Genomic DNA, 72,089 nt, shown 5'->3' with positions numbered 1-72,089 from the left:
AGCAGGAATGGGAGTAAACCTTCCTTTTCCCAGCTAAAAGGTGTTGAGACTTTACTGAATTGCCTTCTCCCTTCCAGTTGTTTTAGGAAGACAAGTGTTGGCCACCTGGCTTTTATCATGGAAGCAGGGCTGGGGGCACAGAGCTGGCTCTGGAGATAATGTATGCAGAACGAGGGGAACAAGGACTTTCTGACTTTCAGTACATTTCAAGAAATATGATCCCACAGTATCTCTCCCTGTCCACTCCCCAGTGGATTCCCTGGTGATGGCCACGGGAACATCAGCTTACCCCACCACAGTACATAACTACTTTTATAACAGTCTTGCCCATGGCCATACAAGTAAAATACGGTGAAGCTGGGATGCAAACCCAGGTCTTTCTGACCCTAAAGCTGAGAGGCTTTCCGTGATGTCACTGTGCTAGGGTTTTATGTGTGCTGCTTCACACAGGTCTACCCTGGGGCCAAAGCTCATCTTCCTTTAACTACCTGAAGCCCAGGCCAAAGGGACCATATTTCTTCAGACAAAGTTATAGCTCCATGTATAATGAAACAGAGTGTTTAAAATGAAGAAGGTTCTGGAAAATCTAGTAAGCATGGTCATCACACACCTTCCTCTTGGACTCCAGTATTTCCAGTAAATATTTACGAAATGTCTACTGTCTTCCTCAGTCTGTGTTTAGGAGATAAGCAAATTCAAAATAGGAGCAATTAGAGCCAGTCATAGGCAAAAATTGTGGTTTTTCACTTCCTGCTTTAAGAGTTCCAGCATCTATCCTACCAAATCCTAGCAAAAGGGCCGGGAAATAGGAACCTGCCCTACAATTCAAGACCAGCTTAACATATTCTTTTTCACTATGTGAATCACTAAACATTATGTTTCAAGGAAGCACATCTCTAGAACTTTTAATGGCAGGGCTGTATCAGCATTGTGCTCAAATGCAGTTTAAGAGTCAAACACTTCTTTCTGTTTTGGAAAAACTGTATGGTTACACATTTTAGGCCTGTAAGCTATGATGCAAGTGCCAAGAACACAACACGAAGCTCATGGACACGGAGCTTTGGGAGGAAGCAAAGTCACGCCATACCACCTGACCTGAGCACAGCAAAGGGTCCTTGGTGGCAGTGACAGGCCCCGCAGGCCACACACAGCTCCACCGTGCAGGTCTTGAAGACAAGCCCAAAGCCAGGGCCTGAACTTCTGGGAAGATTCTACAGCACTCAAGGGACTGGTTTTTCAACTTTAGCAAAGAACAATAAACACTTCAGATAAGTTTGTTAAAGACAGGCCAAGGAGGAGGGAAGAAAGGGGCTTGGTGGCACATATTTCCCTTACTAGCGAAGGCTCGCCCTCTGGGGGCAGGAAAGGGATGTTTATAAATTAGGTGGCAAGTGACTGAGCACATATCCAATTTGGCGAATGTTTCCAATTTCTTTCATTCTCAATAGGACACTTGGCTAGTTTGGAGTCAAATTTCTCTCAGTTTCACATTTCTTACAACAACAATTTGATCTGAAGGATGAGGAGCCACTTGGTAATAAGAGCTATTAAGAAAAAATACAGTCTTCTCTAAATTTTACAACTGACCTTCCCTTAAGCTGGCGCCGTGATATCCTCTTAAACGCCTATAGAAAACCAACAAAAATGGGTATCTTCCAAAGACTTAACATATAGCACTTCAGCTAAAAAGCAAAATCCAAAAATTCAACCTGGTTTGTTTGGAAAATTTGCTTTTCATTTACTGATGTGTTTAGAGATTAACCTTTTGTGATTAAATTCTAGTATTATTGTGTTAGGTCAGAGACCAAGACACTGAGACTTGTACTATTGTTTCTTGGGCATTGTTTATGCTGTCTAGATGAGTTAGCCTATAATTGATTTGTGTACGTTTTATGTGCACTGGAATTTAAGATTATCAGTTTGTAGGGATATAAATGTGATATGTATTTTTTAACCACTTGTATTAGTTATATTGTTCACATCAACTAAAATCTCACTTATAATTACATGTATATACATATACATATGTATACATTGGTATATATGGCATTTGTTCTGACAAAGAATTGTTAAATAGGCACTCATTCCTTTTGTATTTTGACTTTATTCTTGCATTCTTGAGCTCCTAGTTTTGCTCCACTTCTTGGTTAATTGTGATGTGTCTGCAAATAATTTTATCAAGTAAAATAGATATGTTGGTAGCATACTTCATAAGCTTCTGTTTAGCAGAATATATATTCCTATTGCTATCCCACAATTGGCAAGTCTAAAATTCTAGGGTCTAAAATCTGTTCACTGAGGGAAAAAAAACACATTGTTTTATTGTCTACTGGCACTTAAGGTTATAAATGAGAAACTGAGCTAAATCGATGTTTGTTTCTTTGCAGAAAACCTATTTTTCTTATTTGGATCATAATTGATTTTTGTCTTTACCCTGGTTGTTTCTCTTTTTCCAAATGTCCAGTATATGTCATTTCTGTGACTTCCCATGGGACATGCAGAAAATGTTCTTTTATTATAATTTTATGTCTTCTCTACTTTGCCTAGGGTTTCATTCAGAAATAATAATGATTTGCAAGTCAGCCATCTATGTCTATTTGTTTTTAGTGTTTATAATGCTTTTTTTCTCAGGTTGTTCTCCTCTTTTTGTATATTATCTCTGCATTCTGGAAAAGAAGTGCAAATTTGTCATCATGTTACTGATAACTTTTTTGGTACATCAGTTCTACTCTCCTCCAAGTAAACTTTACTGCTGCTATTATCTTTTAAGAGTCCTTGAAATTCTATGTTATCTCATTTAGATTATTCTAATCCCACATTACAACCTTTTAATCTCAGTCTGTTCTCTCTTTATGGTGTCTGCTCATGTTTCATATAGACCATGTCCTGTGTTGAATATATCAAACTATTTACCCATGTTTTCTTTGGCATCATGAATGGATGATTTGTAGAAATATCGTCCTTTTTTATTTTCTCTGACAATATGCCAAATGATCTATTTGCAAGTTATTTTCTCTCATAGTCACCACTCTGTTGCCTTACTATTTTTGTCCATCCTTAAAGAAAGGTGAGATCTAGTAACTCCCCATATTTATTTTCAGACAGGGTGAATGGATAGCCCTTTTCCTGCTCTATGTCCATTTGTCGATTTGCCTTCTCACACCTCAGGTGCAAAGGCAGGCGAATGAGTACATCTTCCAGGTTCATGACCAGACTCTAGCAAGTTTTTAACTAACATACAATCTTCCTGCTATTTTCCTGTGTTAATCCTCTCATGCTATGAACTCAAACAGTATATGCAAATTCATCACACCAAGTTCACTGTGTTCTGTACATTTTCCTTCCTCAACCTCAGGTTTCACTGTTTTCTACTTTACAGAATGCACTCTGTCCAAACCTGTGCTCCACATCTCCTAGTTGAGTTCCAAGATTTATAGTCTCTACCTTAGACTTACAAAAGTGGGCGGTGAGGGACTGGGGGATAAGCACACTGCTAGTCTTGTGGGTACAGGTCCTAGTTCTTAAGCCTGCAGGAGATGGTAGTGTAGGAAGAAAATATCTATTATTTCTTTAATGATACTGTTTCATGACATTAAACCTGGTCATGACACAAACGGATGGTCTTTTTTTTTCTAAAGCAATTTCATTTGTATTTTATTCCCTTTGTATTGTATTGCATTTATTTATGTATTTATTTATTGACAGGGCATTCCAAATCCTGATACTAGGTTGTCTATAAATCTTAATTTTTAATGCTTTGGATTTTCTCTTATTCTGCTTCTTTATAAGTACTTTAGTGAGAAGCTGGAAAAGTCTGCATTGGGAGCTACTCACCAAGCAACATTCCAAACAAGAATTCTATAATGATCAGTTTCTAGTAATCTTTTAGTAAAGATGGTTAAAATCATCGAATCATGGGCATTACTCTGTTAGAAACCTTAAAGATCATCCGGTCCAGTTTAATCTACCTGAGCTTTGGAACTGTCATAGAAGAACTTATGCCCAGGCACACTCTCCCAGATCTCCAGTTTGATCAGAGGAAATCCTTACATTTTCCTACCAGCCTCTTTCTCTCCCCCTGACTGTAGGTCAGGGGCATACATACAGGGGCTCAGGAAGCTGGGTCCTAAGCATCTTGCCAACTTTCCTAAGAGAAGCTGGCACATTCAGTCACATCCCAGCCTTGAGCATCATCTGTCCACACTAGAATGTGGATTCACGTCTGTACCTTCCTTTCCTCCCTCCATCCCCAACTCTCACCACTCCCGGCAAAACATGCTAATCCCTGACAAATCCCGTAGGATTCCCATCTGCTGTATTCATATGATAAATTGTAAGAAGACAAGTCAGGGTAATCATTGGGCCCACTTGTAGGGCAAGAGGTGGAGTGACAGAATTTGTTTATCTGTATTCGCCTGCTCCCTCTTCCCAACTAGACGAGGTGACAGCACTCAGGCTCCCAGGCTCCCTCCCCCTCTTTCTCTCTGCACACACACCCCCCCTCCACACACATACTACCTGCACACACACACACACACAAAGAGAGTATTACTGGTGGCCTGATCCTGCCAAGAACTTGATTCTCTCATAAGATCAGAATAAACCAGGCTTTCACAAATTATAATCCAAGGTCCGTGAAATGTTAACATACATGACATGGAAACAAAGAACAATCCGCCGAACTACAAGAGCAGCAAGAGTGGTGGTGGAGAGAGGCTTTGTGTCGGATACATTTAGGAAATGCCAATCAGGCACAAATAGTCCTTGTAGCAGGAATTCTTAGGAGCTTGGCTGAGCTAATGCACCCTGAGAATCTCCAAAACCCAGTGGACTGAGCAGTGTTTCTCACATTATTGAGCCTAAATATCTCACAGGGATCTGAGCTTCTACCCAGAGCGGATTTTAGAAGGTTCAAATTGAGCACCTTCCTCCATTCCCCCATTACAGGAATTATGAAAACCTGTATTTAAAGCCAGATTCTGCTATTTGGTATGCAGTCTCTGTTAGTAAACTATTCAGGGCTTTAGTTCCCTTTTCTATAAGAATTTAAATAATAAAATGTATTTCACTGCATCATTGTTGAGGATTAGATGATAATTCCACTCAAGTGAAGACTCACTTCCGATAAAAGATTTTCAAATATGATAGTGAACTTGGTTGACACTGTCCAAAATGCATCTCCAACAAGTGGCCAGGCACTGGGGAGAATCTCCTGTGTCCCCTCAAACCTCTATGAGGCTGCAAAGCACCCTAACGTATTGGACACATTGAACACTAGTGGTAAAGCGCTGAAGACACTGCCAAAATGTAGAGGCCCTTGTGAAGCCAGAACTACACTTAGTACTACTGCCTGAGTCAGCTCCCAGATTAGCATCTACTAACAACAGGGCTCCTAAAGAGAGCTATGGCTGAGGAACACTGTGTGCAAGAGCCAGCTAATGGGGATAGGTTTTGAATCTCTGCTCTGTAACTCAGTAGGTGGAGATGGTTCTGAATGGTGTGTGAATCTCTTAGTATAATACCTAGAACATTGTAGGTACTTGATTTTAAAAGTATGTATGGATTATTATGCACTCATTAAATGAGCAATTACACTGTGCCAGGAACTAGGGATACAGTCCTTGTTCTCAGTGTATGGACGTGTTCACTGAGAAGCCCATGCACAGTTTAAATAATATTAGGTCATCCAAGCCTTGAAGGTCGCTGATCCACTCTCTACCAGCCAGTGATTGAATCTACTCCACGTATTCCCCTAATGGTCACCCCAGGCTCTGCGCACATGAATGAAAATGAGGCTCTCTCTATTTTCCAAGGCAGCCAGTTCCATTTTTAGAGACTGACAGTGGAATCACCTCTCTTGAAGTAAATCCAGGTCTCCAACATTGCCGACTTTGCTTCACAAGAGTAAATTGCATGTTGCAAATAACCTTGGTTGACCCACATTATAATCTCAGCCAGCATATTTTCTGCTTTCTTTTTTAAACAGTATCAAAGCTAAACCACTCCTCTTTATCTGCCATTCTTTCTGCCTGGTACCACTAGCGACCTCTGCCCTGCCTTTGTTTCAAATAGAGCTGATGCCACAATATCCAATGTGATTAACTACTATGTCTACTCGGCTGCTTGATTAACTGCAAATCCACATGCCCTCCTGAACAGCAAGGACTCCCTTCCCTTTGTCATCACGGGACACAGCCCAGGCAGTTTGTGCCACATCAGCGGGGAGGTCTGCTTCCCTTGGGGGCAAGGTGGCTGTTACTGCTGTGGAGCAGGAACAGCAGAAGGAGAGCTGCCTGCCCTTTGCTTTATCTGGGTCCCCACGGCCTGCATCAAAAGGAACGGCATGATTTCTATTTTCCCCTTAGAGCACTGAAAAGAGGAGGTAGGAGAGAAGGGAGAGGCCTGCTAAGTATCTTGGAATATTCTTTCTCTTATATTTGGAAGGGACAGACTCAAGTATTGGATTATTCTGGATATATTTTCTATCCAGATGATTGTAGGCGAGTCTTCTTATCTTCTGCCTTCTCTGGGCTCAGACTCAACACCTGCTTGGAGGTCAGGAACTCATTGTATCAAGTCTCTCTTCTCGTCCTCACCCCTGCTCATTTGTTCTAACAATGCGTGGGCAAATCACTATGGTTGGCTGAGTGGGCAAATAGATTTGGAGGACTAGGGAGTTTCCAGTCTCATTTTCAGGGCTATCACCTTACAGGGCAAACTGTAGCCTCAGTGTCTGGGCTCAAATTTGGTGGTGCCCTTTGCTGAAGGCATGACTCGGGCAGGTTAGTTCTCAAATGACTCAGGAAGTCATGTATTAATAACCCATTTAGGAAAGAAGAAAACTATTACTCAATAGGTGACTTACCTAAAATCAAAAGCAAATGTATTCCAAGGTAAGATCTTAAATGTTAAGTCTGAGTCCAAAATCCCCGTCTCTGTCACTTGACCCAGCCCCCTGGTCAGCTAACAGGTGTGAGGGAATCCAGCCCAGTGGCGAGCTGAGACTCTTCCAGGCCCCGTTCATGGGTTTTCCTTGACAGTAACATGTTTTGCCTGTAAGTTCTATACCCTTTTCAGTGATGCTGATACAGGAAACAGCTCCCAAGGGGACTGAGTCAGACCAAGCTCCATTTTGCCTATAAGGCAAATTATATTAACCTCTTTGAGTCTTAACTTCTTTATCCAAGAAACAAGAAAATAACATCTCTCCCAAATGGTAGTATCAGGATTAAAAGATGATGACTATGAAAGTGCCTTTTAATTGTTTTAAAACTTATACAAGTTTAAGGGGTTACTAGTACATTGCCGTTGCCACGATGCATCCGGGACTCTATGGGCGGAGCTTTTGTGTGACAACATGAGCTCCCCTTTTGCCAAATAATAAGGAATGTGTAGAGGAGACAGGAGTCCCCACTTACAGATGCAAATAGAAAATGAGTGCCCTGGGTTCTTCCTGGCACTTTGTCATGAGACAGTGACTCCTTCTGCAGTGTGCAGAGAACAGCAAGGGAACAGGAGGCTCTGAGGCATCGTCATTAATGCACATTCCTCAGCGCCAGCAGAAGAGGCAGCTGGGTTCTTCACAATGGAAAAATTTAACTGGCCATTGGGCCAAGGGTCAGGAATGAAGATTATTTCTGCCGATGTTGGTATAGCTCGTGTATTCTTCTGGTGGCATCTTTGGTCATATTACCTCTTCTTCTATTACTCTGTCACCATTATTTATTCAGCAAGTATTAAATAAACGTTTATTACGTTCCAGGCTGTAGAATTAGAGCAGTGAACAAAATCAACAAGGACTCTCAACTCATGGAAGGGATCTTAGTGCAGGGCAAGTCAAATAATAAACCATGAAGCAAAGAAATGGTGCAATGACTGCAAGTGGTAATATGTGTCATGAAGAAAATCCAAGGTGATGGAGCTGACAAGGATTGGTGAAAGGGCCGTTAGACTGGGTGGTAAAGAAAAGGCATGCTGAGGGGATGAGAACTTAACGGCAAGAAGGAATTAGCCAGGTGAACTAGAGATTCTCCACTAGCCCCATCCACGCTCCACTCTTCCCTTCTCTGACCTTCTCCCCAGCTGGTTTCCAGTGGGATTTGGCCAAAGGGAGACACCAGGACACAGGAGGAGAGAAAACTGGGGCATTGATTCTCCTATTCTTCTTTGCTTAGTCCCTACAAATAAGCCTTTGCAGACTCAGAGACGGTGGACCCCCACAACTACAGCTCTCAGGGGGGTCTCCCACCCTAGCTCTGGTTCCTAGAGGCAGCAACTGCTCACCACTGCACTCTCTAGGTTTCTCACCTTTCCTGGTTGTTCCCTTAAGCCGACGCACACATCTGTTCCTTCATTATAGTCTCTGCATTAATAGATTTGGGGTGAATTCTGCTTCTCGCTGGAATCTGAACCAATACTCTTTGTGTAAATATAGGGACAGAACATTCCATGCAGAGGGAGCATCATTATTTTACAGACAAAATGAAGAGGATGATAACTAGCCTTTGTGTGGTGCTTTTACAGGTTAGAAAGTATTTTCACATGTATAATCTCATTTAAATCTCAAGACAGCAGAGAGAGTTTGGGCAGGTATTAATCCCATTTTATAAACAAGGAACCTGAAGCTCTGAGAAATAAAAGACTTGACAGTGGGTGGTCAGTACTAGAGCCTAATCTCAAGTGCAGGTTTCTGGTTCATTTCCAGGCTCCTTCCTACCCCCTGTCACTTAAGTAGGCAGGTGGTACAGAGAATCCAGGGGCATTTCTCAGGGACCAGTTTATCAGCTTCAACAGCAGCTCACAAAATCTGTGCCAGCTAGAATCCTAATTTCATTCATAGAACTGCATGGATCTTCAAGAGTGCAAAAACTCCTCCCGCGATCAAAAGTGACCAAGGTAATCATCCATTCTTATTGTAGCAAAAGCCACGCGATTAGACTTTATCAGTTGATACTTCTATTTCAGAGTACCTGCATTCCCAGCTTACTCAAAAAATTCCTTTCTCCTATTTACAAATAGTCACAAATAATTTATTTTTAAGAAACTGGAGAGGCTGGCTATTTGTTAGAATCATTTGATAGGAATAAATGTTTTAAAAGAATTATTCTAAAATTCAAATAACTCGTACATACTTGATGTATTTTGAATTGAGAAGTTTGTATAAATGGTTCTCTTAAAATGGACATACCTTCACAGTTGCCTTTATGAGCAATATAATATGACTCTAAAACTAACAGAAGAATTTATTCTTCAAAGTGGATAGAGTAAGCCACAGAAAAATCCCATTTCCAGCAGTAGATCATTCCTTCTAAGACTTCCACAAACCACTTCCTCATTAACTTATCATTTTCAGTGTAAAATATCTACATGACCCTCTGCAGTACACCAATAGTTAGTCCTCTGGGGGTTTCCAAGCCAGATTGAACATCTGGATTTTGCAGCACAGCCTAAATGTCACCAGATTCAGAGTGGGAAAAGTAGATGGATAGATGGGCATATGACAATATGCAGCCACCGAGACAGACTGCTCCTGCTGGCCCAGGCCAGCCTCTGAAAGCTTGGGCACATTGAGATGGATGCATTGTTATATGGGTGAATTGTTATATGGCTTTGGAAAAAGTCAGTGTTTCCATTTCTTTCTCTCCACTTGGCATTTTGGAGCCTGCTGTCAGGATTCACACTGATTTTTGGCTTGATTTCTAGAGGCTTTTTTCCCCCAACTACAGTTGAGCTTAAAGAAAAATAGCACAAAAATTGTCAAAAAGAAAGGAAATTATGTTCCAGATGGTTTTGAAGAACTCTAAATTGACCCAGAGCCCAAGAAAAGGCCTTGCATTTATAGAACATTGAGGAGAATGGCATTCTTACTTGGTCATAAAAGAAACAGTGAAACTGCCCTGACCGTCCGTAAGAATGTACTCTCGCATTTCGCCTAGGCAAGATGCTAAGTGAAAATGATTTATCAGAAGGTTACTGGAGGAATGAAGGAATCAGGGCAATGTGAAAGGTCAGGGCCTGGGACCAGTGACTTAGCACCATCCCAGCTTTCTATCCATCTACCTTTTATATCAGCCATTTGCTCCAACTAGTGCACACAAGCTTCCTCCTTGAGTTAGAGAACATGGTCACAATCCACGGTTGGGAGAGTGGGAGTCCAGTCACAAAGGGAACATCATCTTTCCTGCTGAATCCAGTTAGAGTAAACCTCAGAGAAGTAACCTGATGATCCAGTTCGGGTCACACATTCTTCCCCTGACCAATCACTGGGTCCAAGGCGGATGGCACTGCCCCGATCAGAGTCTGGCAGCAGCGAGGGGAGCAGCCATGGAGGAGAGTGGTGGAAGGGCCTGCACAGATGCAAACAATGTCGCCATGACAGCTAAAGAAGGCCTAACAGGGTGAGTTGGCTTGTGTTAATCACACCTCATATCCCAAATAATGTACAGTTCAAAGATGGGGCACACATTTTAAAGTTGGGGACAGACTTCTGATTGCATTTAGAGTGGAGGGCAAACAACTCAGTATAGCCTACAGATGCTGTCACATGTGGTATGCCACCTCCCAGACTCACCTGGGGTCCCCCTCTCCATCTAATCACATAGCTCTCCTTTCAGGTCCTGGAGCACAGCAGGTTTTTTTCCCTCCTATGGATTTAATTCCCTCTGCCTATAAGGTTTCTCCCTTGCTATTTGTATGGTTAAGATCTTGCCATACTTCAGGGCTCCTGTCCTCAGAGAAAGCTTTGCTGACTATCCTGTTTAAGTAAGCCTTACTCTATAATTTATCAAGAGTGCGTTGCTTAGCTTTCATGGGCCTTTACCAGCCTGTCATTGCTGTATTTGTTTGCTTGTATAATCATTCATCTGACCTCTTGACTAGACTGTAAGCTCAGTAAGGGTAGGATGTCTGAATCTTTCATCACTATATTCCCAGCATCTGTGAAGGTGCCCCACCCACAGTAGGGGCTCATAAGTATTCGTTGAATGAATTGATAGATGGATGGATACACTGTCCAGATGAATGCAGCAGCAAGAAAGGAATAAAAATGGAAAATGAAACTCAATCCATAAGGTGAAAAGGATTCAGAGTGGATCCTGGTGGGCTGTGTGGGACCCTCATGGGGCTGCCATGTTCACAACACCAGGGGGCGCTATTTGCATAGACTACAAGGATGCTGGGAGCCCTAGAGTTAGTATGGTCTACACCACACAGTGCCACAGTTTGGCACATCTCCATGTTAAGAATAAATGAATAAATTCTAGAAAACCACAGACCTTTTGAGCTGTCTCCAACTTGAGACCAGTGCTTCCTAAGTCACTGATGAAAAGACCACTTTTGTAAAATTATTTCCAAACCATTGCTCACCAAAACTTTTACAAACTACAATGAAGATGAATTGCTAAAAGAGAAAAGGAAAAAAACAACAGAAAACATACAAAACAAAGCCCAAATTTGTAAATACATTGACAGACAATAACAGTAACTCTGTCTACTTACTATAAAAATATACAAATACTTCGGAAACTTCTATATCTATCTCACTGAAGACCCACAGCAGTTTACAGATGACCACTGGTTTATGAGCCACACTCAGGGCATCACTGCTTTAGGGGGAACTCAAGTCCAAGTGGAAGAGCAGGCAGCAGGCCGGGTGGCGCTGAGCCTTGCACGGAGTCCTTGTGATAATCCTATAAGAAGGGCAGGGGGGAGAGTGAGGTGAGTTGTGGAAACACTGGCTGGATACTGTCTTTGCTAAATTTTGAAATTGTGCTTATCATGCATTTTCTGCATTAATTGTGGTTTAAAAAAATAGTATATTAAAGTACTTTTTTTTCTTAATTACTGAACATTTTGCTGCCCCCTTAAATTTTGCATCCAAGATGAATCCCTCATCCACCTATCCCTAGTCCTGGCCCTGAGGAACAACATAAGATTTACTATTGTACATATATGGAAAATTAGGCAAAGAGAGGTGAATTGCTCAATAGGTGAATAAATGACTGAGACAGGAACACAGTCTAACCCAGAGTCCTTACCCTTTCCATTACACCACACTGCTGCCCAGGCTGAGCGTCCACCATTCATCCAATTATTCACTCCCTCATTCACTCACAGTGCCATCAGGGACTGACACGAAGTGTGCGCTACATGTGTAGATGGAAGTGAGAATGTTAGGAGCAGTTAAGTGGGGCAAGGTGATAGACGACCTTGCATGTGACATTGAGGACTATGGATTTTATCTGGAGTTACTGGGGCATTCTAGAAGTGACATGACCAAATTTCAGATTCTGAAAGTTGGCTCTGAGTGCGGTGGGGTGATGGGTAGACTGGAATGGGCAGAACTGGAGATTGCCTGGTTAATGGGAGTTTGCAGCAATTCAGGCGACAGATGAAAAAAAAAAAGGACAGTGCTGACAGCATGTGGAGAGGATTCATATCACTGGCATTCTGAGAGTTCCAGAGGAGAATGAAATCGCCCCTGTTGCCCTCGGGCTTGGACCATGCTCACTGGGATAAGCAAGGTCATGGCACAGGTCTGTTGGAGAAGCCAAGCAGTGTGTAACTGTGCGTGGGGGTGGAGAGCGATAAGGAGGGGAACACAGTGAGAATCTGGAGCGGGGAAAGCGGGTGCAAGGAGACATGAAAATACAAGAAACTGGTAAAGGAGAGAGCAGAAGGCAGGCAGCATCTGCGTGCCCAAGGACGGGAGGAAGGAGGAAGGCGGGAGTAGGCGGAAACAGCAGTCAGATTCTCAGCAGCACTAAAATTGTCCCTGCCACTTGGCAGGAGTCAGTTCAGATGTCCCAGATCCAAGAGCCAGGGCCTTTTCCTCACTCACATAACTGCACAAGGAGCAAATGGTGAGAGTTGTGGACCAAAGGATCCCTTGGCAAATACCAGTTTTATCCTCGGGGGTGTTTTAAGCCCTTGAAACTTTGTTTATCAAAGTGATGACAACGATGATGAGTTATGTCTGCCAGCCTGAGCCATAAGAAATTTAGTCTGGCTGATAAAAACAAGTTTATAAAGCACAGTTCAAACATGCCCAATGCCTTTCAGGAAAAATTAATTTAGACTCTAAATTAATACATAATGGATATTATGACTCTTTAGGGACTATAAGTGGCACTCTTTTCACTATTGACCATTTTTATAATGAAAAAGAGAGACCGCAGATACTATGGATGACTTTACAATCCTCTAAGCTTTATTTGCTCACATCATGCAGGGTTTTTTTGCAGCTGCATCTGTTTTGCATATGCACTATGTAATTGCAGATTCTTTCAATGATTCTATAAAGTAGAAAGGGCAGGGATTATTATTCCCACTTTGCAGAAGTGAAAACCAAGACCCAAAGCAGTGCAGAGATTTACCCGAGGTCACGCATGTGCTCAGCATTAGAGCTGACCCTGGGACCCAGCTCTCTTGACTAGCAGTATTCTTTCCACTGATTTCCACCATTCCACCTGAAGTAGCCTGTGTTGTGGCTTTTTCTGGAAAGGCAGCATGCTGACCATTTCGTCATCCTCTCCCACAGATATGAGGGATGATTAGCAAGGAGGATCACATACTTCCTAGAAGAGGCAGCTGCACAGCCACAGGATTGGGAGTTACAGGGCTCAGACCCTCCCACACTGTAATTTGCTGTCCTTATGACCTTGGGCAAGCCATTAACCCCTGAGAGTTTCCATTTTCTTGGCTGAAAGAATGGTGGCTTTTGTCCCTATTTGTTTTAAAATGTTATGGTCCAGCAGAAAGGGAAGGGATAGAGGGATGGAGCACAGGGTCCAGCAAATGTGATTGGAGGGAATAAAGGAGGAAGAACCCCAGGGTATTTTGGTCTCCTCAGGAGGAGCGGGCCTCACTAGGATGTACGAGTAGGGAAGAGGGCATGGAGAAATCAGAAATTAGCATGAATCTTACAAGCATCTGGAAGACAGAAGGAAAATTTACTGCTTGAGTATCTACTGTGTGCCAAGGACTGAACTAGACCCTTTGGAGTACATTATTTATTCAACAACTTTTTTTTTTGACCCCTTACTACATGGTGAGCACTGTTGTAGGTGGTAGGGACACCCGAGTGAGGAGAGACCCATCCGATGGCCCTGGAGGCCCACTGCTGTCCTGCCCATGGCTTAGGGAGGAGGCTTGGCTCAGTGGCACAGGGACCAAAGCAACAGTCAGCGGGCACTAAGGCTCCGCCTTTTTAATGTGGACACTTTTCCATCTGGAAGTTTCTACTGCTATGTGGTCACCCCCTTTTCACCCTTGTAAACATGTAGAATTTCAAGGAAATGGAGGTTTTCTCTCTACCAGAGCTGTTTTTATGATGTGCCTGAGCTGGGGCACCTGTCTCTGGGATAATGAACCATGGAGGATCATGTATATTCAACTTTCCTTCTGCTTGTAATATTTCCCCAACATGCTCCAGTTTATATTTATGCCACAAGATTCTCATGCCAAACCAGGCTTGAGTTGCAGATCACAAAGACACTATTCTCGGGAAGCTAACATTCCTGTGGGGGAGACAGACAGTGATCAAGTAAGTGAAAGATACTCTGTCGCGGACCCCTCCCAACCTCACCGTAACTGTTTGGGTGGAGTCCCGTCAGGCCATCTGTGACCCTTGTCTGCCCATGGCTGACACCCTCACCTGGGTCTCTCAGCCACCCGGGAGGCTTTAACTGTCATCCACAGGCTTGATGAATGCCCTAAAATGCAGGTGTCTCTTCTAGCCCCAGACTCATCCCTTCAGCTGCTTGCCAGACGTCTGCACACGCAGTCTGGAGGCATGACAAATGTCTCCCTCTCCATTTTCAGCCTTCACTTGCATAATCACCAGTGACCCTGCCACCCAGGCTAAGAACCAAGAGTCAGTTGGCCTCCATTTTTGCCTTTCTTCCTGCAGCCAGTCCACCAGCGCACACTGTCAAGTCCTGCGGTCTTTCTGGCCTTAGTCTCTCTCCCACCTTTTGCCTTAGATCCAGCCCCCAGATCTGAGCTCATGCTCACAGTGGTTTGCTGACTGGCACCCTCTTTCCCTCATCTTCCCTCCAGCCTGCACCACTGTGATCTTCCTCAACCATTTACTCTTCAGTTTCCAAAGCCTATAGGAAAAGGGCTGAATCCCCAAGTATGACTCTGCTCTCTCTCCCACCTCCCCTCCAACTCCTCTTCCTGGAAGTGGCTTATGCTCTGGCCCCACTAAACTTCTCACCATTCTCCAAAGGCGATTTGCTATTGTGAGATTACTGAAGTCTGCAACCCCTTTCTAGAATGACCTGCCCCTCCTCAGCCAGAAGAACCCCACCCCTCTATTAAGGTCCAGCCTCATGCTGCCTCCCTTCAAGATGTCTTTCCAGGGTTCTGTAAAATTATAATTTAACAGCTGCATTAGTGTAAGGTGAACATATTCATATTCATATTAAAATATTTTATTTGACCAAAAAGTTCATGTTTTTCTTCTGATGTTAGAAGAAATTTAAAATGGGCCCTGACTTCTCTCTCAAGGGTGCAAATCAACAAGACCCTCAGATGTTCTCTGTCGGAGAAGAATGAAGGATTCTGGTAGAGTTAGTCCTCAAAGATCATTGTTTGTGATCAATTTCCTTATTTGCAAAATGAGAGAAATAGTCTCTATCATCTCTGAGGGACTTTCTGATGAAAATATATGTGTTCTCTGTTATTTTTGAGATATATAAGAGCTCACAAATCTCTTTCAAGTTTCTCATCCCATTTAATTCTCACAAATTCCCATCATTCATATAAGGAAACTGAGGCTGAGGGCGGCAGTCTCCCTGATCGCACAACTCATACGTGGCAGAGGGCAAGGCAGGCCCATTTTCTACCTCCCATGCTCCACATCAGTGGGTTTGTTCCAGGCAATAACCCCTGGGATAAAAGAGCTGCTTATATTCATGTGTTGCTTCCATATCATGCACAATAGGTCATGAACTTGGAGCCTATTCGTGGTATAGTAGAAACTGTCCAGGAGTCAGAGAAATGGGTTCTTGTCTGAGCATTACCATCCCATAGCCATGTGCCCTTGGCCATAGTTTTTAGGCATTCTGAGCATCATTTGTTGTATTAGTCTGCTTGGGCTGTCACAGCAAAACACCATAGACTGGGCAGCTTAAACAACAAGAATTTTTTCTCATAGTTCCGGAGGCTTGAGTCCCAGAACGAGATGTTAACCAATTCAGCTCCTGGAGAGAGCTCTTTCTGGCTTGCGGATGGCTGCCATCTCACTGCTCTTCATGTGGCCTTTCCTGCACCCATGCTGGGAAATTTCTCTCCCACCCTTCTAAGGCCATTAATCCCATCAGGAAGGTTCCACCCTCATGACCTCATCTATCCATAATCACCCCCCAAAGGCCCCATCACCAAAAACCACCGTTTTAGTCCATAGGGCTTCACCTATGAATTTTGGGGAGACGTGATTCAGCTCATAATGCTTCCCTAATCAAAGAAGTGGGCACAATAGGGTATTTGTGAGAAAAAACTACAATAAGAAAATATATATATATATATATATATATATATATATATTTCATAAAAGTGGATATTTGGCTCTAAAAGGATTGTTTCTTAGATTTTCTCCCTGTTTTTGTGGTCTCTCCACTAGCAGGTGACAAACTGAACTCAGTACCCATTCTTCAGCCGGTCCCCTTCCAGACCAAATGCAGACTCTTGGGCAGTGTGAGGGGTCCAGCCTGTTCGAACCCACAGACATTTTACTTGAAGTACCTTCATCATTTCAGGCTCTGTGGTGCTGGACCCGAGCACGACAGGGAGAGGAGATACAGGTACACAGCCACACACTAACACTGGTGCCTAGTCGAATGGTGTTTAGCTAACATGGAACACAGGTTTGCTAAGAAGAAAAGGATCAGTATAACATACGAGGCCGGGAGCCTGCACAGAATGAGGAGGAAGGAAAGGCAGCTGAGGAGAAAAGCTGGCGCTCTTCCCTCCTTCCCTTGAGGTTACTCTGTGCTCCTTCCTGCTTCTGCCCTCCACAGAGAGAGAAATCCAAAATAAAACCACCTAACAGGCAAAGAAAGATTTGTTTGTCTAATTTCCTAATAAAACTGTAAAAGCTGGCCTGGCTCTAGTCAGCTGAACATCCTCCCCACCCCCACCCCCCCACTGTTGGCCAGGCTAGTAAGAAAAGCATTGTATTGGGGAAGTTTGGGCATGAATTTTATCACTCCCTGAATGGTTCTGAGCAATAGAAGGGGAGGCATTACTATGAAGTTTTAAAACTCATACCACTTTGAAATTATCACGTAAGAACTGTCACAGGGGACTGCAGCAAGGCTGCGATTTCTCCTTGTTTTACACCACAGGACTGAAAAGGGAGTTGAAGGAGATTAATTACATTCCCTGCTAATCAATGCAAAGACATATTTTTCTGCTTCTCCATCTCATAATTTTTATTTCATCTAGTTCGGGCTTTTTTAGGGCTGCCAGATGTCCCAGTTTCAGTGGGACAATCCTGCATTTTGAAGGTACGTCCCATCTGCTCTTGAAAATATTTCTGTTCACTGCTCTCTCGTGGACTGTAGGGTTTTTAGAGCTGCCAGCCAGAGTACGGCTGCTGGAGAGAAGATGATAAATTATTGTAACACTATAAAAAAAAATTACTCACATCCACCACCGGCCCACCTTAGCAATGCTGTGAATTAATTCCACAAGAATTTTTGTCATGAAAGGTGAATCTCTAAGTCTCCATATGGGAATTTGAAGCTCTTTTCACAATGGCTTTGAGAAGACAGAAGGCAGAAGAAGGCAGGAAAGAATGCATAGAATGTTTCCTAGACTTGCTTTTAGGACACCTGACTCTAACATTTTCCACAAGAGTAACTCTGGGCAAGTTAGTAAAGAGAAGATACTGTTTTTTAACCACCTACTGCCTACCTTACTTGATGCTAGGCACTTTAGAAAAAGTATTTGGTTCATCTCTAGAACATTGAATAGCATAGGTTTTACCCCCATTTTATAGGTGAGCATGGTGAGGCTCAGAGCCACTGAATCTAGAACTCCATGGTGCCAGACCTCATGCTCTTTTCACTACAGATCACTCACTTTCATCACCTAGTAACCAGGAACAATAATAGTCTATACCTTGCCAGATCTGCAACAGAAGTTGATGAACACATTCTCTGAAGGTCTTTTCCAGCATTCCTGTAAGAAGATTGGGGCAACTTGCCAGTTAAGATTAAGTCTGCGGGAGGTTTTAAAAGGACAGGTTTCATGGAGCAAATATTCTTAGTGCTGATCTAAGTACTTTTTCACTTGACCTCAGACTAGATGTCAAGATGGGCTGCCAGAGAGAAGCTATCCCATCTTAGGGCCATGGAACCAAATTATCTTCACCCACTGTATTTGCCCATTGTATTCCTAATTTCTCCTAATTGAGGCAGTGAAACTCCTGCTTCAATTTAGCTGTTGTCTGAATAGGGCCACTCATAACATTATGAAGAGCCATTGTCACTTATTGAGAGTGAGTTTATTATGTATTTTTTTTAACAGAATGAGGTTCTAACTGCAGAGACCAGACCAGGCAAACACTGGTGGTGGGGGGTTAATAGCTGGGAGAGAGACATTGCAGGGGAGGAAGCTGTGTCACCAAGAGGCAAATGAGAAGGTTCTGGAGTCCTGTGGGAAAGCCACTGAATGATTTCATTAATGCACATTGCATGTTTTAATCACACCAATAGCTTGGCATTTTTTCGAGGCCCATAGCTTTTTTATTGTCATGCCTCAACAGAAAAGCCTCAGTGGAAAGAGGGCTGATCATCTCCAATGCAGGCCTTTGTCAGTGTATCTAAGTAACCAATGTGCACGTGGTGGAGCCTAAAATATGGCTGGCACGTCAGCTGTCATCACTTAGGATGTTCTGCTGGCAGCACAGCGCACGGCCTCCTCACTTTGTTGCTTTCATTCTGCCCTTCATGAAGGCATTTTCTCCTAGGAATGATGAGAATCTTTCTTAGATTTCAGTTCCATGCCCTCTTACCTTCCCCACCTCTCTCTGTCTTCTATTAGGTGTTAGGACTTTTTATCTTATGCTCTGTGAAGTGCTTTAGAGGCTCAATAAACCCCTTGCAATTTTTTCAAAAGTGTGCATACATATGTACATGCCATCAGATTCTCAAAGGGATCCCCAGTACCAAAACAATTAAGAACTAATGCAGTAGAGTACCCCTTTCTCTGGGGTTATAGGGCCAAACATAGCAATCTGGATGACAGAGAGGAATCCCAGCCAGGGTTCTACTGTTGGAGAGATGAGCAGTTATTTCTGATCCTAATTTCCTGTATTCCCATCAGCAAATCACTTTAGCTCCAAATTCCTCTGTTTTCTCAGCTGTCAAATGGATGCAGTCTGTCCTCACTGATTCTGCAGACCTTTGTCTCCTGTTGCCGGTGCTCCAGGCACACAGATTTTCATACCAGTTTTGAATGTGCCACACCCGTGCCTGGGAGGACGCCACACCTTGGTTTCTCTGCTTCATGATCTCTAAATGTTCTCCCATCACACTGTACAGTAACTGCATATTTACATGCCAGCATCCCCTCTATTTGCAATATCCTGGGGAGTGGCGGCAGTAGCTTATTCATTTACCACCAGTGTCCTCCAGTGCAAAGAAGGAAGGAATTCATTAAGTTGTCGATGAGATTCGGCTTGTCTGAGTTCCCACACACCCAGCCATCTCTCTATAGAGAAAAAAGAAGAGATAAGCTCATCAGAGTTTCTAATGGCTCAGAGAGGCAGAGAGGGGCTGGTGTGGATAACCGAACTGCCTCCCCAGCTTTTTGTGGATAGAACGGCACTTTGAGAGGCTTATTAAAAATACAGATTCCTAGGCTCTGCCTGCAGGGATTCTGCGTCCGTTTGAAATGAGGCACTTGGAAGTGCACTTTTAACACGTTCCCAGGTGGTCCTGCAAGGTTTGGTTTGGTCAGGGTTGGGGCGGACTGGACATTAGTGGACTGAGAGACAACTGCAGCTTCTTTTCCCACGACCAGAAAAGGGTCTGAAGAGCAAAAGAACCATTGGATTCCCTTAATTGTCCTCTGGGTGGCGCTGTGCAGAAGCTTTAGCAAAACAGATGGTGACCTACCACTGGGCTCTTGAAAACTGATTTCTCAGGGTTGGCCCCCAGGTGGGGCATCTGCTGTGGGCTCAGGATTGTCATGCCCAGGGTTTATATGAGGTGATGTCTGGTGAGTGTGGTGTTCTCATCCAGATTTCTCTGCTCATCCTGATTTGGGGGCAAAGTGTTGTTTCAAAGACAAGAAGGTGTGTCTGGGTCCCAGTGGTGCTTGTCATGTCTCACACAGAGCAGTGACTTCAGAATGGCTGGGGGATTCAATTACTTGACTAGTTACTTTCCTCCTTGACACTTATTTTTAATTACAGAAGTAAGGCATGTTTTTGTAGATGATTTCAAAAAAGCACACAAACAAAAATAATTTTTAAAAGTCACCTGGAATCACACCACCCACAGATAACCATTGTTAACATTTAGTGCATATCCTTAAAAGGATACTGTTTGGTAACCTGCTTTTCCTAATTTAACAATTTAACAAGAACATTTTCTGAGCTAGTAACCACATTTAAATCATTTTTAAAAGTTGAATAGTATTATAGTATTTCATTTATAGATGGACCATGGTTTATATAACCAATTCCATATTATGGGGCAATAAAGTTTTCTCTCTCTCCTTTTCCTTCCTCTTACCCTTACAGGACCAACTCTGCCATCAGCGTTCTTACAGTTACCCAGTTACCCCTTTGTGTATTTGTCCAATAGTTTCCTAGATACAGAATGTCTGGGACAAAGGATATAAAATTATTTCATAGTTCTTAATGCTTTCTAGCAAGGTTGCCCATTTTATTCATACCATCAGTGAATGAAAGGGAAAAAGGACCTGTCTAAGGATTTGTTCTGAAGTCACCTGACAAACTGTCCTGCTGCTAGTCTAGCAGAATTTGGTGGTAAACTAACTTACCAGCCCTCTGTCCTAGGGAGGCAGAGAATTGTGGCTGCAGAATGCCTTCAGAGAGGAGCCATCCATTCTGCCTTGTTCTAACAGAGCAGTCCACGTGCGAGCCTGCTCATTTTCTCCACCAGTTACCTCTTGGGCTTGGAAAGCTGGACATTTACTGGAACTACCCCAGAATTGTTTCAGGTGATGAAATGTGGGCCAAGTGGTGCTGCCAGTGCATGCAGTGACTAATGTAAATTCAGCCCCACCATCTCATCTCTCTTTGGGACAATGATAGTGACTGTCTTTTCTTCCTGCTACACTGAATTCCCCAGGTATGGGCAATGGGGGAATGAATGGGACTTCATGCTTTGTCCCAGGGTAGGTTGTGAGCTCCCAACAGCATTCGTAGGCAAAATGTTAGAATCCACTCCTTCCCAACAGGAGCAAAGAGAGAATAGGCTTACCATGGCCAGAGTTGAAATTTCACATGACCATGAGGTTAGGATGGAGGAAACCTACAGGGTAACAGAGAACATGGAAAGCCATAGGCACGCACCAGCCAAAGACTACAGAGTGAAAAGAGGCAGGAAAGTTGCCAAAAGATACCAGAGGCAGCAGTCCAAGTGGGTTACAGAGACCAGAACTTGGAACCACGTCCACCAACTCATACAAACTCGCAAGCCTCCTACCCAAAGGCCCAAGGGAAGAATGAGCCGGCAGATACAACCAGATTTTCCAAGTGCACAATATTATGGTCATTTTGAAAGGTTCAAGCAGAAAAAAGGACCTTTGGCAGTCAGAGTGGGAGTACTTCACAGAGTTAAATAAAAGCTATCAAGGAAGAAATGTCCCTGATGGATCCAGAGAAGCTGTATACAAACACCCCCATTCCATTTCTTCAGCTCAGCTACATTGCACTGGAGTGGGGATGGCCCCAGAGGGAGTCAGAGACCTAATGGCAAGTGGCCCCGCAAGCCTCTTAGCCCAGTGTTTGGGGAGGAGATAGGTTTTGGGTTTTGCGTAGGGAGAGACCACATTCTTTTGTGCCCTAGAGTTGTCTAACCACATGAATATACATGTTTCACAATTAAAAAAGAAAAAAACTGATGAAATTTGTTTTCCAAATCATTTTCATAGAATGCTGCATGCTGTAACAATGCAATGTTGAGTGAAAAGAAAATAGAATATAAAATTGTGTGTATGGTATAATTTCAGTTCTGCAAAAAATGTTTATACATGTTCATAGAAGAGGCATTAGAAGGAAACAAACCAATATTTTGACAACATGGGGGAAATTTTGAACTTTAATCTTCTATATTAGCTTATACTGGCTGTTCTCTGTCATTGGTTATAAATCTCCAGTTGAAAGAAGCAGGAAGCAACCATCCCTGGGCTGCCCTCCAGCCTAAGATTAGCACGTGGTGGAGCCCAGGAAAGAGGTCGGGGGGAGACCAGAAACCATAGGGGAGGCGACACCACCACCCAGAGCCAGTCACGTCCTTAGCCAAGTACTAATAGGAACTACTTTTCTGTAGCTTTTTCTCATTTCTTACTTTCACTCCCTCTGCGTTCCTCTGTATTTTTAACTTGTTAAACTGTTTGTATCCTCTCATAACCAAGATGGCTATCAGTCAACTAATTGATTAGAATGAGACAGGCATGGCAAACAACATCAGCAGAGGTATAATAATTACACTTAGGTTAACTGAAGAGTAAACTGCAGATCATTCTTATCCAGATGCAGATTTAGCCATTTTCATGTAATCTGTGTTTGTGATTCACTGGTTAAAAAACAACTCCAAGTGTCATTAGGAAGAGACATCCAAACTGGGAGGACATAACTGTGTGAGAAGAGGCAGCTTGGATGGAGCAGGAAAGGTCATGCCTGCTGAGGAATGACATGCGGTTAATCCCAGGCCCCTCTCCTCCCTGCCAAATCGCCAGCTGTGTGACCTAGGATACGTCACTTACACTCTGAGCTTTGGTTTTCCCATTTGTTAGGTGGGGATGTAATATCTATTCTGGATAAATAAACTCTCTATGAAATGAATCCTGGAGGTCCCAGCACGAAGAAAGCTGCCATTTTCTGCACCCCCCCCCATTCCCACCGATATCTCCTCTATCCCCAAATTAAGTTTAATGCAGTTAAGAGTATTCCTAAGAAGATGCTTGCTGTCAAAGCAGAGCTCCGCAGCTCGGAGCCTTGAAACGTGAACACTTCTTGCCTTCCTTCACAGCCCCTGCCTGCACCCAGGTCTTGATTTCTCTTCATGAAATTCACTGTGAACTAGTCCTTCCCTCTCCCAGTCTGAAGCTCCAGTTTTGCTAAGTCCCATGTGTGTTCCCTTATCAGTCCAAGGTGGGTGCCAAGACAGCCATATCTTTCAGATATTTAGAGTGCCTTTTAAAAGAAATTAATTGGTGCTCAGAAATGTCATCACTTGATGTGAATGTTTACCTACAGATGTAAAAGTAGCAAAGCTGTTTTGCTCTTAAAATATGTTTTCCATGAACTCTGAATTTCTAAGTATTAATTCATCTGGTTTGAATAGCTATGTCCAATAATTAATCCCTTCTTTTAGCAATTCCTTTTTTCTATGAGAAGTAAGAATTTTCTGCCTGACCATCAAGCAAGAACAAATTAGTTTTTTCTTCCTTTTTTTCCAGAGGCTACAGTCTCTAGAAAGCCCAAATCTACTTGACAGGCATCTGAAACTTCACTCTCCTTGTGAGCTACAGTTCTGTGAGTTCTTCTTTGATATAGCAATTAGCAAAGCAACCCTCAGCATTCCCTCTGTCTATAGCCATGCTAAGCACTGACCTTTCCTATGTGGGCAGGTGTCCAAAGACAGTCTTCCAACTAGAATTGGCCTTTTCAGAATGATAGTGACAACAGAAGTGGCAGAAACACCAGACATACCTTTTAAAGAACAACAGAGGCTGAGCATTCCAGAGATCTCTTGCAGTTATGAAGGCAGAGATATAATCGCCGTCACCACTTCCCACATTCATTTTCCTTATGTAATTCCTCTTTAGATCATTGTCAGGTCCACTCAGAAGTGGAAAATAAACCAAAACACTTAGATTGCATTAAAGCTCCAATCTATCAGTAAATAAAGAAATGTCAAAAGGGGGGGTCACAAAAATGATGCTATTTGAAAAATATTTACATTTAACAAATTAATGTTTTACACCAGAAATGCAATGTCATGCAATTGTACTGTTCATAAGCATCTGGTAGTAATAAAAATAATAACAGCTTACATTTATTGAGTGCCTAATATATGCTATGCATCGCTCAAAGCACTTTTCATAGCTGACCTTATGTGCATCTTTTCATAAGATGACCTTATGACATAGATTCCAGTATTGATATTTCAAAGACAAAGAAATTGGAGCACAACTATGTTCAGTAGCTTGCCCAAGGTGAAAAGGAATAGAGACAGATTTATACTTTTTTGGATGTCTTTCTTTCCAATTGTTTTAGTGTGTTTCTGAGTCTGTGTGTTGCCTCAGTTAGAGCGAGGGACATAAGTCTAAATTTTAGATTTTGTGAATGTGAGACCTCTGGTCATTGCAATAATCAAGAAGACACTTTGCACTAACTCCCGAGCCTCAGCACAGTGCTCACCAGGCTCGTGGCCTTTCAAGGAGGGCGTACTCCCACTACACACTTCCTCTCGGCTGGGTCTCAGCTTAGACACAGGGGTGGTCTCCCTCTGTAAGGCAATGAATGCTTCTCGAATCTCTGTCTTCTGAAAGAGGAATGAAGCCCACTTGCTCAGTGACTTCCCCAGCTTCAAACACCACTCCCAGATTAAGACTTGGAGCAGTGCTAGAAAGCTGAGAAGGTCACCTTTAATGCCCTACCTTTGTCCTCACCCCCTGGAGAAATGGGCCCTTCCTGGACACCTTTAATACATCTCAAGCTTTCTCAGCAAAGTTAGTGAGCAGAATGGGGAATCACATGGCTTGATTCTTACCATCTTTGAACAAGAAAAGTAACCAGAGTGAGAGAAAGAGGGACAGCACGAGTGTGCCTTTTCACTGTTAGTATCCTGTCCACCCTCAGTTCACCCCAGTCTGGCTACTGTCCCCTGAATATTTCAGTATTCTCAACACAGTGCAGGTTTCCCTCCCACCTCCGTGGGCCCTTCCCAGTCACATGAGCAGGCCTATTCTGCAGTTGGCCTCTTCTTTGGCCTCTGACCTCTTCTCTCTCTCATTTTTCTTTGTTTGGTCCATGGCCAAGACTTCAGTCATCAAATTATATGTGAGTGACTTTCAAATTCACATCTCCAGACCAGACATTTCCTTTGATTTCCAAATGCATGATCGAAAAGGTTACCTATTACAGATCCTTTAGATATACCAAAGACTCTTTGGATTCAGCTCTGTGTGTGCTTCTGAAATCAAACTGAAGATCTTCCCACCATGAACCTTGTCCTTTTTTGACATTTCTTTTGTCAGTGAATGGCCAGAATTTACCATGTTCCTTCCTGTCCCAAGATGCTTGGTGCATGATGCTCTGTCTTCTGTGTTAACTTGTGTTACACAGATATATATACATGCATAAACATACATGTGCATATATACAAAGTGGCAAATATGTAGAGGACTAAATCCCACTTTATCACTTGCTAAATTTCAGAGTCTTAATGACCATTTTCATTTATGTATTGAGGTAAACAAAAATCACTTATTAAAAAATGAACTTGGTGTTTATTCCACACAAGTGAAATATTTAATGCAGCACTAACTACAATTCTTTCCACCATCATTATCATAATTACAGCCTGAATTACATTGCAAATAACTGGTTGAGTTTTCCTTTTCTATTATTTGTTTCTCCATTAGGTGGACAGCTGCTTAAATTGATGCTTCTCCAGTGGAATCATACCCAGAACGTCACTACTGCCATAGGTCAGGCAGGTATCAGTCTATTTTTTAATCTAAAAACAAGGTTTAGAAGGACTGTATATACTCATTTATTTTGGTTTAAGTAGAGCATGTAATAAAAAGAATTCTGAAGGCCCCATTTCCACTTTTATCCAGATGTAACCCTTACATCATCTTTTTTCCAAGTATTTTCTCAATATTTAATTTCTCCCTTGATTTCCACCATTTGTACCTAAGACCAGCTACCTAATTTGCAAAATGGAAATGCAGGCCCCTTGTTTAAAGACTATTAAGAATTTCAAAACGGTGATAGTCAAGCATTAAGTTAAGCTTGGGGCCCTTCCAAGCATGGGCACAGGTCACACACCCACGAAGCAGACTGTGCCTGTAACTTAGTCTTTCAACTCCTTGCACTCCAAATGCCATGTCTCCAACTCTACAAGCTTTTTCTAATTATTGTACCCACATTTTAACTGAACACTGAAGGAATATATCCCACATTCCAGACCTGGGCTACATGCTGGAGTTGCAGAGATAAATAGGTGATGACTCTGACTCTCAAAGGTCATTCTCCAGATTTCAGGTACAAGCCTTTGAGTTTAAACCCCTTTGTGAGATAACAAAAGTGCCATCACCATTTCACTCTTTGTTTGTTTGGTCAGTAAGTGTGTGTTACGAAGCTCCAATGTGTTCATAATAAAAAGCAAAATATGTCAAAGCAGTTATCACTGCTCATGAACAATATTAGCAAAAATTAACAAGAAATTACACTTCCCAAGTCAAGAGTGACTTGCTCGTTCACATTTTGGGATGCAACTGGGCAATATTTATTTAAAAAATTGTAAAGCACCATTTAATTATACCTCCGTCTTTTAATTTCCTACACATGTAGGAAATGTAAGGTGTTCATTACAGTATTTTTCATAATGGAGAAAAAAAAAAAGCAACAACCTAAATGCCCATCAGTAGGACATTAGTTAAACAAATTACAGTTCATATAAGCAGAAGACTATTATGCTACTAACAGGAGGAGTGATGTAGATTTCTTTGTGCTGACAGGATGCGCAAGGTATCATTGTGAAGTGATAAAAGCAAATTACAGAATATTTATAGATTATGATACCATTTATGCTTTGAAAAAATAATACTCAAATACACTGGTAAACATATCCATGGCTATATCTGTATGTGATAGAGACACTGAAAATGTCTGGAAGACAAAAGAAACTATAACAATAATGCTTCTGAGGAAAAGAATTGGGGCACTTTGGGCAGAGAAGGGGACTTTTACTTTTTACTTGGTTTCCTATTGAATGGTTGAAACTGAAAATGAATTTTTACTTCTTTCATAATTAAAACTTGCCCAATTAAAAAAACTCCAAGTCACTAACTCTATTTTTTCTTTCCATCCTTTACCTCTGATATCATTTTCAAAAAGGCATGGGGAGAGTAGTGAACATGCTTAAGGAGTCCAAATAATGAGTGATATCTTCTACAATTAAGAGGATTGGGCACAGCCTAACTCCTAGTGGCCAGAATCAATTTTGTGTGGGAGCCACATGATCCTTATTCACCGCACTGTCTGCCTTTGAAAACCTTACTACCATAGCCATATGAGGCAGAAGGAGTCTCTTCATTCCCAAAAAGAAAACAATGTCAACCTAACTGCTATGGTCTTAAGCATTGAAACTCTTTGCTCTTCCTCTTGCCCTGGAGAAAACCATTTAGATGGGATAGTTTTTGTCAAGTCCACATAAACCTCTATAAAGAAAGGAATGAAACAGCCACTAAAATGATATATTTGAAGCTGAAAGTGCTGTCACACGACAGACGTTTGCCTTTGCATCTCCCACACAAGTCCTGACAATGGGCTATCTTAGGGTGATAATTTCCTTCCTCTTTAAGGCTAAATAATATTCCATTGTATGTATACACTGGTCGTCCCGGACTTACAGTGGTCCTAATGATTTTTCTCACGATGGTGTATAAGTAGTACACATTCAGTAAACACTGAACATACTTCAAATTTCGAATTTTTATCTTTTTCTGGGCTAGCAATTGTGGTATAATTCTTGTGATGCTGGACAATGGCAATGAGCTTTTGCAACCAGTCAGCTACACAACCATTCTGTACATATGCAACCATCATACTGGTGAAATATGCTCTCTGCCTCCTTCTCTCCCTCTCTCCTACTCCCTGGACTCCACGATGCCTATGTCAGTTTACTAAATGGTGTGCCATGCATCCCTGAGGCTCTGCTTACTTTCCTTCAATTTTTTCTCCTTCTGTTCCTTATACTTGATCATTTCCATTGCTCTATCTTCAAATTCACTGATTGTTTCTTCTGACTGCTCAAATCTGTCTTTGAATCCCTCTAGTGATTTTTCTTTTCAGTTATTGTACTTTTCAGCTACAGAATTTCGTTTTAGTTTCTTTCTAGGTTTTCTGTCTCCTTATCCATAGTTGCATTTTTTTCATTCCTCAGTTTTTTTTACTTCATCCACATCTTCCTTAGTTCCTTGAGCCTAGTAGCTCTGCCATCAGGCCTTTTTCAGGGACCAGTTTCTGAAGATGTTTTTCCCTTTGAATGGGCCGTGCTTTCCTGTTTATGATTTTTATGCCTTGTGATTTTTTTTGTTGTTGAAAGCTGGGCATTTGAATCGTATAATGTGGTAAATCTGGAAGTCAGACTCTCCTCCTTTTTTAGGGTTTGGTGTTTGTGGTTATTGTATTAGTTTATTGTTGTAGGATGTCTCTGTACCAAGTATCAAGAATCAGCCTAGGTGTGAACCTAAGGTCTTCTTAGGCCTTTTCTGAGCTTGAGGCCTTTCCCTGGACATGTGTGGTCACTCTCTAATTTTCCCCATATATCCATATAGTTTTGAATGTCCTAGACATTAAAATCTGGCATCTGAAAGGGGAAAAGAAAAATGAAGGGGAAAGAGTGCTGGCCCTTTAAATCCCAGGAAAGTCACTTCAGCCAGAGAGGAAAGGGGCTCACAACAATGGGGAGAACCCTGGTGGGCAACTACACAGGCAACCTGCCTCTTCACTTTCACTTTTGTGATCAGAGCCTGTGATGAGACTACAGGTCCTTGTTACTTGGAGGGCAGGGTCTATTTGCCTGCTTGCTGCATGTGGCCTGCTGCGGGAGCACCCGCACAGCAGCCTGCCGCAGGGGTGAGGGTGGCGGAAGGGCAGCTGCTACTGTGAAGAGCTGAACTTGACTGAAATTCACTGCAAATTACCTTTCAAGTCCTGCCCTGCAAGTTGCAAACCTTTAATAGACCTCAGAGTTCCAAGAGAGTTGTACCAGACAGATTCTGCTAGAGCAATTGTTGTCCAGGTAGGGAGATAAGATTCCTGGTACTTGTTCCTTGCCGTCTTCCTAGAAAGCCCTTTCCAGCCAGATAGCTGGGGTTTTTAAATTTTACTTTTTGCTGAAAGCCCACATACCAGCTTTCGCAAAGATAATGGAGGATACAAAAAACTGTCCTATGGAGGCAGCATGCCTCAGAGGAATGCTCGAGACCAGAATTTTAAAAAAACTAGATTTGCAGTCGTTTGTTTTATTCTCTAGAATATCATCATCCAATAGAAATACAATGAGCCACATCTGTTATTCAGCTACATTAAAATAAAATACAAAGGAACAGGTAAAGTTAATTTTAATAGATTTTATTTAATTCAATATACCCAAAATATTATTTCAACTAACAAGCAATATAAAATTTATTGATGAAATATTTACATTTTTTCATACTAAGTCTTTGAAATTTGTCATGTGTTTTATACTCACAGCACATCTCAATTTAGATACTAAATTTTCCCTGGAAGTAATTGATCTGTATTTAGATTTCATAAAGTTTACAGTTGAAAAAGTAGACTAACATAGCCAAGTTGCTCTAGACATATGTAAAATTTTCCAGTAACTGAACTGAATACTGGTTTTTAAATCTAAATTAATTTAAATGATGCAACATTTAAAATTCAGAATTTCAGTTTCTCTAACCACATTCCAAGTTCTCAATAGCCATGTGTGGGACAATATAGAGTGAGATCTTGGAAAAGTCAGTTACCATCTCGGTACCCCAGGTTTACCACATGGATCATGAGCTGGCTGGATCATTATCTCTTGTGCCACTCAGAGTTCCACATTTAGTAATTCAAAATGACAACAAAAACAAAACAAAACAGAATTACAGAGCATTAGAATATCTACTTCACATCCTTGAGTGAACAATTTCTGGGCCAGTGTTCAAATCAATGAGTTTTAGACATTTTTATGGTATTTCAAAATTTTACTATACTAAGTGAATAGACCACACATTTTTTTTTTAATTTACTAAGTTAACCTTGAAGTTATACTACTGTATTCCTCAAGTGCCTTTGCTTTTTTATTTTTGTTATATATTTAAGTGTTTGCCCCTAAATGTTTGGGAATGTACAAGGTGACTGTGCCAGAATCAGTGAGGCCTGGGAACATTACACAACTTACACCAACCGCTCCCCTCTCTCATTATCCATCTGGTCAAGGATGGTTCCTCTCTATCACCACATGAGCTTGTTTTCTGCTTCACCTACCTGTCCATATGAATTAAAGTTAACTTTGAATTTTCTGTATTACCTAAGAAGCCGAAAAAGTTAGTTGAGAACTCGTGTATGCTACTTTCATTTTAGATGACTACATACACTAACAACCTATATATGGGTCATACTCTATACATTTCAACATTTATATATAAATAAACTCACTTGAACATTTAACAGTCACATCAATATGAATGAAAAGAGGAGTTTAAAATCATGCAGCCAACAAATAGAAACACACATATTACAAAAAGTGTTCTAAGTCTTAGTGAAGTGCTCTAATACATCACTCTGAGTCTCCCATTTCAGGTTTCTGTTGGGGCTAATGTGACACTAATTCCACTTTTTATAAAATCAACCCTCATCTTATGCACTTGCCTACATGCTCAGGATGTTCTATGATTCAAACAAACAGCCTAATGAAAAGGTAGGAAATTATTCCACTTTTTCAGTGGTCAGACTTCTTGGAGGTTCTTTCAACTCTCTAAAAACACTGTCCTGAATTCAAAATCAAGAAGAAATAGATTAAAAAATCCATTACTTGATATTGAGCAATAAGTAATTAGTGGGTTGTCAGGTGCCACTGTTTCCAATGAGATATTACTTGAAAGTTTCCACAGTGGGAAACAATGGTTTTCATTTTCTAACTCAGATTCCAAATAGGAAGGTCACTGTTCCTTCCCAATGGATGTTCGTCCCACAAGTGAAGAACATAGGAAGGAACAGGACACAGAGATTCAATCAAGGTCAACAAACGGTCCTTTATGAGCACAAGGAACCGGATGAGATGAGGTCCCCTGGCAGTCATGGAGTGATCGCGTGAGTGGCGAGACTAACTCTCTAGCCCATGCCTTCAGCATACCTCCAGATATGTGATGCAAAAAGTCAATGAAGAAATAACAGCAACAATATCATTTCATTGCCTCAGTCTCTTGAGAGAACATAAACTTAAGAAAATTTCAGGTTAATGGGACAGAAATCTACAACTCAGCCATTTCAGGGCAATGAAGATAACTAAACCTACATTAATAATAATTGCCTGTAAGCAAGAGTAAGATATTATGAAAAAAGTGTTAATTTTAATAAAAAATAAGTGGTGATGATAATGATGCCAATGATAGTGAAATGTTATCTACCCTCTTTGATTCGTTAACTTGCAGTTGGTGAACTAAGACGGGCCTGAGAGAGCAGGTCTGGGGCAGGTCATTGTGGTCACTTCTGCCCTTGGCACTAACACAAAGTCTTGCTCTTATTCCTCCATGGCTGTCTGGTTCATCTTCAAACTGGCCTTCCCTAGCTTTTGGAGTAGGAAGATATTGAGGACTTGAGATGCAGGGGCTTAAGAGGAAGGGGCCAAAGGAAGTTGTTGAGGTCTCTTTATGCTAGGCCAGAGTCTTCGGCATGGTCCAGTCTAACTCCTCAGAGGAATATATTGTCATTTGGGTCCCAACAAGTCACTCTGCAATATAATACCAGAGACGATGCCACATTGATAAAGGTTTTGAGAGTTGCACCATTTACCCCATAGGCCCCAAGGGATACTGGGAGTAAAGGTGAGAATTCAGAAGAAGGGAAGCAGGTTTCCTAACATAGATTTCCTCTCCTGCATTTCTATTTGACCATAAGCCTGTGCAATAAGGTCTTCAAGAAAAAAAAGAGTGAAAAGTAGAGAAATGCTATCTCCCATAGAGGTTCAAGGCTCCTTTTGGCCCTTTCTGTCCCTTCTCTACCCCATCACTGGAAGAATGAGGTACAACTAGAAGCTAGGGTATAATATTAGCTCACAGTGCTGGGGATTGAAACTTTCACTGGGACAAGCAAAAGGGATAAAGGTCTGATCCCACACAAAAACTGAATCCTGGTCATTTGTCTCACTGTCATCTCTCTGCTCTTCTCAGTTGGTAAGATGATTCTCTGCAAGCAGCCCTGCCCGAAGCCCAGCTGAGGTGGGCAACCCAGACTAACTGCTCTAGACATCGACATAAACACAACCTCACTCTCTTCATCTTGTTGACTTGTCAGCTTTTCCTTGGAATGGACTTTTCCTCACCATGGGATGATGAGTTCATTGGGTCTGCTTTGGTTGTTAGCAACTCAAACACAGCTTACACAAACTCAGGATAACGGAGAGTGTAACATTCATGGAGGCAAACCACTGGTCTCAGGGCAGATAGCACAAGATGCTCAAATGCCACCAGAATTTTGCTTCATGTTTTCTCTGTCCCTTAACTTGACTCTCTTAGAGAAGCTAAGGCTATGGTTGGTTACACAGCCACCCACAGCTCCCAGGCTTGTGATGTTCTGATTTGCTACTGGAAGAAAATGTGAGCCTCTCTGGTCCAATGAGAGCACCTCGGAAGTACTCCAATTGTAGTACTCAAACTAGGTGTCCACCCCTGGTAGCACTTTGGCCAAAGAGGAGGGGGTGACATGAGACCCAAAAGCCCCCATCAGAGACACACTGTAACACTGGAGCAGGGAAATGAGCACGTAGTGGAAGAAGTGTGTTAGTGTATGCAGGTTAGAGCACAGGTTCTCACCTGTGGATGATCAGCGTCCACCCCAACGCGCAGGGACATTTGGCAATATCCAGAGACATTTTGATTGTCATAAATGGTGTGTGGAGGGGGGGATGCTACTGGCATCTAGTGTGTCAAGGTCAAGGTCAGTGATGCTGATAAACCCCCTATGATGCAGAGAACAGCTCGCATCCCCCTACAGCAAAGAAGGATCCAGCCCCAAATGTCAAATTTAGTGAGATTGAGAAACCCAAGGCCAGAGGGTAGGAAAGTGGTGGGGACAATCTTGTATTTAGTACATGGGGACAGAAGTGTTGAGCTGATGGTAAGCTAGAGAGACTGAGATTCAGGCCTGGGAATAAAGGACAAGGGTCCAGGGGCCACTGGACAATTCTGCTTCTCACGTTTCCTGCCTGAGTCTGGCAGGAGCCTTCTGCATGGTACAGCCTACTTTGCAGGTGCTTCATTCTTTCAAGACAGCACAAGCCTCTCCTTATCTCAGCCGTGTTCTTGTACCAGAGCCCGTGGGAAGCACAGGAGGTGGCAGGGATGCTGAGAGCAGGGCTAGCTCTGCCTACGCAGTCTGCCTGCCTCTCAGTCTCTTCCCTACAAGGAACTGTGCACCACAGTGTGTGGGCCTTTCTCTCGCCTCTGGTAGGCTAGTCCCTTCTCCTCTCACTGACTTGCTGCTTTTTACCCTCCAAGGCTTGGCTCATAGCTCAGTCCCCCAGGAAGCCTTCCATAAACCACACACACACACACTTTCCCAGCATAGGTGCCCCATGCCTTGCACTCTTACGGTATTCTAGGCTCATTCACTGCCACCATAACAAGAATAACACAACACCACTGTGAGATTTTTGATCTCACGTCTCCCCAAACCAGCAATCTCTTTGAATAAAATGACTGTTTTAATCCCTTCTGGACCTCTAGCAGCTAGGGCAGTGGCTGCCAGGTGAGGAGGACTTCACGTGCCTGCAGGCAGGAGACTAGATAAAATATGACCAAGTATAAATTGAAAAGGTCAGAGGTCAAACTAGATCTTTAATCTATTTCAGTGCAATATAAGCGTAAGACTCTTCTCTAAAAGAAGCAGCAGGATGGCAATAGGGTGGGCAAACCCTTTGTCCTTCCTCCAAAGGCCTCAATCCAAAATGCCAGCCTGAGAGCCTTTTCTCCTGAGGATGTGTTAAGAGCTCTTGTTCCCAACTTGGCACTGACATAGTTAAATCTGCACCATTTGCTGTGTGAGGCTTTGATTCTGCTGACTTTATTTCAAGCAATCAAAAATATCTAATTTGCATTCACATTCACATCAGTGGCCCATATGTTAGCCTGCTTAAAAGCTATAGGCTTGCATTCATTATGAAAGACTTGGCTCCCCTTCCTTATCTTTTAACTTGAAAATTATTGAGATACTGTCGCTACAAAGGGTTATATTTAGCGAAGACACAGCATTTCCGAATGCATGTGTCTCTGCCCATGTCTATATGTCTGCAAGGAATCTGATATTTGCATCTTCCTCCAAAATATCTGGTAACTTTCAAGTGGGAAGAGGAAGAGCCGTCTCCTTCCCTAGCCATGTCGTATGTGACAGCACTGCCTCCTACCTAAGGCATCATTAAAAAACTGTGCTGCAATATGTTGGTGCCCATGATTCTAGACCACACACTGAGCCCCAATAAGCAGGCCCCTTTGGAGAGCTGCAGTGAGAAATTCAGTTTCTTGAGAAGGAGCTTGGCCAGGGTTTGTCCTGGGATTCAATCACATCTCAATTAGATTCCACTCACCATCTGTGGTTAATCTTTTATTTTTTTTTTAAATTACAGAGTCCCTACTATGTGACAAGCCTTCTTCTATGTAAAGTCACAGAGATTTGCAATGAAGGGTTTTTGCTCTCCAGTAACTTACAGGGAGCAAGGGCAGAGGAGGACATACATTCCAGTAATGACTCTGGTGGAAAGATGCTAGAGAACTGGTGTGTGCACGGTGCTTGGGAAGAGATGAAGGACTCTTCCTGGAGAGGCAGAGTAGCAGGCAGGATGAGGTGGGGAGGGAGGTCATCAGAGAGCTGGCCACATTTGACCTGGACATTCATGAAGGAACTCACGGAGCAGAGGCGATTAGAATGAATGGAACAGTAGGAGTGACAGCAGGCTGTGAGTTCGGAAAGCACCTTTGTTGTACTCCCTGGCAGATTCTGATGCAACAAACAACCCCCCTCCACTTGTGGCATAAATAAAAGATGCAATGGCTGGAGGGTGTACAGCCAACTACAATAGCTGCTTTGTCCTCTAGAAGGATATACAAGAAACTAACAAAGTGGCTGCCTACTGGGGAGAAAACCCAGGGATTGAGGACAGAAACTAGGGGAAGTCTGTATCCTTGGACCTATTGGTTGTTTTTCCTGCTCTACATAAGCATTATTATTTAAAGAAAAATTTGAAAGATTTTTGAATTGATGAATTCTAAATCATGTTCTATATCAAAAGTTTTATCATTAAGCTAATCAGAGAAACCAATTATGACATCAAGTCAAATAAAGTGAAAAGATTCAGTAACGTGTATGTATATTCAGTACTTTAATTATTGGTGCCAACCAGTCCTTCCTAACAACTCTAGACTGATAGGGATGCCCAGAGAGTTGGGATGCTTGGTTGAGAAGCCCAGGGCTGGGGAATGTGACTCATGGGGGCAGTGCAAATAAGGAGGGAGAGCAGCTTGGTCCCAGTGTGACGATGGGGGGCATCCTTGCCCGAGGGTCAGCCAATAAAGACCTACTCTCCCAAGGATGGCTCAGGAACACTCACAAGGCAGTATGAATTCTCATTTCTATAGAAGTACAGGCTGAAAGAGAAAGGGAGCTGGGCTATTAGAGTTCCTGGTCAGGGAGGCCCTCACCTCACAGTCCTGGGGAGTCATGTCCCCTGATAGTACAGGGCAAACCTGTGCAATGGCCCTGACAAATGCCACATGATGGGAGAGAGATGCTCCCAGCACCATCTGGAGGGTGGGGATTTAGGGCACAGGATAGGACAGAATTCTTTTTTGGAATCCCTGAAAATCACACTTCCTAAGTGGCCAACAGTACACAAATGTCCCCTACTGCTTATTAGCCCTTTCTTCCTCTCAATATAGAAACATTTTAACTGAATATGTGGCCATCCAAGTAGAAACTACATTTCTCTGCTACTCTGGGTGATATTAGGCTAATGAGGTAAAAGTGCAAGTGATTGCGTACCTTATGGCTCATCTTCTTAAAGTCAAGCTGCTGGTCCTTGATCCCTCTTTTTCCCTCCAGCTGTCTGGGAAAGACTAATGCTGAAGGTAACCTTGGAGGTGATGTGTCGAGGATGGCAAAATCACCTGAGAGAGTTATTACATTTTGGAGTCTCTTTGTTATAGCAGCTTATCATGTATCTTTACCAATACAAGAGGATCACTTAAGATGTATACAAATAATCCATGCTAAGTGTAAAAAAGTTAGAAAAGAAAGGTGTCTCTCTCTCCTCTCTCTCTCTCTCTCTCTCTCTCTCTATATATATATATATATACACACATCCTAGATATTAATACTGAAAGATAATATTTTGATGTACATATATTCAGGTTTTTCTATATGTAATATATATATATGTATTTCATATATTTTATATTGTTCTAAATATGTACATATTTTAATGTATAGCCATATATTTATACCATACACACCATGCTATAACTTATTATTCTTATCTATCAATGTGTCATGAATTTCTATATCAGTAAATAAAGAACTACAAGATAATTTAATGCCTGCATGATATGGGTATTTTATAAATAACTTGGACAAACCTTTGGTGCTATACATTTGTATATTATTCATGCAGTAACTAAGAGAATTGGCTTTGGAGTCAGAGAGACATAGGTTCTGCCAAGTTGAACCTATTGACTTTGAGCAAGTCACTGTAAGCCTCCATTTTCAATTTTGTCAAATGAAGATGATATGGTATCTACCTTATGAGGTTGCTGTGAAATTAAATGATCTAATGTGATCTAGCCATGATGAGAATGGCTACCAGGCTGGTATCAGGGGGACTATTGACCAGAGAGGAAATAATATTGCTGCATATGTATCTGAAAAATAGCAATAAAAATAAGCAAAGGCATATTGAAATGTAAAAGTGAATGGAATAAACCCAAAGACATTCTAATAAATAAGATTAGGAAAGGCTTGATGAACCCACATTGTCCTCATGGAAAATGTACAATTCCAATCTGACTCTTGAAGGATGGATAAGGTTGAGAGAAAGAAATTGAATTTAAATCCTGAATTGAGCAATTTTAAATCACAAAGTATCTAAGAGGTAAACCTGTTTCTAAGTGGTAAACCTGTTCATTTCACCCCTTGCACAAAGTCTTTCAGTGACTTAGGTTTACAAGCCTGAAATACACTGTTCAGAACAGCACTTGGGAACTTTCAAGATGCTGCATCTAAGGTGTTTTATCTCCTGTCCTTTTCTTTTATGTAGTCAACTCTACAGATATGTGAAAACTTCCTCTTCTTCCCCAAATCATGCCTCTCTCTCCTGCCTCATATCTTTGTTCTAGTGCCTCCCCTGTCTGATCCAAATGTTGAAGAACTCTCCACCTTCCATACAATTGAAACATCTCTCAGATACAATTTCTAGTAGAGGCTTTATCCTCTCCTACTCTTGTCTCTACTGCTATCAAATTAGCCATCCAAGTACATTGTAATTCTCTGTTTTCATGTCTATCTCACTCACTAAATGTTGAAATCTTGGAACAAGGGTCAGCAAAGTTTTCTGTATGAAAGGCAAAATAATAAATATTTTAGGCTTTGTGGGCCCTAAAGTCTCTGCCACAACCACTCAGCTCGGCTGTTGTAGTGAAAAAGCAGCCACAGACAGCACCTTAGCAAATGGGCATGCTTGTGTTCTAATAAAACTTTATTTATCAATGCTGGAACTTGAGTTTCACATATTCTTCTTTGGATTTTTTTCCAACTATTTAAATATGTAAAAACAATTCTTAGTGCACAGGCTGTACAAAGATAGTGACCCGGATTTGGCCCATAGGGCATAATTTGCCAGCCTCTGTCCCAGAAATATCAAAATACAGAGCATACACAGAGCCCAGGACCAGTGTCCTCTAGGGTTCTCTGCTCATCAGGGTCAAAAGAATCACTGAAAATAGTTCTAAATCAGGTTAGCATTCGCCAAGGAGTCAAAGCAAGAAGGCATTATCAAGTTACAGAGCTGAGCTGGAGGGAGAAAGAAGGCCGCCCGTGGGAGCTGGACATGAACAGACTCAGAGCAGCCCCACGTGAGGGCAAACCTGGGAGGCTGATCTGCTGCTGCCTCAGCGGCTACAACAGCCTGTACTTCTTTCCTACAGATGAGGCAGTGGTGTCCTGAGTCCTTGACAGAACAGCTTGGGAGATGAGGTATATGTGAGATGACAGGAAGGGTCATTGTAACAGAGGGATGAGACAGAGCAGGAAAAAAAGGTGAAATAGTTGACACAGTGCCAGGCAAAGGATGTTAGACATGAAACATGATCAGGAAGTTTGAGCTCTGAAAGATTTTTATTGGGCTGAAGATAGGATTTAAGAAATTTTTGTTACCATTTACAGGTTTGGGAAAGAGAGAAGTAAAAAAAGAGAGTAGGGAGTCTTTTGTATAAATTCAGGTGCTACATGATGAAGGTTGGCAAGGGAAATGAGGAGAAAACCAGTGGTTTTAAGAGAAAACTCAAATGAACAACCATTAAGATTGTGTGCCCTCAGTGGAGAGAGATAAAACAAAGATGATACCAAGATTTATGCATAGCTGATGGAAAAAGATGTAGTTTCTTTCTCAAAAGAGACAAGTGGTAGTGGAGGGGAAGGGAAGGGAACAAGGTTGAGACTCAAGTTTCGGTTTTTGCCAGTAGCATTTGAGATGGCCATGATAAATTCAATTAGTGACATATGTCAGGCTGAGAGAATTAAGCTTGAGAGAGGGGTAGTGGTGCACTGATCATGTTTAACAATTGGCTCTCCAGGAATTAAAACACTCTGATTTATTGTATTTGTCAATTTATTGTATTTGGGAAGAGTGGCCAGTGGGGACCAACAGGAGCTGACCTCAGCGTACCACTGGGAGATGGTGGAGATGGAGACTTGAAAAATCAAAGGAAGAGTTCAGCTGGGTGAGCCCTTAGAAATCTTGGGTTGAGTCCTTCATTTTATAAATATGAATAAGACTAGAAATATGACACAGAGGTGAGCTGACTCTTGAAAGAATCAGGATGGTTCAGAGGTGGAAAAGGGAAGTATCATGGGCATAGCCTTTATCTACATGGACAGAGCATGTACTGCAAAAACACTCCATTTGAAGATTAAGGAAATTATGACACCTTCAGTAAGGGAAATATAATTTCTAATGACTAGCAGTAGATAGAAAAAGGATAAGGTTCGTAGGGTTGGCCACATTTTCTATTCTAAGTCCTGATTTGCCTATTGTCTGTTTTTCCAAGCTACCAACACAGTTACTTCAGAGGCTAAGGCTCTAAATTGGTATGCACATTTAATTCAACGTATCCCTACAATAAATCAAAAGAAGGAAACGTTCCTGGTGAGTGTTTACCTGAGCATCCTAAGAGAAGACTACAAACCTGCTAGCTCTGAGTGCATTGGAACATTCCAGAGCATGGTGAGAGCTCATCTGTTGTTTCAGGGGCTGCAAGGGTCCTCTTCTTACTTCCTTACCATGACTCATAAAAAACCTTACTTTTAAGGAGACTGCTCTAGGGACACTAATATCATACCCACCACTTGATCCAGTATAGCTTTATCTGCTGAGAGAAGTAAGGGGCCCTTAGACATACAGGGGCTACAGGTCTCATCAAACCCTCAAGTTCAAGGAAAATTCAGTACATTTTTCTTCTGATAACTTAAGCTTCAATGATGGGACAGTTCTCAATAATCTGAACACATTGAGTACACCCATTGTCTTATGCTCAGCTCTGGTCTTAGGGAAACATAGGCTCATTTGATTTCATGATAGGTTGTTGAATTTTCCTAAAAAATCTAATTGAAATACTGCATCAGCTTCTCTTCTTATCCTAAGGTTTTTTAATCAGTTGAGGTCCTGTGAGAACTTAAATTTATGGAGAGAGGACCATCCTCCTGTTTATACATATTCTACAGATTTCTTTCAATTTTGTGGTAATGAAAAAAATCATGTTTCTTTTAAAAACATTGACCTAGATGAGATCAGACCCTGTAGTCCACTACAGATCTCAAAAGTCAGTATTGATACTGCCTTTAGAAACTTACAAGGCAATTAAAAAATTTTAAATATAACAAAGACCACGTTTCACCAGGCCCACTTTGATCTTGCTGAGAAAATGTTCATAGGCAAACATTTGCAGCTATGCATGCAAATGCTTATGAGTGTAAATCAGATCTTCTAACACACTATAATCCCTATTTTTCTTATTGAGTGACTGCCTTAAATGCTCAATCAGCAAAAATGTCAACTTACTAGTTAAGGCTATTATTTCACTCTCCTTCTGTAATCCATATTAAAGGGCTGTGGCCCTAAGGCTCATTTCATCATGTACAAAATACACACATACACACATCTACAAAAGCTTTAACTCTTTTCTAAATGTTTTCTTAGAGTTGCATAGTACATCAAGGGAGGTGTTATACTAGATTAATTTTATAAAAACCTTTACAAAAACTTTCTTACCTGCATTGCGGGTTTCCCAGCCATCTTTCTTTTTAAACCTGCTTGGTCCACTCCTTCTCTCCTCTCTCCTATGCTGGTCCTTCTGGCCCCCTTTCTGTTCTTTCCCCTCTCTGCCTGCAGTGGTCTGAATATTTGGACTCCTCGTGCCCCATCTGATGGTATTAGGAGGTGGGGCCTTTCAGAGGGGCTTGGGTGGGTCACCAGGGTGGGGCCTGCATGAATACAATTAGTGCTCTTATAAAGAAGACCCCATAGAGCTCCCTAGCTCCTTCCAACACCTGAGGACACACAGGAGGTCTGAGACCCAGAAAAAAGCCCTCACCCAAAAATGACAGCACCCTGATCTTCGCCTTCCCTACCTCCAGGATTGAGGAACAAATTTCTGTTGTTTATAAGCCACCTAGGCTGTTGTATTTTGTTATAACAGCCCAAATGGACTGAAAGAGTGACCATCATTTTTGTTGAGGAAAGCAATATGGTCCTTCCTTAAATCCACTCAAAACCTTCTTCATACAAAGCCCATGGGCAAGAAAATGTGGCAAATAATTTTACTTTAATTTCTTGTCCTATTATAAAAATATTTTGCCATCATTGTTGTGCAAAAAAAAGAAAAATAGTTTGCTTTGATGCCAAACCACTGATATAACCAGTGTGGAAGTTGTGATTATTGCTGCTGCTCCTTCTCCTCCCTATTTCTTTTCTCCCATGGAATGCATCTCCCATGTCCCCTAGAGAGAGGGAAGTATTATCAGATGTCTACACTGAGGGTAGATAGTCCTGATCTCACTGAAGATCAGGGAGGAAGGGATTCCCCTTCTCAACTTGTCCTCATACCACCCACCCCTCTCCTCCAAGAGAAAACAGACTGTACCAATGGGTCAACACCTTTTGGTAGATCATGAAATCATGGTAGTAGGTCACTTTTTTCTTAGTGACATGTGATAGAATAAAATACCACAGTGCATTAAGATAGGAAGGGTGAGTATAGTTTTATGCAATATTTATTTCAGCTTACAACTAACATGAAATGTATTTCTTACTATAAATTGCAAGTCAAAAATCTTTGAAAGTTTGAAAGCTACTACTTTAGGTAATGTTTTATTTGAGAGTTCCAAAATTGTTATTAACTCTTCAGAATAGACTGGAGGGAGGGAATTAGTCACTAACTTGCTTTGGCTCTTGCATGCCCTGTACCAAAGTGAAGCTTCCCCTTGGGTCTTTGGGTTAGGGGTACTCATATTCTCTCCCAGTCTTTCAGAAGACGTTCCATGGGGATTTTTCTCATAGCCAAACTTTCTCATCTGCATCCCACAGCCCTCTCCCATTAAACTCTGCCCCATATAGAGTCCAATCCTGCCTCCAATTTTGCTGAACCTGAACTCACCATTCCTACCTATAAAACTGATTAAAGCTCAGCCATTATTAAAATCTTCAAGTAGATTACACATTTAATAGCCTCAGGTGCTGAATATTAGCTTCTCAAGGGCTGATGAGCTCTGGTGTCCCTGATGGTGTGTGCATGTGTTTGCCTGGAGGGAGAAACTCTCCCTTAGGCTGTGCTTCTCAGACTTTAATGGAGATGTTGCTTTTTTGCAGATTTTGATTCTGTGCATCTAGCATGAGCCCTGAGAATCCACATTTCTATTATGCTCCCAGTTGATGTGATTGCCTGTGAGTGAGAAAACATGTTATTTCTGTACATGTTTTTATATAATCAAACGACTTCAATTCTTGTATCTTTTAATCAACAAAGCCTTCAAGGGAGGGCTGTGAGTTCTAGTTGTCTGATAACCACCAGTTAACAGATCTGGTAAGACCAAGAAACTTCCAGTGTCAATATTTGCAGAATGGTTATCAGTAGCTTAGACAGAAAACACCATAATGAGGCATGTGCTTTCAAAGAAATGCAAATCATCAGCATTTTTTGATGATGTGGACAGTGATATTGAGGAGAAAGCATGGGCATCCGCAACATTGGGCTGAAAACTGACTCAGTAGATGCCAACTCTGAACAAGTCTTATTTTGCTTGAATTTTATTTTGGTGTGTACAAAATAAGATACATAATTTTAGAAATCTATGTTTAAATAAATCTAAAAGAGCTTTTTCAGAATATAAAATAAAAATTCCAATTGAGTAAGAGTATTTTATCATAGCTTGGTAAGCAGTTTTTGTTTTGTCTTACTGGTACATAAAATAAGGTTCATCTTACATGCAAAGGCATCTGAAATTGATGAAACATGGAATTATATTTGAACCATGTTTCCTCACTTGTAACAAGTCCAAGGTCACAAAATATGACTACCCCAGGATGATAATCCACCTTTCCTAATTTCAGTCCTGCTCTATCCCCTACTACACACATCAGAGAACTTGTGCTAATCCACAAGGCCCTTAGAAGCAGACTCCTCCTGTTATTAGAATCCAGCAGTGTCTGGCATGTATTGCCATTCAATTAGCAGTTGTTTTCTGAATAAAAGAATGAATAAATGACACTATGGCTAGCTAAGCATTCAAAGTGACATGTAGTTTACTTTACAAGAAATGATGACCAGTAAGTAACAAATTCAATTTCAGAAAAAGATGAATGTCTCCCTTCCTCCACAACAAGGGAATGTAACCAAAATGTAGGTCAAGAGGCAGAGCAACTCATCCTTCATGAAGACATAGTTGTTTAATGCTATTTGAATAGTCAGGATGGAGAAGAAAAAATAACCCATTCTTTACCAAACCCATCTAAATTTAATTAGCATAGCAAAAAGAAAGGAACCTTATGTGTGAAGGATTATTATCCCTTTCTACATGGAAGAGTGCATTTTTTTCTTTAATTTGTGCCTGGGATCTCTAAAGATGACAGGATGTACAACCCCAGCTCTAGATACATTCAAGCCAGTACCCAAGACACTCTCTGAATCTTTCAGGAGGCTCATCAGTGATGGAAATATGTCACTTTTGCCTAAGGCAATGTCATTGCTCAGGGGAAAGTGAAGCACAGTGTTTGGTCAAGGGAATTGTATACACTGAACACCCAGGGGTAAGTGGTTTCTTCAAAGAAAAGTGTAAGGAGAACTATGAGTGAATATATGCAAATCGCCTTGGAAATGAGATGAGAAAGCCTTTGAGAATGGAAGCAAAGCCCTTGATAAACCCATAACTCCAAAGCTTCATTTACATGTCGATTAATTAGAGAACCCTTCAAAGGAAGACAGAAACCTTGGATTGAAAACAAAATTGCAGCAAGACTTGGGCCCTACCATGTAAATAATCAATAGATATCTGGTGAACTAATTCTTGCAGAAGACATTTTGGCTTTGAATTTAAGGAAAACCCCTTTTATAGAAAAAGAGAAAACAGGACAAGTCATTAGTTGACCACCAAGAGGAAAATAGGATATCACACTCAAGAAGATACCTTTGGTGGAGGCCAACTTCCCACCAAAAGTAGTCAATCGACCATTCACTTAACCACATTTGAGCATTATCTTGTCCCTGAATCCTTACTGGGGATTTGGGGGTCAATTTTGCCTCTCTATTATAGGTCCTTTCTCAAATGGCAGAATTTTCACTAAGGAGAGGGTAAGTGACTAAAAAGGGAGGGGCGGGGAGGAAGAGGAGCAATAGTTACTGGTCTCCAATAATGCAATGGCCTAAGAAAAAGGCCATACTCAGCAGCAATACAGAATGCTGATCTAATCCCTCTGATGGAGGAGAGTCGTGTGGACCTGCACCACTGCCATAGTTGGTGACAGAGCTGCACATGCTCAGGTTGTCTCTCTTCTCCCTCCTTTCCCACTCTTCTCCCGTGAGCATCCCTTCCTTCAAATTTGCATAGTGCCTAGACTATAAAAGTCATTTATATACAATATACCATCAAATGCAATCCCTCCAACAATTTATTCCCATTTTTCATGTGAGGAATCTGAAGTTTAGAGAAACTACTCACAGAGCAACCTGTAAAAGATGTAGGAGATTCTCTATTAGGAGCTTCGAAACAGACGATTTCTTTCCTTAGCAGCTAGAAAGTCAGAGGGACATAGAATCACAGGTAAAGCTAAAACTCTTGGCTGGCAATGTTTGAAGGCTGTCATAGATAAAAGAAGTTGGATTTGCTCACGTTTTCATATCCATGAAAGGTTAACAAGAACCAGTTGACTTGGTAAGAGTGAGACAGATTTCCACTCAATTTAAGGAAGAATTTTTTTCAGTGTTTTCTGCTGGTAGAGAAAAAACATGATAATTTGGGGAAAATTCAACAAAGAAAAATAATAACTATTCATAAGCCAATAACTTGAAAGTTATATTACTAGTTCAGTATATTTCTTTCCAGCTTTTTTCAATGAGGATATATGATTAAATAATTGAGATCATACTGTACATAAAATTTTGCATGCTATTTTTTCACTCAACATTTTATCATCTTACAAGCATTTTTCAGCTCATTAAAAACTCTTCATAAACAAAATTTAATGGCTACATAATATTCAATTGTACAGCTATATCACTATTTATTTAACGAATGCGCTGTTTTTGGACATTTATGTTATACATAATTTTTGGCTATTATGAAATAATGCTTCAGTGAAAATCTCTTGTGTATAAATCTTGTTCCATACTTTTTAGAATTTTATAGGCTAGATTTTTAGGAGTTGAATTACTTAATAAAAAGTGTGATTATCTTTAAAACATTGATACATATTACAATTTTCCCTTCGTAAAATTTATACTAATTATTCTCTCTCCATTTGGCTTGCCTTTTCTCTTCTGTTTGGTTTCTAAATGCTGGAGGGGTAACAGAACTCCCTTTGACACTTCCTTCTCTTCACTATTAATATATTTTCCCTACATTAAATAAAATAGTCATTGGTTTTTTAAATCATATAAGACTCCCAAATTTATAGGATTATAGGACCTTTCCTATATCATGACCATGCCCTTTCCCTGCAAATTGAACCTACTGCATCAAGTATTGCTTACGTATGATTGTAAACCCTTGGATGCCTAATAGATATTTCAAACCTAATGTGCCCAAACTCTTGACCTTCCTCCCAACTCACTCAGTCAGCTTCTCCACAAGCCTTTCCCTTCTCAGTAAATGGAAATCCCATCCACTCAGCCATTCATAATGAGAGCCTATCCCTGATGCTTCTCTCTCCTTTGCCCAGCAAATGAAATCCACCAAGTCCTATCAGCATTCTTTCAACAAATATTTTTGAGTACCTGCTACATACCAGGTACTCTCCTAAGCACTGAGGGTGTCACAGGAAACAAAATTAAGTATCAACCTCAAGAAATTTACATCCTAGTTGGGGAATATAGACAATAAACAAAGAAAACACCCTATAAAAGGAAAGCTTGGGGGCGGACAACCAAATTATTATTTCATTTTGGGTGGTCAAGGCAAGTCTTTCTAATAAGGAGGCATTCTAGCAGAGACTTGAGTGTTGCAAATAAGTCCTGGGAAAGGATATTGCAGGCAGGATATACACCAAGTACAAAAGCAGGAGCAGGCTTGGAATGTCCAGGGGTCATGCACTTGGAGTATGATTGTGTTGACATGGGATCATTTGGCTGGGCACAGGATAAACTCCACAACATTGTGCAGAACGCATAAGGAACAAGCTTTAGTCAAGAGTCTTACAAGTGAGAGATTCACAAGTTTAGAAGAGGCCGCAACTCCTTATCCTCTCTTCATCCCATGGTGAGGTGTGCTGGGGTCGGACACAGAGTGGGTTTGTGCTCCAATGGCAGGACCTATTTCCCTGTGACAGTGGCCATCTCAGTAGAGTAACAAACATTGCTTGGAGTCAGGCAGGTAGGGTTTAAGGCATCAGGTGTTCACGGAAGTTGTTCAGGGACCTTGGGCTCCATGACGATCTGTAGCCACTCCTGCCAGGGGAAGGAAACCACCAGCCCCAGGCAGAGCTAAGTTTTGATACAGCTCCTCCTGCTCGAACCAAGGTGGTCCCAATTAACTCATTGTCCAGGTAACCCCAAGTGAGTGCCCACAGTCATTTTTGAACATTCCTGTTTATGCAACCACATCAAAGTTCGGCAAGGAGGTCAATGGTTTTGGAGCAGGAAGGGTTAGGAGATGAGTAGAAATGGCAATAGGCAGGGTGAAAGGGACCCTGCTGAGCTTATCAGGCACTGTAAAGATTCTGTGCTCACATTCACCACCTTTGCTCCTGTCACTGTGGAGAACAAGTCCATGTGCCTCTCTCAAACTGCTCTCGAATGTCTTCAATCTTCCCTAAATTATCAGTTCTCTTTCTCTCCATTGAAACATTCAACCATTTTCCAGTTTTCTAAATCCCTCCTTTAACTCCAGATCCCCTGTCTCTTCTTGGCTCCAAGCCCTGAGAAGTTTAATGGACTGAACCCCCCCACCCCCCCCCACCTGCTGCTTTCTGGCTTCTGGTTAAGTCAGCTCGGGGGCTGGGGTGCCAGATTTAAAAACAACAACAAATCGCATAAACAGGGAATGATTTTTTAGTAGAAATAATGTCTAAATATTGCATTTACACTTTTTTATCTGAAATTCAGATTTAACTGGCGTCCTATATTTTACCTGGTAACCCTGCATGGGAGTCACGGAGGAGACTGGGGTCTCTTTGCCCGTCCCCCACCATTCCATCCCTGCAGGGCCTCAGTGTGGGTGTCTCTGGAGTCCTCTACCTGAGGCCACGGCTCCTGTCAGGCGGTCCTTCTCCGGGCTAGTTTGTTTCTGTTAAGAGCTCCCTTGCCCCCTTCAGGCCCAGGTGGGTAGAAGCTTCCTGCTCTTGCTAATTGATCCCTGGGCGCCTCACCTCCCTGTGGTTCCATGAACCCCTATCAACAATGGCTGTAAGCAGCGTCCCTTAATCTTTCTTCAGTTTCCCACTTCAAGGACACTGCTTTCTACTGGTGCTCTTATCCACACAGTTACTTATTTAGTTCCCCCCACCCCCACCCCTCTTTTGATATTTCTTCCTTTGGGTCAGGATGGTATCTGACTTGTGTATACCACCTGGCGTCAGTACACATTCTTATTTGTTGATTAATTAGTTGAATATAATTCCTTCATTCACATATATGTATTGGGCCAGTGGTACTCAAAGTGTGATCCTTGGACCTTGGCTAATTTAAGAAGCATCATGTGGGAACTTGTTAGAAGTACAAATTCTCAGGTCCACACTGGGCCTTTATAATCAGATTCTGGAAGTGGGCCTAGCAATCCTTATTTTAACCAATGCTGCATGTCATTTCGATGTCTGCAAAATTTGGGAACCACTGAGCTGAGAAGTGGGAATAGTGTGGTGAGCAAAAATGATAAGATCTCCAGACTCATGGTAATTATCAATATAGCAGACACATCTGCATGCCTTCATGTTAACAAGTGACATAACTAACTTTAACAGACAACTTCTGGATACATTCTACCTATTTATACCTTGAATGGTTAACCCAAACTTGATAGTTTGGGCTTGTCCTGTATATGAAACCTCTGGAAACTTCCAACAGGCACTTTCTGACCTGACCTGAACATACACTGAGCTTTGCCAGATTAGAGAAGCTTAGTTCTCTACCTCAACCTAAATTTAGTACTAGTATACATAGGAGGCAGGAGATGTGACAGAAAATAAAGAAAAGTCCACAGAATTGTCCCATGATTCTGTACTATTTTCAAATGCACTATGTGGTATTAAAAATAAAGAGTAAAAACCTGAATCAGGTATAAAACCTGTTTATAGTTATACAATCCTAAAACCCAAACTCCATGTTACATGTAAACATAAGGTAATTTTGCATCACTTATTATGTTCTGTATTTTCCAGGAATGCAACTATTATGCAAATTGAGGGCACATTGTACTTTGTTTCATTCTTGTCTCAAGTGTTGCTCATCATTTCCAAAATCATAACACCAATGGATGTCTTGAGTTGCCAACACAACACATCTCTACCAGTCATAGCGGCTGTCATAGTCACATAATCATACAAATACCGGGAAACATCTGACTACATTATCTCTTCTAGTACAGTGTATTCAAATTCAAGAGGTGCCAGGGGGTAGAGTTACAATGCAGATTCTCACTCAGTAAGTCTGGGCTGGGACCTGAGGTTCTGCTTTGCTAACAAGCTCCTAGCTGGCATTGCTGCTGGTCCAGAGTCCACACTTTGAGTAGTGAGGTTCTGTTGTAACTGTGCCCCACCACTTGCGTACTGAAATATGTAGTATGTTATTATTAACTCCTTTCATTTCTGGTTTATATTATAATTGGGACATTATAGCAATTAAGTATGCAGTTAAATTTAATTCTCTACAAATTTTATCTCACAGTAATAAAAGTAGCAATATAAAAATTCAGTATTAAAAAAGGGGTGCAAAATCTGACAGAGGTAAAAATATTAGTCAAAGCTCAAGGTGATTCCATATGAGTAACTTAGGGATAGGGAGGCTAAAGCATTCTCTGCCAAGGAATTGTCTTGGAAGGAAGGGTCAGGGATAGGCATGTTCCAGTTCAGACCCAGAAACTCAAAGAGAGCTTCTTCAGACTTTTGGGAAAGAAGCTTCCTCATTCTTACGAGAGTGGGTCCAGGAAGCATCCTTCTCTCTTCCTCTGGACATTGTGCAGGGAGGGCCTAAAGCTGAAACTGCAGGAGCTGTCTCACTATGACCTGGAAGACAAAGCCAGCACACACTGTGGGACGGGGACACACAAGAGAAGCAGACAAATGGAGCCATTGCCTCTGGATTCAGCCAACCCTGGGACCCACCTACTTTTGTTTGTATGTGATATGTGTGCCCATAAATGTCCTTTTGTTGAAATCATTTCGAGGTGAGTTTTCTGTGTTTATGGGACATCAAAGTGGAGTGTCAATGAGACGGCAACCAGGGGAGTTATCTGGGCTAGAGATGTAAATTTGAGAGACAGCAGCACAAAGATAGTTTTGAAATCCATAGGATAGAGTGAACTCACCTAAGGAGAGACAATCACTAGGGAACAGAAGAGGCTCAGGGCTTAAACCTGAGGAACCACAGACTTGAGCCCCTGTATACAGGATGATAGGGAAACAGTGGCCAGAAATGGGCCAGGAGGTCCAGTGGACTTATTGCCGTTGGCAGCAAGGAAACCTAGCCTGGGCACACTTGTCTCCTTTAAGCGTTTGCCAACAGTGCAATGTTTGGTTTCATTTTTTCCCCACTACTGTTCATAACATCTTCCCCAGACTCGAAACTTGCCAAAGCTTTCATGCAAATGAGAATTGTTTTCATGTAAAAATCAATTAATATGCATGAAATGGATTATTTTAGTGTTTGAATTGTATCCCCCCACAACACATTTTAGAACTCTACAAAACAGTGTGAATACAAATTCCTCTTTCTCTCATGTGGGAAAGTCTCTGTTGAAAAAAAAATCAACAATGAGTGTAGTACATATCCAGGACCCACTAAATATGTGTGTGGGGTGCTTGTTCCTTCTCAGTCTGCAAGTATGAAATGGTGATTGGCAAAAATGAGCTTGTGGCCGGGACACAGAATGGGCGGCCGTGGTGAGCTTGAGGAGTCTTCCCCATCCTTCTCCAGGAGTAGAGGAGAGAGGGGAGCACGACAGACAAGAAGGATGCCAACAGCAATCAACAATTGATTGGGAGAGGAGGCAAGCCAAGAGCCTTAGGAAATGTTGATTTGTTTTTTTTTTTGGCCAACTTTTATGTGGCCTATGCTGAACAGAAAAGCCCTGTTTAACATTTGTTGACATTAAAAAATCACCTCCAAAGGTAGTTCATCTTTGACATGTTGCTATCTCACCACGATTTGGTACCTCTCATCTGGATTATCTGTCGTGCCTTCTTATGCTCGGACATTTTCCTGGGAGCCCCACTCAGTCCTCAGGGACAAAGCCATAGTGCCTTTCCCATCCAGTGTAGTGGCTTCCATGCTGTTTCCTTCCACACTTGCTCCAAGCACATTCCCTCAACACTCAACATTCCATCACAAAAACATGGTTTACTTTATATCATACCCCAGGCAACTAAGCAGATTTCTGACAGCCCATTGTCTATACACACAGACACACACAGCACCTCACATTTCTCTTGAACAACTAACCATTCATTCTGGAAAGGAGCAAGTCTTCATATCAGACACCTCTCTGAAATTGCTTTTCCTTGGCTTTTTGTGGTAGGTTTTTGTTGTTGTTTTTTTCAAAGCAGCAATTGAGAACTTGTGGTCTCCTTTGGCTGAATTTGGCTGGCAGTCATGTTTTGTTTGTCCCATAAATTGGTTTTAACAATATACATTTTAGAAGTTAGGACATTTCAACATAAAAATCTAGGCTGCTCATCTCCTTTGCAGACTCAAAAGGCCTGGAAGTCCTGGGCTCAATTTCCATCTGACAACACTAAACACACTCTGTGGTTCACTATAGTCCTCACCATTCCCTACTGTCTCCATGAGCTAAAGGTCACATGACCTTATCATTACGCTTGTACTGTTTCTTTTCTTTTAGTAGTAAATGTTTCTCTAAAACTAGGTTTCTACTAAAAGTACTAAACAATGGACCACATGTTCAAAGAAAAATGAACTTGGACCTCTTTCTTGTGGAAGTGAAAACTATTATGTATCTTAAAGCAAATGCAGTGTCACTTTTTTCTTTACCACCTCAGTGTCAGTCTGAATTGCCACCCTGTATAGGAGACACTGACTTGCAGCCCTGTCTCTACTTTTTACAATGAGAGCTATAAAGTTCCTCAAAACAAAACATTTCATCAGCTTAAATATTAAATATGTTGTTCAACACATTTTCTACCAAGGTGGGTAGAAACCAGGTTAGGGAATCATGAAATCAAACAATAACATTCAAGATTCTCCAGGCTACAGCTCAGAACCAAGGCTTCTGAGAACAGCTAATCTCATCATTTCACAACTGCATATCTGTATGTACTTATAAGTTGAGCACTGACTGTATAAGAAATGTGAATCTACTAACTCTTGGGCAGAAAATAAATTCTACTACTAAAAAATATTCTAATCGAATAAGAATGGGTTTCTTTTTGAAACAGTAAATCTAAATTTACCTGTATGTAAAGTGATAATATCCTAAATTGGAAAAATCCCTGAAATTATACAAAAAAACAACAAAAAAAGGAATGGGTGGTAAACATATTTGTCTTTTTATTTGCAATTCACAGAATTTAGCTGAAAGAAAAAAAGTTAAAGAAAAAATAGAAAGTAATTGCTATGCTTCTTTAGGATTTTAAGCAATTCTTACATTCAAAGCTTGTTCATTCGAATTAGGAGTATGAAGAACACATTACTTCATAATGGTGGTATGTGATAGTTATCTCTCTAAAAGAATGATTTCACTCAGGCACATGCTTTCCATTAAATAGTTGTTTGTACATTGGCTTTATATTGTTCCTCATAGTCTGCTTAAATTTCTTTTTAGGAGAAAGAGGGGTATCAATTATATTAAAAAGGTTGTATTACAGCCTTTTTCTTAATGGAGGTGAAAGGAAGGAAACTAAAATTTGAGTTTCTATGAAATGGAAGAAATTCTGTTGCATATTCCCATCTAACTAATTTAACTCTTCAACTCATTAAGCAACCCTGCCCTTTAACACAGTTAATATTTTGAGGAGACAAGATTCAATTCCAGGGTGATGTGGACTTCAAATGCCCTTACTTTCTACTTCATAGAAATAAGACACTTACAGGAAAATTTGAAATTTGCCTTTCAATACAGTGAACTTGGACATGAAAAATAATGACAGAAAGAAATGAAGATGCAGATTGAGGCATATAAGGAAGAAGAGACAATGGATTCAGTCTATAATCTAAATCTTTTTTTCAAGTACAGAAAAAAATCTGTTATTTAAGATGTTTACTCTCTAATTTGTATTTGGATCTTAAAATACGAAGATTCTAAAAGAACAAGGTCTGATAAAGGATCACAACAGGGGGAAATTCAAGGGGCTGGGAGTAGAAATGATTTTGGAAAAACTGACTTTGAGAGTCCTGGCCAGATGCCGGCCTGGCCCAGAGCTTCCCCCAGCTCAGGAGAGTCAGTGCGGTGGCAGGACTCTTCATAAAACTGCCTGAAAGGACCATTTCTCTCCCTCCTTGCAAAGCAGTGGTTCTCAACCTTGCCTGCACTTTGGAATCACCTGGAAGACTAAAATATTCTTGAGGCCCTGTTCCCCAAAATTTCTGATTTAATTGGGCTTGAATGTAGCTTAGGTATAGGGATTTTTTAAAGCCTCACCAGTGATTGTAATGTGCAGCCAAAGTTGAGACCTTCTATCAGAAAGGAAGAGCATCCTCGCAACCACAGGACCTCCTTCACCAGAAAGGCCCGTGTCGTGGCTGTGGAAGATGCCTAAAAGAACATCACACCCAAGGATACCTTTGTTTCCCAGTTGTACCTAAAGATAAGGAAAATCTGTTGAGCAAACATCAGTAATTCTCAGCTGCCTGTGGGCATCTGTCTCTCCTCTGGAGATCTGGGGATCCCTGAAGATTCCTGGAGATCTCACTGTGCAGGTTTCTTATCTGGGGTGCAGGGCCTTGTGCATCAAAGTGTAGTCCTGGACAAGCAGCAGCACCAGGATCGCCTGGGAGCTGCTTCAAGATGCAGTCTCAGGCCTTTTCCAGACCTACTGACTGAGAAGCTGCATTTCATCAAGACCCCAGGTGATTCGGATGGACACTGAAAATAGAAATAACATGTATTCATTAAGGGTTCTTTTTGGAAATTATTTAAAGTTACTATAAAACCTACATGCATCAATACAGAACATTAGAAGTAAATATTTAAAAATTAAGATGGAAAAATGCATATTAGAAGAGGATATTAAGAAAAGGAGAAAAAATAGTACATAGCTAATTAAGTCATAAGAAACTGTTGAGTTAAATTGTTGAGCACAAATTTGAATCTAAATTTCTTGGAGTCCAAAGAGAAAAATATATAGTTCATATTACCCAAGGAGAGATGCAACTATTTTTCATGGGGCTTCATGAGAAGCTCTAAGTGATCTGATGGAAGATATGTTTAATAAAACAACGCACTTGAAGTCAGAGATTCTGTGCACGCCACTTCCTAAGTGTCTCAGCACAGACAAGTTCCCTAACATCATCAACTCTTAGTTTCATTATCTCTCAGTTGGGAATAACACTTTCAATCCCACAAGATTATTTTGAGGACTAATTACCAACAGTATGATTTGTCCCACTTCTTTGGAGTCAGTAAATTCACACTTTGCTTTTAATTCAAGTAAAGTGACTCAAAGCTCAATCTCACTACCTAAGTCACAGCTTTCTAATTTTAAAGAATCAAGAGGCAGGTCTTACCCTATCAGGTTTCAGATCTTGCTTAAATCTGTAATAATTAAAAGAATATTATATTAGCTCAGAGGCAGAGGTACAAGTTAATGGACTATTAGAGTGGCCAGAAACAGACCTATAAACACATCAACACTTGAAACAGAAAACGGGGCGTTAAAGAGCAGTAAGGGAAATCATGTTCCGTTCTGCAAGTAACACTGTGACATGTGGGATTCTACCTCACACATTATGCAAAAATAAAGGCTAATTTAATTTAAAAATTAAATGTGACAATGTGAGAAATTAGAAACAAATGAAACTCCCTTTAATAGGAAAATGGATAAATTAAAGTATAAGAATATCATTTAAAATGCTATATATATAGGCTTTATGGAGAGAGAGAAAAAATTAAAACAAATGAATTAGATCTAGTTCTGTATCAAATGGATAAGTTCAAAAAGTTAATGTCGGTTTGAAATTGAATAAGGATTCATAGACTGTGATGGCATTTAAGTAAATTTTAAACACATCAGTACCTATGTCATTTATGGACATATTCATGCATAGTAATGTAAAAAACATGGACGAGAAAGTTCATACCTGAAGAAGAGGAGGAAGGAGCAAGGGGAGAGGAAGGGAAGAGAACAAAAATGAAGTCAAAACAGACGAGCTGTATGAGTTATTTTTTTGTTTTTAATCTGAATACAACCCAACATCAATGTTTGTTAAGTCTGGGCATTGGATATATGATTATATATTATTTTATTCTTTGCACTTGTGTATATTTGAAATGGTTCTTAAAATTCCTTTCAAAAAGTTCTCTTCCATAGGTCTCATATTCTCGCCATAAGTCCAAAACCTTTGGAGACTTAACCTCTTTCAGAGATAGTCTGATTAAATCACCCCAAGGAGAGGAAGCAGGAAGTGTGCTTCCTTTCCAGAGAAACTCCATGTGAGAGTCGACACAGTTGCAGCCATGTGGTGTCCCTGACAGGCCACCAGGCCAGCTCCGTGCAGTGCTCTGCAGGCCCCAAGGCACAGCAGGCCGGAAACTCAGGCTCTGCCTCAGCACAGGAGTCCACTGTCCCATCACAGCCACTGCCCCCACCCCGTCACTTGCAGCATGTGTGCAGAAGGCAATGAACCCTGAGTTGCAGTGGAAGAAAAGATGCCAGGCCACGTTCTCCCTCTCTCCCAGTCTATGGCCAATCTATACACACATGCATAGCCCTGTGCCCCAGAGGGCTGCACAGCCCCAGATGTGTCCTGGGAGTAGGGCAGGTATTCCAGTCTGTCTGTCCTCCTCTTTACCTTAATAGGGGCCCACCTCTCTGTCCCTTCTTCTTTCCATCCCTCTCAGCCTATCCAGACACCTCAAGTGCATTTGAAACCTCTGCTCCTAAGTGTCCCAAGTCCTGCCTCAGAACTAAATGAGACATCTAACTATTTCCCAAACTAGAAGGGGTTACATTATCTTAAGAGTTATGAAAGCAGTCATTACATATATATGAAGTCAAAAACCTTTAAAAATGAGATTATACAGAAGCATAGAATCAGATACAGAGCCACAAAGTCAGTTTCATGGAGCCACAGACAGACCTCTCACACCCATTTTGGGGCCCTTCAGCCTTTAGTGGTCCTCATTGTCTAATGCCTTCTCACCTGGAAGCTAAGGTGACTTTGCATCTTAACTGAAGAAATTGGACTGACCCACAGACAGCTTTGGTGACATGCTCAGAAAGTACCTTCTCTGGCCACCATGCTCATCACCTAGCACTGGCCCAGCAGTTCTCCCTGTCTCAGCTGCTTGAATCAGGAAAGCAAGCTGTCCCTTCTTAGCCCCTGGTGCTGTCCATGGAGATGGTTGCAGTCCTGCGATCAATCAAGCAGAGGTGTCTGGGGCTTCTGCCCAGAGGAGCATTTGTCATGTTTCTTCAATCTGTTCCTCCTTCCTTGTTTATTTTTCCCAAGGCATGTCCACCATGGGATAGTTTTGTGATCAGGTTAGCCACCTGAGCTTTCAGCCTCAGCCCAGTCCCAAGTGTGAACTGAAGGCTTCTCTCATCTCTTCTGCACCACAGAGCATAGGAACCTGGTGAGCCACCTACTGAATTCCTTTGTCTTATTTTATGATCGCCTTTTACACTGCATTTGCCAAGAGAGCCAGACCCATCTCAGATTCCCTTAGAAGTTCCCACACTAATCTCTAGGGTGTAACTAGTAAGAACCCTCTTTCTACTATTTTACAACAAAACAAGACTTTGCACCTATAATCATAGACGTATGTTTCTTATCAAAGCAATTTTCTTACTCATATACATATATATTGTGACATCAATTCTAAGCACATAAACCCCTACCATTCCTTGTTAACTGGCTAATCACACATGGACATTATATATCAATAACATATATGAATGTCGATAACATGGTTGAATGTTAATGAATCACACATGGACATAGTTAATAATGTGGTCATTTATACTTTGAGAGGAAAATGTCTCTATGTATAAGAACATGGTATACAATCATAATTTCATTCCAATCATTTAGATTGTGCATGTTTCAAGCATTTGTGCATCAGTAATGTAAGTGTATTCTAAAATGTAATTCAGATGTAGTAAATACCATTGACGTGTCAGGAAACTTGGAACCTAAATTTTACATTGACAACAACTTCCACATTATGTGGTAAGTCTGAAGCAGAAGGATACTTTCGTAAATCAATTTACGTGTTTTAAAAGTTTGGTTCCTTAAACCATTTCCCACACTATTGTGACATCACAGCATGCCTCATGATTAAGCTTACTGAGTCTGGGTATAAATCAGCTTTGCACTTTCTAGCTATGTGACCTTAGGTAAGTCACTTAACCCTTCTCTGTCTCATTTCCTCACCTGAAAAATGGGGAAAAACAATAGATCTACGTGCTAGGGTTAATGTGAGGGCAGTTAGTACCAGTAATATAATCCTCCCCAGCACTGAGCTCTTCATTTAGAAGGAAGTATGAAAGCATCCCAATGCCCAGCCTCCACAGTGCCCTCTGCAGCACATGGATCAGGATTCCAAGCCCCGGGGGGAGGACTGACAGGAACAGGGAGGAGTCTCTTTGGCCCCAGATAGTGGGCTGGCATTCAGGAAGGGTTCCAAGACTATCGAGGACCTGGCAGGTTGGGCCAGGAATGGGGCAGAACTCCCTCCCAGAGGAGAAGCCATGGGGAAGGGTGACTGCGCAGGGAAGACTGCCCCCTGGGAGGGACACAGGCCCCCAAGGGGCATCCCTGACACAGTAGATACCGGCTCTATAAGCATCAAGACCCATTTCAATGCCCCCTGGATGGTGGCCCTGAGGTTTTGCTCTGTTTCCTGCCTTGGTTATAAAAGCACTCTAAGCTTTGTTCCAGAGATGGGGGCCCAGCTGTAGACAAAACTCTTGAGTGACAGAATAACATTGTGGTAAAATCACTGGCCCTAGTGCCAGACAGACAGGAGTGTGAGTCTAGGCCCTGCCATGTTCTAATGGATGGATCTGTAAATTGTTGTGAAGAGTAAATGAGATAATCTATCGCGGTCCTTGGCCTGTGGAAGTGATCATAACTAGCGGGCTAGCTTTTACTACTATGATTATTAAGATGGTCTGATGCTGATGGAAATGATAGTGATGCTGTGATGAGGTGATGATGGAGGTGACGGAGGAGAAGACCAAAGAGGGGAGACAGGATGAGACAGTCACCAGGGATAGAAAAAGAGGTAGTTTCAGTCAATTTTTTAATCAAGTAAAATGAGCCCCCAAAAGAGACAATTATACTTAAATTGTAATGGGACATGGCTAGTTCATCTTAACACAAGCCACCCTTTCCAGGCATATAGTTTCTAAATTCGTTTATGGGGCACATTTCTTTCTGCAACCATTTAAAGTCTTATTTAGCCACAAGGATAAAAGCCCACATCCGACTGTGCACTCAGGAAACAGAATTTAAAACACAAGGAACTCGGGTTTAAATAACAGGGCTGACAGCAGAGAGTTACATTCCCACACCTTTGGCAGTGCGTACAGATCTTTGACATTTCACCAAAGCTAAATGTTCCATCTCTAGAACCTGACTTGTTCTTTACTATTTTTATTGTGTTGCAGCTTAAAAAAAAATTGCCAATTAAGTTAAACTGAACTGTCGCACAATCAGCTTCTATAATTACCAGCAATGGTTTATGATAGGTTCAAGCAAACAGAGGGTTTGATTTTTTTTTTTTGCCAGAGTTGTAGTTTCTTTTTTGTAGAAACAATTATCATGGCAGTACTTCCCGGCAAAGGGAAAACATAGCCCGGAGCCACTGCATATTTCATTTTCAGTCCAGCAGTTTTAGAGTTCTTGTTTTTCTCAGTGACTAGGCAATGGGAAGAAAGGACAACCAAAGGCTCTGAGTAAAGCATGGTCTCTCACAAAGCAGGCAGCAAAGCTACCAGAGGCTGGACAAAAAGAATGCCACCCTGTTCTGCTGCCCCCAACTTCTGAACACCCCATTCATCCACAGGACAGAGTCAGGACAGCGCTGGGGCTGCATATCACAACCAAATCTATCCACTCTCTCTCCAGCAACAGATGTCATGATGCATAAGGACACAAATCTAAAGTTAGATTTATTAACATTAGCAATAAGTGGCAAAAGCCATGCAATAACCAATTGGAGGTGACAGGAATATGTCCTGGTTTAAAACCCTGTTTATCACCTACTGGTTGAGCAAGTAACTTAATTGTATTAAGTCTCAGTTTTCTCAAGTGTACAATAAGGTTACTAGTAGCATTTAGTTCAGAGGGCTTTTTTGAAGATGAGTTAAGCTACTAATGGGTTCACTCCTTTATTTAACAAATATGTTTTGAACAGTTACTATGTGTAGGACACTGTCCTAGGTGATGGGGATATAATGAGCAAAACAAACCAAATAGTCCAAAGGGGCTTAGAGGAAAATTGTCTAGCACAGGGCTCAGCACCTAATAACATGTTACCTATGTTTGTATTATTTTATTGTTATATGTGCCTTTTGATTTTATTATTGTTAGCTATTATATTTTATATTCACAATTCACACATGGGAAAACTGAAGTTTGGAGAGCCTAGGCAATTTACACAAGGTCCTATGACTAGTATGCTTAGGAGTCAAGTTTCAGACCTAAGTTTATGGAACTTGAATCTATGTTTCATCTAAACTTAGGGTGCAGTGTTATTTCTAATGAGTCCAGGAGCCTAGGCCTCTCATCTTGGATCAGGCCATAAATTCAGCATTCCTATTGCCTCAAGATCATAATATGATCCTAAATCTTCATTATACTGGCGATCCAGAGCTGAATGTTGTAGGCATGGTCCTTTCCCTGGAGAGGAAACAAGGACATTGGGTAGAAGTGAAGAAAAGGTAACCTTCAGTTAATCACAAGGAAGAACACCTGATAATTAAAGTGATTAGACTTTGGGAGGGGTTATGGTGTGGGCTACCATAATCAGTGATGAGTTTCTTGTCTTTGGAATGTTCCAGCAGAAGCTGAAAAAACACTGAGTGAAAATATATCTCAGGGGACTTAAATATCTGTTAAGGAGTTGTCCAGATTTCCTACTTCCCAAATATGGCCAATCTTAAGAATTTCTCAAAAAGTTTGCTAAAAATGCAGACTCTCTGGGCTCCTTCCCAGAGTCTCAGAATATCTGGAGTAATTAGTTTTTGGTTCAGGGAGCTGTCTTGAAGATTAGTTAAGTTAATAATATATTCATTTATTTCTTTAACAAAATTTATTGAGCAGTTACTAAGTGCCAGGGAGCTGGGGATAGAGCAATGAACAAATGACAAAACAATCCTTAACTTCAAGGGGCCTCGAGAAAAATTGTCTAGCACAGTGTTCAGCACATAATATGCAGGTGATAAATGTTGTTATGATTTTTATAATTGTATTATTTTATTATACAGACTCATGAGTCACCCCTGGTCTTCTGATGTAGCCTGTCCTTAGAAAGGCTGAACTGAAGGATCGATTCTGAGACATGACCATTTCAGGTCTCAGGAGTCGTATCTTGCACAAACAATCCACCAGCATTTCTTGACTGGTTGATTATTGAATACACCGCTAGTGCTGATTCATCTGCATCGCGGAGTTGAGAAAATTTGAAGACCAAAGGATCAACTGCCAGCTTTCTGGATGGACCACAAGCTTGACTGTGATCTCCTGGAGGGCAGGGGCCACATTTATTTCTGCTCTGTCCCCATAGTCACCAGGACACCACCTTTTACAAAATTGGTGAAGTCTGCTTAGAGAAGGGATAAGCAAATTAGGAAAGTGTTTTCTAACTCGCCTAATCATAAGGTTCATTCAGAACAGCTTCTTAGAATGTGGATTCTCCTTACCCACCCCAGGCGAACTAAGTCAGCATTCCTAGGTGAAAGGTCTCCAGGAATCACTGTCTTTAACAATCAGCCACCCCTGGCTGGCAGTGGTGTCTAGAAAGGTAGAGATACAGATGCCAGCTAACCTCCCCTGACTTGGCTAGCCTGGCACCTTTCCTGGAATTCAGGCTCAGGGGACTCTGCTGGGTGGACCATCAGGGACATTGGCCTAGAGATGAATTCCCATGTTTGGTTTTAGCCACTTCATTCCTGAAACTGCCATCCACATGGAGACCGGGGATGGCAGTGGCTTGAGCTGAATTAAGCACTTTAGTTTAATTCACCTTGCTTTTCTGCCTCCTTCTCCCCTGTGCTAAGCACCTATTTTAGAAGAATTTCCAAAAAGGCCTCCTAAATGCTCATTTTAAGGACTGAAGAGAAGCTATAAGAAATGCACCTTTTTCTTTCTTTTGTTTTTTTTTGCTTGCTGAAATCAAAACCTGCATTTTCTTCTCCCACTGTTTAGAATCTCAGCACTCCACTAAGACATTCTCCAAAAAAGGAAAAGCAAATGATCAGGGCTGTTTCTGAGGATATGAAATACTTTACAATTAAATAAGGTAGGGTCGGGCTCGGGGCTGATCACTGGTGATGGGTAGGTTTCTGCGAGGCTGCAAATGAATTCAGCGCAGGACAGCGTTCCAAATGGCTCCTACAAGCTTTCCCTTTATTATTTTTATTTGGTTATGTGCTGACTCTCATCCAGAATTGCACTTAATGCCCTAGTCTGAAGTTGTTGAAATGGCCCCCCATGGCATAGTGTGACAGTGAAAGGATATTGCCTTTGGAAGATGTTAATGGTCCATGAAAAGGAAGCAGCAGCAAACAGGAAAGCACTGCTCCAAAATAACGTCAGATAAAAATATGCACATCTTCACTTTCATGTCCGTTTATCAGGAGAGAGGCGTGATCACGGGTAAGGCAAGGATTTCCAAAACAGGCAAAGGTAGAAAGAATGCAGGCTTCCAAGGTTAAAATTATACTCACACTCACACATATATTTTCTACAGTTCATAATTAAAAGATAGAATTTACATTTGGAAGCTTAATTGAGCTCCAGACTCTAAACACAGAAGGAAAGGAGATCTGGAGCTGTAATGGTACCAGTGGTGGTCAGATGTGGGCAGAGCTGTTATTTCACTGGTCTAAGCAGTCTGCATGGGCACTGGTCTGTGCCAGGCCATGCGTTAGCAGCTGGGGATATGGGAGTGAATAAGATGAAAGAAGCCTGCCATGGGGAAGAGAGACACGTCCATCTTATGGTAACGTGCATCAGAACAAGATGCTGGAGGAGCCCAGGAGCATTCCGGATGCAGGATGGAGCTCACATCCAGGGAGGAGCTGGCATCGAGTTTGTTTGTTGTCAAGAAAAGGTGAAGAGAGGTATTGAGTGGGAGGAAGGGAGAGTAAGAATATTCCAGGCAGAGGGAAAGTTAGGTGCAAAGACACAGCATGGATAGCAGATTGAGGAGCTGGGAGAGCTTGAGAAGTGCAGAGTGGAGAAAATGAGGGGGCTCACGGGAAGAAGGTCCAGACAAGGCTGAGGTAGGGGATGAGAGGGAGCTGGGCAGCAGGGAGCCTCAGAGAGGCCTGGCACACAAGTCTGCCTGGCTCCCAGTGACTGATAAGCTCTCACTATTGACAATGCCCCTGTATACCCTTCTCTTGTATTTAAGTATTTGGCTCTTGGTGTCCTGAGGGACAGTACAAGGGAAAGGTCTACTGCCTTTGGCCTTAAGAACTTGACCCACATTACATTTGCCTCCCACCCATACTCTTAAAGGGAAGATGAGAAGACTTTCCAGCCAAAAGCAACCTCCTCCTAGAAGAGAGTAAGAAGCAGTAAACATTGTTTGGAACAGAGTTATGTTCTATGGCAATTTTATCAATCCGCAACAACTGACATACAATAAATGTTTAATATGGACCAGGGTCTACTCAGTTTTTTTTTTTTTTTTTGTAGATAATTATTTTTTATTGAAGGGTAGTTGACACACAGTATTACATTAGTTTCAGGTGTACAACACAGTGATTCAACATTTATATACATGATAATTCTAGGTACCAGCTATCACCATACCAAGCTGTTACAATATTTTGACTATATTCCTTATGCTATACATTACATCCCAGTTACTTTTTTATTTTACAATTGGACGTGTGCACTTTTTTTTTTTTTTGTGAGGGCATCTCTCATATTTATTGATCAAATGGTTGTTAACTACAATAAAATTCTGTATAGGGGAGTCAATGCTCAATGCACAATCATTAATCCACCCCAAGCCTAATTTTTGTCAGTCTCCAATCTTCTGATGCATAATGAACAAGTTCTTACATGGAGAACAAATTCTTACATAGTGAATAAGTTACATGGTGAACAGTACAAGGGCAGTCATCACAGAAACTTTCGGTTTTGCTCATGCATTATGAACTATAAACAGTCAGTTCAAATATGAATATTCATTTGATTTTTAAACTTGATTTATATGTGGATACCACGTTTCTCTATTATTATTTTTAATAAAATGTTGAAGTGGTAGGTGGATACAAGATAAAGGTAGAAAACATAGTTTAGTGTTGTAAGAGAGCAAATGTAGATGATCAGGTGTGTGCCTGTAGACTGTGTGTTAATCCAAGCTAGACCAGGGCAATAAAACATCCACGTATGCAGAAGATTTCTCTCAGAACAGGGGGGGTGAGGTTCTAAGCCTCACCTCTGTTGATCCCCAATTTCTCACCTGATGGCCCCCCTGCGACTGTGCCTGTCTTAGGTTGTTCCTCCCTTGAGGAATCTTACCCGTCTCTGGCTAACCAGTCATCTTCCGGGGCCATACAGGGAAATGTAAAGTTGGTAAGTGAGAGAGAAGCCTTATTGTTTGAAATGTTTGTTTGTTTTTTTGTGGACCCAGTTCTCTAGCCTTGAAGACACCAGAACCCTGGGGAGTCGTGCTGGACCTGGTGGTTCAGTTGCATGGACACAGCCATGCTTCCTGGCTTCAGGGATGTTTATCTATGTCTGACATGATTGGCAAGCTGAAGGGCTGTTGAATTTCAGTTTTCAGGAGGGTGACATATTTTGTTGTTGTTGTTGTTATCATTAATGTACAATTACATGAACATCTACTTGGTTTTTTAATGTTTTATTTTTTAAATCCCTTCAGCATACCTTGAATAAGTACTGTTTTCCTTCTCAATGTATAGATTGAGGAACCTGAGTTCTCTTTGTTATTAATTGATTCCCAACTTTTAATAGACTCTGATACCTGATGGTTCTAGTAGTTCTGAGCTCAGTGGGTAATCTTGTAGTGCCATCAGTGTGCCGGTCAGGCAGCCTGGGTTCAAACGCTGGTTCTATCAAACACAGAGAAGTTACAAGCCCAGGACCTCACAGCTAGCCTGGTTGGGTTCTGAGACCCAAGAACATGGCCTTCACTTAGCCGGAATAAGGGAGAGAAAGGAATTTCAGAAAAGCATAAACATGGTCTGAGCAGCTGAGATAAATGTATTTATATTAATTAATGAAATTCATTCATTCAGATCCCTCCCTCCTTCTGCCCCCAACCTCTCCATGCATGGTTTATATATATTGTGGAATACATTTACTTTGGTAAGGGTTACAAAGACCTTTTGGCATCAATTCCATATGCCATTGTTTAGTAAAGATAAATAGATAGAGAGCTGGAAGACCTGGGTCTTAGTTCTGTTACTAATAACTTTGTAATTTGGTCAGACTGATTGCTTTCCTTTTCTGGATTCAGTTTCCCTACCCATGAAGTGGGTTTGGGATGTGTGGCTACTGAGGCATTGTCCAGCTTGGACACTGGAGAATTCTATGACCATACTTGGATGCCTTGTATACAAGAACATGAGAACCCAGCAGAGCTGCTTAGAGGTTTCCTGAGAAGGGTGGTCAAGGAGGAAGATGTCAGTCAAGACAGGCCCAGGACCCAAGGCCACAAACCAGTGGTCCCATGCCTTAGCTTTGCCTACCCTACTCTGGAAGCCAGAATTTCCAAAACAAATCTCCAGTCCTAATTCCATACCCCCAGACATGGACCCTGTGACCTCATTGAGGCATGACAGGAGAACAATAATCGCTAACATTAAGTCCTTACCATGTGCCAGGCATTGTGCTAAATGCCTTATCACACTTCTTCTTCACAGCAAAACTACCCAGTACAAGAATGAGAAATCTTCAGCTAGGGAAGTCATAATTTGCCCAGGGTATCACAGATGAAGAAATGATAGGACCAGTGTTTGAACCCAGGCTGCCTGACTAGTGCACTGGTGGCACTGCAAGTTACCCACTGAGCTCAGAAGTACCAGAACCATCAGGTATCAGAGTCTATTAAAAAGTTGGAAATCAGTTAATTAACAGTTTATTAAAACTGTTATGATGCATTTGGCATGGGGCAGTGTGCAAAGAATAGGAGTATAAAATGTACCTGATTTCCAGGAACTATTAATAAAAAGAGCTAATACTTACATAGTGCTTATAGGATTATCAGGCTTTATTCTAAATGCTTTATATGAATTAATTCATTAAATCCTCACAACAACTCTATGAGAGAGATACTGTACTTTCCCAATTTCTTGCAGATAAGGAAACTAAGAGGTTAATGTCCTGCTCAAAGGCACATAGCTAGTAAGTGGCAAATTTGGGAGTCACCCCAGGCCAGCTGGCTTCAGAGGCCATACTTTTAACCACCATGCTGTGCTTCCCACACATCCTCAGTTCAGCTCAATTTGGCAAGTGTTTTGAGCAATGTGACCAGGGACGTATGCTGACAACCTATGGGCAATGCCCTGGGCACTGTGCTGTGGAGACAAGCCATGGACCAGCTGTTACCACTGCGAAGCAGCATGCAGTGGGAAGGGAGAAAGCATGGAAGGTCAGAGGTGGGGTTGAGGAGGGTGAGCTGGGAGGCTGGAATATCTAGGGATGGTGTTCTTAGGGATGGAAGTCTCCTTCCTTCCAAGACCAGTCTCCTGCCTGCCTCTGCCCTGCACCCACCTCCATGCTAAGGCTTCCCCGCTTCCCTCCCCCTTCAGTTCTGCCCTTTTCTAGTGCAGTGGGTGGGGAATGGATAGCACCCAGGGCATCTGCATGGGACCCCACTGGACAGTCTGGCCTGCTTTTGGATCTGCTCAAGTGAGGGCCTCCTCAGGGCCTGAGTCAGAGAGGAGGCATTTAGCCCACTCCAGACAAAAAACAACCCCCAGTCCTGCTCTGATGCAGACCCCAAACCCAATCACCTACTTTCTTCTGACCATTAGTTCAGTGTTCTTTCCCGAATGTTGGCAAGTGTGAGCAGAGAATCAAGGGTTTTTTTTAGTTTGGGGAGGTGATGGGATTTGGCAAAATTGGGGAGTAGGAATTCCAATCCTTCTTTAGGGGTCCAGCAATCCCAGACTCTGGCAGCTCTCTCATTTCCTGAATGCAGCGTGGATATACCTCAATCTGGAGCACACAGCCTCTTCCCCATCACGAGTTTCCTCTCCTGGGTTGCATTTCCTAGAGGCTTATTCTTTACTAGGCAATAATAAGACAAAATGGATTCATCAGATCAGTTAACTTTTGCTGAATCCTTACTGTGTCTAAATGAAATAGATCTCCAGCAGGTGAAGAATTTAGGACCCAATAATCAGACCTTTGCATGTTCTTCAGCCCCATCATCTGGCTTTCTGCTCATCCTTTGACAAAGACAGCTGGCTGAGGGGAACTAGGAGGCACCTGCCCCTCCCTCCCTTCCTCCTTTCTTTCCCTTTGTCTTCCTTCCTTCCTCCTACCTCTCCTTCCCTCTGTCCCTCCACAGTCCCTCCGAACTACTCCTCCTACCCCTCCTTTCCTCTGTCTCACATAAATATTTACTGAGGACTGACTTTGTGCAAGACTTGGGTATAATAACATAAAATTTTTCCTGTAAATACCCAGCCTGTGCAGGCATTTAGTATGGCAGATCATGACTAACTGAGCAAGAAAACTGTGAAACATGTTTCTAGGAACCTTTTTATAGGCTAAAAACTCACTATGACTGCCCATTGTAGATAATCACAAGTAATATATTTTCTTTTTCCCTTTAGTCATGGACTATAGTTAATATAATTCAATTAAATGAAGACCTAAGAATTTATTGGCTCATCATTTATTTGAATATGTCCTTATAGGTACAGTAGAGTTATTCCTTGTTACTTTTGCATGAGACCTAATAATTTGAATCAATCTAAACCTGCGCAATCCAATATGATAGCCACTAGCCACATGAGGCTATGAGCATTTAGGATGTGGTTAGTCTGAATTAAGATAGGCTGAACATATAAAATACCAACATTTGAAGATTTAGTAGGAAAAAGAACATAAAATATTTCAATAACCTTTATATTGATTGCAGATTGATCTTTCAGTTCTGAAGAGATAAAATACATTAAATATTTATTATATATACATTAAATGAATTGATGAACAGAAGTCATTGGGGGACAGTACACACAGATATTCCCATGCACACAGTTCAGAGACTTGAAAGGGCAAAAACCTTTATGGTCTTTAGTGGGTGAGCATCAGTAAATATAAAACTGCCTTTCAAATTAAATTTAAATATGAACTCTACCGACTTAATGTCTTAGTCTGCCCAGGCTGTCATAACAAAATACAGACCATATAGCTTAAAGGATAGAATTCATTTCTCATGGTCTGGAGGCTGGACATCTAAGATCAAGGTGCTGGCCAACTCCGTTCCTGGCAAGGGCTGTCCTCCTGGCTTGTAGCTGGCCACCTTCCTGCTCTGTCTTCACACAGCCTTTCCTCTGTACTCGCACTGGGACGGACAGAGGGAGGTATCTCCGCCTTCTTCTTACAAATATCCTGGTCCCTTGGGTTAAGCCCCTGCCTTTACATCCTCATTTAACCCTAATTTCCTCCTAAAGATTCCAAGTCTAGTTGTACTGGAGATTAGGGCTTCAACATATGAATTGTTGGGGTTGAGGGACAAAACAATTCAGTCCGTAACTCTCAGTTTGGCTATCCTTCGTTGAAAAGTACAGGAAATTCACTTTGTAACTGTCTGCATTACATGTTGCCTAAAAATAAAAGATTTAATTTTCCAATGTAACCATAACTTGGTGGTTTTCAAGCTTGAGTATTTTTTTATCTTCTCCTCTTCCCCGTACAACAACAATAAAATAATAATAATGTTTAGAAGGAAAAATATTACCCTAAGAGACAGCCATGTTTACTGTGTAGTGATTTCCCAACAGAAATTAATTCCAAGCAAATTTACATTCTACATTTAAAGAAGATATAAATAATTCATATTTTCATATCATCAGCACTGTGCGTTTCCTACACTGGGGTACCTGTAATTTTTTCAGTTTATCTCTTCTAAATTTTGGTTCCATAGCTCATTATCACATTGTTTGTGATTCTGTTCCAAGGTGGTAATTTAATAGTGTTCCATAGAATTACATTCAATTAAAATGTATTCCGTTTTGCCATTCAAATCTTTTTAGTCTTTAATTTAATTGCTGTATGCTTCATTTTCATATACCATTGACATGCCTTATTTGCCCGCTGCTCTCACACACACAAATGCCAAACCTTCTCAGTAAATGAAATGTTTGGACTCTACAGGTATGCCTGAGTTTCTCCATCCATACAATGTGACTCATCCATGCCAGTGGCTTAGAAGGAACTGATTCAGCAACATTTTCTCTGTAGCATCTTCAACATTTTGATTTCACAGTCTCTTTAATGGGCTGCACAGTGTAGAAAACTGAGTAGAATGTTTTTTTTTTATCAACTCCTGTTACTTTTTTGAAAAGCCCATGTAGCCTATTTATATTGCAGCATCAGTCTGCATATTACATATTCATGGCATACATCTAGATAGATTTACAAGCAAAAACCCAGGGAGTTCCAAGCTGTAAATTGCAGAAACCTCACTGATTTCTTCACACAATTATTTGCAATTCGTAGTTCATGGTTTTTGTCAGGGAAGCTGTCTGAAAGTTGCAAAGGCATTCTATCTATCATCTACAATACTTGCACTTGAAAGAGGATATGACATGCCTCAAACAAAGGTGAAGTTGAAGTGGGATATGAGAGGTAAGATACAGAATTTTAAGTCAAATCTCACCTATTGCACCTAGAAATGATAAAATTTTTAATGTAATCCATAGTAGTCTAAGCTTCCAATAACTCTGACAAAAATAATATGATGTTAATTTAGGGAAACATGCAAATCACTTTCCTGGGTCTTTGATGGCTCACAAAGCCACTAAACCTACCCTGTGGTCTCCAAGAGAACAACAAAGCGGATAGTTGTGGACAGCATTGCTGATGATCCAGGACTTCTGCTGTTAACGTGAGAACCCTCGAATCACTGCTAACCTCCTTAGATTTTGTTCACTCTTATTGATGGGTAAAAGATAAATGAGGAAAATGGAGGTCAGACGTGTGGTAGGGCAATTCTAGGGGAAGAGCTAAAAGTCAGGAGAGGAATGTGATGGTGGCTGTGGCTCAATGACTCGGGAGCCAGACATCACCTTACCTGTTTACCAAAGGCAGCAAAACCCACAGCACTGGCTTTCTTGACATCACCCCCAACCTCACTATTAGTGCAGTGATGTCCTTGAGTCCTTGTTGCAATTGCTTGAGCAAGGATGAGTCCCTGGATCAAGTTGCTCACAGGTACTAAAGAAGTCCTTTGGTTCTTGCTAAGTTGCTGTTTTATTTGAAAGGATCAAGAGCCCACAATTTATGTGGATGTAAATACAGACCTTTGGAAATATGGGCGGGGGGCTTAGTTCAAGCACTGTAATAATTCCATTTTCTTAATCCAAAAAGGAAAATGACTGTAATTAGGCTGAGATGTCTGCCAAGTTTCAGCCTGGAGGGACTATTTTGGCCAAGATATAAACCCCTGAGAATAGAAGCTCATAATGGAGCATCAAATCACACTTAACTATGGCAGAACGAGTTGCTGCTTTGTAATGCAATCATTCAATGATCATGCCTTATGTTAGCATTTTAATTAAAATAAAGAATACTTCCTCCCTTTTACTGCCTATCACCCTCTTCTCAGATATTATTACCAGAGAAGACATTTAGATTAGCAAAAAAAAAAAAAAACTGTGAAAAACAAAAGTGGGAATGAAATAAGAACTTCATTATACCCCCACTCAACAAGATACCTCCATGAAGACAGACTGGAAGGCAAAAAATATAGGTAAGATGAGCCTAAGGAAAGATCCAGGTGTGTTCATGCCTCAGTCTATTCACTAGGGACACAGGGAATTTCATTTTTAGGAAGTTGAGTATAGTTTAATTAATTATAGCTGCAGAGCACTAACTGGTACCTTAATGACTTGAGAGAATGAATTCACCTCCCAGTGAGCCTAACCTCCTCTCAGGGAAAATCAAAGAGGGAAGATCACAGAGGGACAATCAAAATGATTATTAAATGAAATTACTCAATGGAGTCAGAAAGCTGTGTCATGGATTTCACATAGAAGGCAATGAAGACTTCCAGAACAAAGTGGCGTGGCACCTGGCTTACAGCTCCAAGTCCAGCTTAAATAAAAGCTCATAACAGTAGCAAATCTGAACTTGTAAGTAATCACATCTTGGTATTCAGAGGTAATTGATATGTGTGATAAGCAGGGTGTTTTTCCAAATATTTATCATCCAGACATGAACATACACCAACCAAGACAGATGCTGGGCCTAACAACTTCTAATGGTCATACTGGAGGCTACTGGCTGAATATCAGCCTCAGTTATACAGAAGTTGGAATGGGGATGAAGAGAACCTACCAAGGTTTCAGTAATGGGGCTTCATGAAACTATATGAGCCCATGAGCAAAGAGGAAGGAAAAAGATGTGTCACTCCCCACCAGTCTTCTCCCTGATACGAAGTTGCAGGGCCTACGTCTGTGAACAGAGGAGACATCCAGTCATTTTCTGTACTTCCTGAAGTACTCTGGAGGGTGATTGTTAGTTAGATGATCCCCTTATCTCTCCATATTTCAGTCTTCCCACATCAACACAAGGCCTGAAAAATTCCAGAAAACAGCGAGACAGTTTAAGGAGCTGAAGGAGGGCTGATGGTGGCACAGTGCATTCTGGGAAATGTTTCTCCAAACAAAGCCCTTCAGTCAGAGATGCAGCAGGAAAAAAATCTAGGAATAGTAATTTTGAAAAAGAGGAACAAAGGTGGACTCACACTTCCTATACCACAATCCACTCTGAAACTCTAGAAATCAAGAAAATATGGTAAAGGTATAACAATAAACAAATAGATGTATTCTGTAACAAGGGAATAGAATTGAGAATCTAGAAATGAACTCTCATATTAATGATCAATTGATTTTCAACAAAGGTGCCAAGACAATTCAATGGGGAAAAGATAAGCCTTTTTCAATGTATAGTTCGGGGACACCTGGATATCCACATGCAAAAGAATGAATTTGGGCCCTTACATCATACAATACACAAAAATGAACCCAAAATGGATCATAGACCTCAATGTAAGAGCTAAAACCATAAAACTCTTAGGGGAAAACATAGAAGTAAATTTTTGTCACCTTGAGAGAAACAATCGTTTCTTAGTTACAACACCAAATGCTCAACTGACAAAACAAAAAAGACAAAGTGGCTTCAGCAAAGTTATAAACTTCTGTGCATCAAGTGACACCATGAGGAAATTGAATACCCAACCCATAGAATAGGAAAAAAATTGAAATCAATAGAAAAGTATTGTACAGAAGCATAATAGGGATAGAGATTTTTTTAAACCTCTATATGAATAAAATAAATAATAAGATCCACAGGAGTAATAAATTAATGCAACAATTGTTTCTTTGCAAAGACCAATGGGTAGGCAATTCTAATATGAGTAAAAATAACAAGAAAAACACAAATATGTAACATTTAGAATTATAATATAGAATATAGATGAGAGAATGTAACAAGTCTAAGTGAATGCTAGCTTTAACTCTTGAAAATGAATTGGAAGATACAGATAAAATGAATAATTTTCTCAGAAAATGCAAATTATTACCAAAATCTGAGAAAGAGGAAGAAAAATTGAAGGTATCAATCATCATAGACAAAACTGAAAATATATTTCAATAATTATTTAGCCCAGATGCTTTTATAGGCAAGACTGTAGACCCTGTAAAAAAATAAATTTTATATAATTTCAGAGTATAACAAGAGATGGAAACTCCTCCAGTGATGTTAGTAAGTTAGCAAAACCTTGATATTAAAGCATGGTTTTAAAATAGAATTCCACAAAGTTGAAAGTAAATGTCACTTGATAAAACAGATACAAGAAAGTGAAATAAAACATTAACAAATATGAATGTATATACCATGGCCAAAAAAATAGTTCAGCCAGAAATTTAAGAATGATTTAACATTCTGAAATTAATGTAATCTATGGTAATAGTAGCCAAACAAGAAAAAGTATATCACCATTTTGGAAAATGCTGAAAACATACATTCTTGTTTAAAAAAGAAAGAATAAACACAAAAGAAGTCCATAAATAAATGGGATAAAAGAGAGCATTTCTGCACATGGCAAAACTCTAGAGGATAAATGGCAAATGGTT

The sequence above is a fragment of the Manis pentadactyla genome, chromosome 7 (assembly GCF_030020395.1).
Source record: "Manis pentadactyla isolate mManPen7 chromosome 7, mManPen7.hap1, whole genome shotgun sequence".
NCBI classification, from domain to species: Eukaryota; Metazoa; Chordata; class Mammalia; order Pholidota; family Manidae; genus Manis; species Manis pentadactyla.
This window is presented reverse-complemented; position numbering follows the sequence as displayed.